At 54.4% G+C, this 71,889-nt stretch overlaps 2 protein-coding genes across 4 annotated transcripts in view; one reads left to right on the top strand and one right to left on the bottom strand.

The window, feature by feature from the left end:
* The first annotated feature begins 6,449 nt into the window (after positions 1–6,449).
* LOC149431298 (SWI/SNF-related matrix-associated actin-dependent regulator of chromatin subfamily D member 3) lies at positions 6,450–54,211 on the top strand. 3 transcript variants are annotated; one of them, XM_089665694.1, is made up of 12 exons: positions 6,450–6,777; positions 6,861–6,903; positions 10,291–10,413; positions 17,059–17,181; positions 22,279–22,374; positions 22,455–22,556; positions 33,010–33,171; positions 35,421–35,518; positions 37,756–37,891; positions 41,566–41,688; positions 42,945–43,046; positions 48,543–54,211. In XM_089665694.1, exons 1-12 carry the CDS (start codon positions 6,599–6,601, stop codon positions 48,594–48,596), a joined length of 1,341 nt encoding a protein of 446 aa, XP_089521820.1. In that variant the 5' UTR covers positions 6,450–6,598; the 3' UTR covers positions 48,597–54,211. The 3 variants fall into 3 exon arrangements, with proteins under 3 accessions (XP_089521820.1, XP_089521822.1, XP_089521819.1); XM_089665693.1 differs by having other exon boundaries at positions 6,452–6,777; positions 10,291–10,431; XM_089665696.1 differs by lacking the exon at positions 10,291–10,413 and having other exon boundaries at positions 6,451–6,777.
* A 16,130-nt stretch (positions 54,212–70,341) lies between these two features.
* LOC149431299 (chondroitin polymerizing factor 2, non-catalytic subunit-like) overlaps positions 70,342–71,889 on the bottom strand; it is a gene marked incomplete at its 5' end in the record, with an annotated part of 15,933 nt that continues 14,385 nt past the window's right edge. Inside the window, one exon of the mRNA XM_089665697.1 lies at positions 70,342–71,889. This exon is cut by the window's right edge and continues 187 nt beyond it. Within this exon, the coding sequence (XP_089521823.1) occupies positions 70,814–71,889 (1,076 nt within the window).

Below are 71,889 nucleotides of genomic sequence, written 5' to 3' on the forward strand. Positions count from 1 at the left end.
CCCCCTATGCTCCTCTCTCATTCTTCCCCCCTATGCTCCTCTCTCATTCTTCCCCCCTATGCTCCTCTCTCATTCTTCCCCCCCTATGCTCCTCTCTCATTCTTCCCCCCCTATGCTCCTCTCTCATTCTTCCCCCCTATGCTCCTCTCTCATTCTTCCCCCCTATGCTCCTCTCTCATTCTTCCCCCCTATGCTCCTCTCTCATTCTTCCCCCCCTATGCTCCTCTCTCATTCTTCCCCCCCTATGCTCCTCTCTCATTCTTCCCCCCCTATGCTCCTCTCTCATTCTTCCCCCCTATGCTCCTCTCTCATTCTTCCCCCTATGCTCCTCTCTCATTCTTCCCCCCCCCTATACTCCTCTCTCATTCTTCCCCCCTATGCTCCTCTCTCATTCTTCCCCCTATGCTCCTCTCTCATTCTTCCCCCCTATGCTCCTCTCTCATTCTTCCCCCCTATGCTCCTCTCTCATTCTTCCCCCCCATGCTCCTCTCTCATTCTTCCCCCCCTATGCTCCTCTCTCATTCTTCCCCCCTATGCTCCTCTCTCATTCTTCCCCCCTATGCTCCTCTCTCATTCTTCCCCCCTATGCTCCTCTCTCATTCTTCCCCCCTATGCTCCTCTCTCATTCTTCCCCCCTATGCTCCTCTCTCATTCTTCCCCCCTATGCTCCTCTCTCATTCTTCCCCCTATGCTCCTCTCTCATTCTTCCCCCCTATGCTCCTCTCTCATTCTTCCCCCTATGCTCCTCTCTCATTCTTCCCCCCTATGCTCCTCTCTCATTCTTCCCCCCCTATGCTCCTCTCTCATTCTTCCCCCCTATGCTCCTCTCTCATTCTTCCCCCCCTATGCTCCTCTCTCATTCTTCCCCCTATGCTCCTCTCTCATTCTTCCCCCCCCTATACTCCTCTCTCATTCTTCCCCCCTATGCTCCTCTCTCATTCTTCCCCCTATGCTCCTCTCTCATTCTTCCCCCTATGCTCCTCTCTCATTCTTCCCCCCCCTATACTCCTCTCTCATTCTTCCCCCCTATGCTCCTCTCTCATTCTTCCCCCTATGCTCCTCTCTCATTCTTCCCCCCTATGCTCCTCTCTCATTCTTCCCCCCTATGCTCCTCTCTCATTCTTCCCCCCTATGCTCCTCTCTCATTCTTCCCCCCCTATGCTCCTCTCTCATTCTTCCCCCCCTATGCTCCTCTCTCATTCTTCCCCCCTATGCTCCTCTCTCATTCTTCCCCCCTATGCTCCTCTCTCATTCTTCCCCCCTATGCTCCTCTCTCATTCTTCCCCCCCTATGCTCCTCTCTCATTCTTCCCCCCCTATGCTCCTCTCTCATTCTTCCCCCCCTATGCTCCTCTCTCATTCTTCCCCCCTATGCTCCTCTCTCATTCTTCCCCCCTATGCTCCTCTCTCATTCTTCCCCCTATGCTCCTCTCTCATTCTTCCCCCTATGCTCCTCTCTCATTCTTACCCCCCCTATGCTCCTCTCTCGTTCTTCCCCCCTATGCTCCTCTCTCATTCTTCCCCCCTATGCTCCTCTCTCATTCTTCCCCCCTATGCTCCTCTCTCATTCTTCCCCCCTATGCTCCTCTCTCATTCTTCCCCCCTATGCTCCTCTCTCATTCTTCCCCCCTATGCTCCTCTCTCATTCTTCCCCCCTATGCTCCTCTCTCATTCTTCCCCCCTATGCTCCTCTCTCATTCTTCCCCCCTATGCTCCTCTCTCATTCTTCCCCCCTATGCTCCTCTCTCATTCTTCCCCCTATGCTCCTCTCTCATTCTTCCCCCCTATGCTCCTCTCTCATTCTTCCCCCCTATGCTCCTCTCTCATTCTTCCCCCCTATGCTCCTCTCTCATTCTTCCCCCCTATGCTCCTCTCTCATTCTTCCCCCCTATGCTCCTCTCTCATTCTTCCCCCCTATGCTCCTCTCTCATTCTTCCCCCCTATGCTCCTCTCTCATTCTTCCCCCCTATGCTCCTCTCTCATTCTTCCCCCCTATGCTCCTCTCTCATTCTTCCCCCTATGCTCCTCTCTCATTCTTCCCCCCTATGCTCCTCTCTCATTCTTCCCCCCTATGCTCCTCTCTCATTCTTCCCCCCTATGCTCCTCTCTCATTCTTCCCCCCTATGCTCCTCTCTCATTCTTCCCCCCTATGCTCCTCGCTCATTCTTCCCCCCCCTATGCTCCTCTCTCATTCTTCCCCCCCCTATGCTCCTCTCTCATTCTTCCCCCCTATGCTCCTCTCTCATTCTTCCCCCCTATGCTCCTCTCTCATTCTTCCCCCTATGCTCCTCTCTCATTCTTCCCCCCTATGCTCCTCTCTCATTCTTCCCCCCTATGCTCCTCTCTCATTCTTCCCCCCTATGCTCCTCTCTCATTCTTCCCCCCTATGCTCCTCGCTCATTCTTCCCCCCCCTATGCTCCTCTCTCATTCTTCCCCCCCCTATGCTCCTCTCTCATTCTTCCCCCCTATGCTCCTCTCTCATTCTTCCCCCCTATGCTCCTCTCTCATTCTTCCCCCCTATGCTCCTCTCTCATTCTTCCCCCCTATGCTCCTCTCTCATTCTTCCCCCCTATGCTCCTCTCTCATTCTTCCCCCCCTATGCTCCTCTCTCATTCTTCCCCCTATGCTCCTCTCTCATTCTTCCCCCCCTATGCTCCTCTCTCATTCTTCCCCTCTATATGGTTCTCCTCTCTACTTTCTTCCTCTCTATCAGATCTTCTCTTCTCCCAGTGTCATCCTGATCTCCAGTGTAAGCTCCTCCCCCGAGGATCTCATCCAGGCTGTTAGTCTCTGATGGTTTCTGGCTCCTCTGCGTTCATTCTTTGTGTCTCCTCCTTGTGGGATCTCTTCTCCTCCTTGTGGGATCTCTTCTCCTCCTTGTGGGATCTCTTCTCCTCCTTGTGGGATCTCTTCTCCTCCTTGTGTGATCTCTTCTCCTCCTTGTGGGATCTCTTCTCCTCCTTGTGGGATCTCTTCTCCTCCTTGTGGGATCTCTTCTCCTCCTTGTGTGATCTCTTCTCCTCCTTGTGGGATCTCTTCTCCTCCTTGTGGGATCTCTTCTCCTTGTGGGATCTCTTCTCTCTTCTCCTCCTTGTGGGATCTCTTCTCCTCCTTGTGGGATCTCTTCTCCTCCTTGTGGGATCTCTTCTCCTCCATGTGGGATCTCTTCTCCTCCATGTGGGATCTCTTCTCCTCCATGTGGGATCTCTTCTCCTCCATGTGGGATCTCTTCTCCTCCTTGTGGGATCTCTTCTCCTCCTTGTGGGATCTCTTCTGTCTTCTCCTCCATGTGGGATCTCTTCTCCTCCTTGTGGGATCTCTTCTCCTCCTTGTGGGATCTCTTCTGTCTTCTCCTCCATGTGGGATCTCTTCTCCTCCTAGTGGGATCTCTTCTCCTCCTAGTGGGATCTCTTCTCCTCCTAGTGGGATCTCTTCTCCTCCTTGTGGGATCTCTTCTCCTCCTTGTGGGATCTCTTCTCCTCCTAGTGGGATCTCTTCTCCTCCTAGTGGGATCTCTTCTCCTCCTTGTGGGATCTCTTCTCCTCCTTGTGGGATCTCTTCTCCTTCTAGTGGGATCTCTTCTCTCTTCTCCTCCTTGTGGGATCTCTTCTCCTCCTTGTGGGATCTCTTCTCCTCCTTGTGGGATCTCTTCTCCTTCTAGTGGGATCTCTTCTCTCTTCTCCTCCTTGTGGGATCTCTTCTCCTCCTTGTGGGATCTCTTCTGTCTTCTCCTCCTTGTGGCATCTCTTCTCCTCCTTGTGGGATCTCTTCTCCTCCTTGTGGGATCTCTTCTCCTCCTTGTGGGATCTCTTCTGTCTTCTCCTCCTTGTGGGATCTCTTCTCCTCCTTGTGGGATCTCTTCTGTCTTCTCCTCCTTGTGGGATCTCTTCTCCTCCTTGTGGGATCTCTTCTCCTCCTTGTGGGATCTCTTCTCTCTTCTCTTCCTTGTGGGATCTCTTCTCTCTTCTCCTCCTAGTGGGATCTCTTCTGTTCGGAGTTTCCTCTCCTCCCCCCTCATTTATCGTTCACGTCTGATCCTCGCCCCCCCCCCCCGTCATCCATCGTTCATGTCTGATCCTCCCCCCCTCATCCATCGCTCATGTCTGATCCTCGCCCCCCCCCCCGTCATCCATCGTTCATGTCTGATCCTCCCCCCCTCATCCATCGTTCATGTCTGATCCTCCCCCCCTCATCCATCGTTCATGTCTGATCCTCCCCCCCTCATCCATCGTTCATGTCTGATCCTCGCCCCCCCCCCCCCCCCCGTCATCCATCGTTCACGTCTGATCCTCCCCCCTCATCCATCGTTCACGTCTGATCCTCCCCCCCTCATCCATCGTTCATGTCTGATCCTCCCCCCCTCATCCATCGTTCATGTCTGATCCTCGCCCCCCCCCCCCCGTCATCCATCGTTCACGTCTGATCCTCCCCCCCTCATCCATCGTTCACGTCTGATCCTCCCCCCCTCATCCATCGTTCACGTCTGATCCTCCCCCCCTCATCCATCGTTCATGTCTGATCCTCGCCCCCCCTCATCCATCGTTCATGTCTGATCCTCGCTCCCCCCTCATCCATCGTTCATGTCTGATCCTCGCTCCCCCCTCATCCATCGTTCATGTCTGATCCTCGCTCCCCTCATCCATCGTTCATGTCTGATCCTCGCCCCCCCCCCCGTCATCCATCGTTCATGTCTGATCCTCGCCCCCCCCCCCGTCATCCATCGTTCATGTCTGATCCTGGCCCCCCCCTCATTTATCGTTCATATCTGATCCTCGCCCCCCCCTGTCATCCATCGTTCATGTCTGATCCTCCCCCCCTCATCCATCGTTCATGTCTGATCCTCCCCCCCTCATCCATCGTTCATGTCTGATCCTCCCCCCCTCATCCATCGTTCATGTCTGATCCTCGCCCCCCCCCGTCATCCATCGTTCATGTCTGATCCTCGCCCCCCCCCCCCCCGTCATCCATCGTTCACGTCTGATCCTCCCCCCTCATCCATCGTTCACGTCTGATCCTCCCCCCCTCATCCATCGTTCACGTCTGATCCTCCCCCCCTCATCCATCGTTCATGTCTGATCCTCCCCCCCTCATCCATCGTTCATGTCTGATCCTCGCCCCCCCCCCCCCGTCATCCATCGTTCACGTCTGATCCTCCCCCCCTCATCCATCGTTCACGTCTGATCCTCCCCCCCTCATCCATCGTTCACGTCTGATCCTCCCCCCCTCATCCATCGTTCATGTCTGATCCTCGCTCCCCCCTCATCCATCGTTCATGTCTGATCCTCGCTCCCCCCTCATCCATCGTTCATGTCTGATCCTCGCTCCCCCCTCATCCATCGTTCATGTCTGATCCTCGCCCCCCCTCATCCATCGTTCATGTCTGATCCTCGCTCCCCCCTCATCCATCGTTCATGTCTGATCCTCGCTCCCCCCTCATCCATCGTTCATGTCTGATCCTCGCTCCCCCCTCATCCATCGTTCATGTCTGATCCTCGCTCCCCTCATCCATCGTTCATGTCTGATCCTCGCTCCCCCCTCATCCATCGTTCATGTCTGATCCTCGCTCCCCCCTCATCCATCGTTCATGTCTGATCTTCGCTCCCCCCTCATCCATCGTTCATGTCTGATCCTCGCTCCCCCCTCATCCATCGTTCATGTCTGATCCTCGCTCCCCCCTCATCCATCGTTCATGTCTGATCCTCGCTCCCCTCATCCATCGTTCATGTCTGATCCTCGCTCCCCCCTCATCCATCGTTCATGTCTGATCCTCGCTCCCCCCTCATCCATCGTTCATGTCTGATCTTCGCTCCCCCCTCATCCATCGTTCATGTCTGATCCTCGCTCCCCCCTCATCCATCGTTCATGTCTGATCCTCGCTCCCCCCTCATCCATCGTTCATGTCTGATCCTCGCTCCCCCCCCTCATCCATCGTTCATGTCTGATCCTCGCTCCCCCCCCTCATCCATCGTTCATGTCTGATCCTCGCCCCCCCTCATCCATCGTTCATGTCTGATCCTCGCTCCCCCCTCATCCATCGTTCATGTCTGATCCTCGCTCCCCCCCCCTCATCCATCGTTCATGTCTGATCCTCGCTCCCCCCTCATCCATCGTTCATGTCTGATCCTCGCTCCCCCCTCATCCATCGTTCATGTCTGATCCTCGCTCCCCCCCCCTCATCCATCGTTCATGTCTGATCCTCGCTCCCCCCCCCTCATCCATCGTTCATGTCTGATCCTCGCTCCCCCCTCATCCATCGTTCATGTCTGATCCTCGCTCCCCCCTCATCCATCGTTCATGTCTGATCCTCGCTCCCCCCCCCTCATCCATCGTTCATGTCTGATCCTCGCTCCCCCCCCCTCATCCATCGTTCATGTCTGATCCTCGCTCCCCCCCCCTCATCCATCATTCATGTCTGATCCTCGCTCCCCCCCCCTCATCCATCGTTCATGTCTGATCCTCGCTCCCCCCCAGATTTAATACTACTTCCTGTAGACCTGATAGTGCGGGAAATGTTCGCTTGATTTGTAAATGAAGTCATATCTTTTCCCTGTCTGTGTTGTAAACCAATCACTGGCCTTCTCTGCTTTAGCGCCCTGGGATGCCCTCTGGGGCCCGAATGCCTCATCAAGGTGCTCCCATGGGCCCCCCAGGTCCTCCGTTTGGTGGAAGTCCATCAGTCCGTCCCGGAATCCCTCCAACTGTAATGGAACCAACCAGAAAACGATCAGCACCACCCCAGGTTCAGCAAAACACACCTTCTCAGGGGCGGAGCCGAAGGTGAGACACTCGTGGTTTGTATGGAAGAGGGAATCCTTCCCTGGAGTTTATTAATTTCCATTTGTTTCCTCCTACATGTCCAGCGCCAAGAGAAGAAAGATGGCGGACAAGATCCTACCACAGAGGGTAATACCCGGAGTACTCCTCCCTCCACACCACGCTTCCGTCACGTGTGGGGGATTCCCCCCAACCCACACTTCCGTCATGTGAGGGGGATTCCCTCCACCCCACACTTCCGTCATGTGAGGGGGATTCCCTCCACCCCACACTTCCGTCATGTGAGGATTCCTTCCACCCCACACTTCCGTCACGTGAGGGGGATTCCCCCCAACCCACACTTCCGTCATGTGAGGGGGATTCCCTCCACCCCACACTTCCGTCATGTGAGGGGGATTCCCTCCACCCCACACTTCCGTCATGTGAGGATTCCTTCCACCCCACACTTCCGTCACGTGAGGGGGATTCCCCCCAACCCACACTTCCGTCATGTGAGGGGGATTCCCTCCACCCCACACTTCCGTCATGTGAGGGGGATTCCCTCCACCCCACACTTCCGTCATGTGAGGAGGATTCCCTCCACCCCACACTTCCGTCACGTGAGGAGGATTCCCTCCACCCCACACACTTCTGTCACCTGATGAGGATTCCCTTCACCCCACACACTTCCGTCACGTGAGGATTCCCTCAACCCCACACACTTCCGTCACGTGAGGAGGATTCCCTCCACCCCACACACTTCTGTCATGTGAGGAGGATTCCCTCCACCCCACACTTCCGTCATGTGAGGATTCCCTTCACCCCACACACTTCCATCACATGATGAGTGTAAGGGAACCGGTACCCGACCGCACTTGGGTATATTCCGTTATACCGCAGGTTCCCTGTCCGAACTCCAACCACAGACCACACCCTGAAATCCCTCAGGAAATAGACAGCACCCGACTCTTCTCAAAACAGGAAGTCAGCTCTTTTATTTTACACAAATAAGTTATATACAGAGGGCGGGGAAACACAACCAGGAACAGGAAACACATCATCAGCCCACCCTATCAGTGGGAAGGGCTACAGGAAACACATCATCACCCCTCCCGATTAGTGGGAAGGGCTACAGGAAACACATCATCACCCCTCCCGATTAGTGGGAAGGGCTGCAGCAAACACATCATCAGCCGCCCCATCAGTGGGGAGGGCTATAGGAAACACATCATCAGTCCGCCCCATCAGTGGGGAGGGCTACAGGAAACACATCATCACCCCGCCCCACCACTGGGGAGGGCTACAGGAAACACATCATCACCCCTCCCCATCAGTGGGGAGGGCTACAGGAAACACATCATCACCCCTCCCCATCAGTGGGGAGGGCTACAGGAAACACATCAGCTCGCCCCATCAGTGGGGAGGGCTACAGGAAACACAACATCAGCTCGCCCCATCAGTGGGGAGGGCTACAGGAAACACATCATCAGCCCGCCCCATCAGTGGGGAGGGCTACAGGAAACACATCATCAGTCCGCCTCATCAGTGGGGAGGGCTACAGGAAACACATCATCAGTCCGCCTCATCAGTGGGGAGGGCTACAGGAAACACATCATCAGTCCGCCCCATCAGTGGGGAGGGCTACAGGAAACACATCATCACCCCTCCCGATCAGTGGGGAGGGTTGCAGGAAACACATCATCACCCCTCCCCATCCAACCAAGACATAGAACAAAGGGGCAGCACATGGCAAGGACAATAGACAGCCTTTTGGTCGAGAACAAAGGACGACACACCAATACACAACAGACATTCACACCCTGTACCCAGCAGGCACTGGGGCACTTACACATAAGAATTTGGGGAGATGATACAGGGGTCCCCCCACCCCCAAAGGTCACTCCCGTCACAATGAGGATTTCCTCCACCCCACACACTTCCGTCACATGATGAGGATGATTGTTCGGATTCATATACATGATCGGATTTGCTAAATTCGTATGGATGTTCGGATTGGTTAGATTTGTATGGATGATCGGATTGGCTAGATTCGGATGATTGTTCACATTGGTTAGATTTGGATGGATGATCGGATTGGCTAGATTCGGATGATTGTTCGGATTGGCTAGATTCGAATGGATGATCGGATTGGCTAGATTCGGATGATTGTTCGGATTGGCTAGATTCGAATGGATGATCGGATTGGCTAGATTCGGATGATTGTTCGGATTGGCTAGATTCGAATGGATGATCGGATTGGCTAGATTCGGATGATTGTTCGGATTGGCTAGATTCGTATGGATGATCGGATTGGCTAGATTCGGATGATTGTTCGGATTGGCTAGATTCGGGTGATTGTTCGGATTGGCTAGAATCGAATGGATGATCGGATTGGCTAGATTCGGATGATTATTCGGATTGGCTAGATTCGGATGATTGTTCGGATTGGTTAGATTTGTATGGATGATCGGATTGGCTAGAATCGTATGGATGTTCGGATTAATGCCAAGTGTTGGTTGGCTGACAGTTTTGTGTCCTCTAGAAGAGTTGTGATTTATATGGCTTGCATGTCCTAGATGGCGAGATATAATGTCCTTCTCCTCAGGGGTGACTCCTGTGCGCCCCTCGGATTCGCAGGGACCTCACTCCCTATTGTCGGATCCGCAGGGACCTCACTCCCTATTGTCGGATCCGCAGGGACCTCACTCCCTATTGTCGGAATCCGCAGGGTCCTCACTCCCTATTGTCGGATCCGCAGAGACCTCACTCACTATTGTCGGATCCGCAGGGACCTCACTCCCTATTGTCGGATCCGCAGAGACCTCACTCCCTATTGTCGGATCCGCAGAGACCTCACTCCCTATTGTCGGATCCGCAGGGACCTCACTCCCTATTGTCGGATCCGCAGGGACCTCACTCCCTATTGTCGGATCTGCAGGGACCTCACTCCCTATTGTCGGATCCGCAGAGACCTCACTCCCTATTGTCGGATCCGCAGGGACCTCACTCCCTATTATCGGATCCGCAGGGACCTCACTCCCTATTGTCGGATCCGCAGGGACCTCACTCACTATTGTCGGATCCGCAGGGACCTCACTCCCTATTGTCGGATCCGCAGAGACCTCACTCCCTATTGTCGGATCCGCAGGGACCTCACTCCCTATTGTCGGATCCGCAGGGACCTCACTCCCTATTGTCGGATCCGCAGGGACCTCACTCCCTATTGTCGGATCCGCAAGGACCTCACTCCCTATTGTCGGATCCGCAGGGACCTCACTCCCTATTGTCGGATCCGCAGGGACCTCACTCCCTATTGTCGGATCCGCAGGGACCTCACTCCCTATTGTCGGATCCGCAGGGACCTCACTCCCTATTGTCGGATCCGCAGAGACCTCACTCCCTATTGTCGGATCCGCAGGGACCTCACTCCCTATTGTCGGATCCGCAGGGACCTCACTCCCTATTGTCAGATCCGCAGAGACCTCACTCCCTATTGTCGGATCCGCAGGGACCTCACTCCCTATTGTCTTCCCCCAGATTCGGGAGTTGGTTCCGGAGTCTCAGGCTTACATGGACCTCTTGGCTTTTGAAAGGAAATTGGACCAAACCATAATGAGGAAACGAGTCGATATCCAGGAAGCCTTGAAGAGACCAATGAAGGTCAGAGGACCACTGACGGTAGAGCAGACTTTACAAAGGGTTATACCATACGGGGGGGGGTACATGGGGGTGATGCAATATGGGGGGGGGGTACATTCGGGTGATTGAATACAGGGGGGGTACATCGGGGTGATACAATACGGAGGGGGGGGGTGCAATTACAGAAAACTGAAAGATGCAGACAGGTATGAGGTGCAGGTCTCTGTAGGTGAACGTACCTGCAGACCCAGGAAGGGGAACGTACCTGCAGACCCAGGAAGGGGAACGTACCTGCAGACCCCGGAAGGGGAACGTACCTGCAGACCCAAGAAGGTGAACGTACCTGCAGACCCAGGAAGGGGAACGTACCTGCAGACCCAGGAAGGGGAACGTACCTGCAGACCCCGGAAGGGGAACGTACCTGCAGACCCAAGAAGGTGAACGTACCTGCAGACCCGGGAAGGGGAACGTACCTGCAGACCCAGGAAGGGGAACGTACCTGCAGACCCAGGAAGGGGAACGTACCTGCAGACCCAGGAAGGGGAACGTACCTGCAGACCCAAGAAGGGGAACGTACCTGCAGACCCAGGAAGGGGAACGTACCTGCAGACCCGGGAAGGGGAACGTACCTGCAGACCCGGGAAGGGGAACGTACCTGCAGACCCGGGAAGGGGAACGTACCTGCAGACCCGGGAAGGGGAACGTACCTGCAGACCCAGGAAGGGGAACGTACCTGCAGACCCAGGAAGGGGAATGTACCTGCAGACCCAGGAAGGGGAACGTACCTGCAGACCCAAGAAGGGGAACGTACCTGCAGACCCAGGAAGGGGAACGTACCTGCAGACCCGGGAAGGGGAACGTACCTGCAGACCCAGGAAGGGGAACGTACCTGCAGACCCAAGAAGGTGAACGTACCTGCAGACCCGGGAAGGGGAACGTACCTGCAGACCCAGGAAGGGGAACGTACCTGCAGACCCAGGAAGGGGAACGTACCTGCAGACCCAGGAAGGGGAACGTACCTGCAGACCCAAGAAGGGGAACGTACCTGCAGACCCGGGAAGGGGAACGTACCTGCAGACCCGGGAAGGGGAACGTACCTGCAGACCCGGGAAGGGGAACGTACCTGCAGACCCAGGAAGGGGAACGTACCTGCAGACCCGGGAAGGGGAACGTACCTGCAGACCCGGGAAGGGGAACATACCTGCAGACCCGGGAAGGGGAACGTACCTGCAGACCCAGGAAAGGGAACGTACCTGCAGACCCAGGAAAGGGAACGTACCTGCAGACCCAGGAAAGGGAACGTACCTGCAGACCCAGGAAGGTGAACGTACCTGCAGACCCAGGAAGGTGAACGTACCTGCAGACCCAAGAAGGGGAACGTACCTGCAGACCCAGGAAGGGGAACGTACCTGCAGACCCGGGAAGGGGAACGTACCTGCAGACCCGGGAAGGGGAACGTACCTGCAGACCCAAGAAGGGGAACGTACCTGCAGACCCAGGAAGGTGAACGTACCTGCAGACCCAAGAAGGGGAACGTACCTGCAGACCCGGGAAGGGGAACGTACCTGCAGACCCGGGAAGGGGAACGTACCTGCAGACCCAGGAAGGTGAACGTACCTGCAGACCCGGGAAGGTGAACGTACCTGCAGACCCAGGAAGGGGAACGTACCTGCAGACCCAGGAAGGGGAACGTACCTGCAGACCCGGGAAGGGGAACGTACCTGCAGACCCGGGAAGCGGAACGTACCTGCAGACCCAGGAAGGTGAACGTACCTGCAGACCCGGGAAGGTGAACGTACCTGCAGACCCAGGAAGGGGAACGTACCTGCAGACCCAGGAAGGGGAACGTACCTGCAGACCCGGGAAGGGGAACGTACCTGCAGACCCGGGAAGGGGAACGTACCTGCAGACCCAGGAAAGGGAACGTACCTGCAGACCCAGGAAAGGGAACGTACCTGCAGACCCAGGAAAGGGAACGTACCTGCAGACCCAGGAAAGGGAACGTACCTGCAGACCCAGGAAGGTGAACGTACCTGCAGACCCAGGAAGGTGAACGTACCTGCAGACCCCGGAAGGTGAACGTACCTGCAGACCCAGGAAGGGGAACGTACCTGCAGACCCGGGAAGGGGAACGTACCTGCAGACCCAGGAAGGGGAACGTACCTGCAGACCCGGGAAGGGGAACGTACCTGCAGACCCAAGAAGGGGAACGTACCTGCAGACCCGGGAAGGGGAACGTACCTGCAGACCCGGGAAGGGGAACGTACCTGCAGACCCGGGAAGGGGAACGTACCTGCAGACCCGGGAAGGGGAACGTACCTGCAGACCCGGGAAGGGGAACGTACCTGCAGACCCAAGAAGGGGAACGTACCTGCAGACCCGGGAAGGGGAACGTACCTGCAGACCCAGGAAGGTGAACGTACCTGCAGACCCGGGAAGGTGAACGTACCTGCAGACCCAGAAAAGGGAACGTACCTGCAGACCCGGGAAGGGGAACGTACCTGCAGACCCAGGAAGGTGAACGTACCTGCAGACCCAGGAAGGGGAACGTACCTGCAGACCCAGGAAGGGGAACGTACCTGCAGACCCAGAAAAGGGAACGTACCTGCAGACCCAGGAAGAGGAACGTACCTGCAGACCCAGAAAAGGGAACGTACCTGCAGACCCAGGAAGGGGAACGTGCCTGCAGACCCAAGAAGGGGAACGTACCTGCAGACCCGGGAAGGGGAACGTACCTGCAGACCCAGGAAGGTGAACGTACCTGCAGACCCGGGAAGGGGAACGTACCTGCAGACCCAGGAAGGGGAACGTACCTGCAGACCCGGGAAGGGGAACGTACCTGCAGACCCAAGAAGGTGAACGTACCTGCAGACCCGGGAAGGGGAACGTACCTGCAGACCCCGGAAGGGGAACGTACCTGCAGACCCGGGAAGGTGAACGTACCTGCAGACCCAAGAAGGGGAACGTACCTGCAGACCCAAGAAGGGGAACGTACCTGCAGACCCAGGAAGGGGAACGTACCTGCAGACCCAAGAAGGGGAACGTACCTGCAGACCCGGGAAGGTGAACGTACCTGCAGACCCAAGAAGGGGAACGTACCTGCAGACCCAGGAAGGGGAACGTACCTGCAGACCCAAGAAGGGGAACGTACCTGCAGACCCAGGAAGGGGAACGTACCTGCAGACCCAGGAAAGGGAACGTACCTGCAGACCCAGGAAAGGGAACGTACCTGCAGACCCAGGAAGGTGAACGTACCTGCAGACCCAGGAAGGTGAACGTACCTGCAGACCCCGGAAGGGGAACGTACCTGCAGACCCGGGAAGGGGAACGTACCTGCAGACCCAGGAAGGGGAACGTACCTGCAGACCCAGGAAGGGGAACGTACCTGCAGACCCGGGAAAGGGAACGTACCTGCAGACCCGGGAAGGGGAACGTACCTGCAGACCCGGGAAGGGGAACGTACCTGCAGACCCGGGAAGGGGAACGTACCTGCAGACCCGGGAAGGGGAACGTACCTGCAGACCCGGGAAGGGGAACGTACCTGCAGACCCGGGAAGGGGAACGTACCTGCAGACCCAGGAAGGGGAACGTACCTGCAGACCCAGGAAGGGGAACGTACCTGCAGACCCAGGAAGGTGAACGTACCTGCAGACCCAGGAAGGTGAACGTACCTGCAGACCCAAGAAGGTGAACGTACCTGCAGACCCGGGAAGGGGAACGTACCTGCAGACCCAGGAAGGTGAACGTACCTGCAGACCCAGGAAGGGGATTGTGGTGTAAATGAGCCCTAAGAAGTCTGCTGCAGGTATGTGGATACAGATAGGTGCACCTCAGGCTGCCTGCACTTCCTAACTGTCAGCATCACGGAGATTCTGTTATGTGTATTAATAGATCTGTATAATGAACAATGGTGACAACTGTCATTTATTCCATAATCTATATAATGAACAATGGTGACAACTGTCATTTATTCCATAATTTATATAGTGAACAATGGTGGCAACTGTCATTTATTCCATAATCTATATAGTGAACAATGGTGGCAACTGTCATTTATTCCATAATCTATATAATGAACAATGGTGACAACTGTCATTTATTCCATAATTTATATAGTGAACAATGGTGGCAACTGTCATTTATTCCATAATCTATATAATGAACAATGGTGACAACTGTCATTTATTCCATAATCTATATAATGAACAATGGTGACAACTGTCATTTATTCCATAATCTATATAATGAACAATGGTGACAACTGTCATTTATTCCATAATTTATATAGTGAACAATGGTGGCAACTGTCATTTATTCCATAATCTATATAATGAACAATGGTGACAACTGTCATTTATTCCATAATCTATATAATGAACAATGGTGACAACTGTCATTTATTCCATAATCTATATAATGAACAATGGTGACAACTGTCATTTATTCCATAATTTATATCGTGAACAATGGTGACAACTGTCATTTATTCCATAATCTATATCATGAACAATGGTGACAACTGTCATTTATTCCATAATCTATATCATGAACAATGGTGACAACTGTCATTTATTCCATAATCTATATAATAAACATTGGTGACAACTGTCATTTATTCCATAATCTATATAATGAACATTGGTGACAACTGTCATTTATTCCATAAATTATATCATGAACAATGGTGACAACTGTCATTTATTCCATAATTTATATCATGAACAATGGTGACAACTGTCATTTATTCCATAATTTATATCATGAACAATGGTGACAACTGTCATTTTTTCCATAATTTATATAGTGAACAATGGTGACAACTGTCATTTATTTCATTATCTATATAATGAACAATGGTGACAACTGTCATTTATTCCATAATTTATATCATGAAGAATGGTGACAACTGTCATTTATTCCATAATCTATATAATGAACAATGGTGACAACTGTCATTTATTCCATAATCTATATAATGAACAACGGTGACAACTGTCATTTATTCCATAATCTTTACAATGAAGAATGGTGGCAACTGTCATTTATTCCATAATCTATATAATGAACAATGGTGACAACTGTCATTTATTCCATAATCTATATAATGAACAATGGTGACAACTGTCATTTATTCCATAAATTATATCATGAACAATGGTGACAACTGTCATTTATTCCATAATCTATATCATGAACAATGGTGACAACTGTCATTTATTCCATAATCTATATAATAAACATTGGTGACAACTGTCATTTATTCCATAATCTATATAATGAACATTGGTGACAACTGTCATTTATTCCATAAATTATATCATGAACAATGGTGACAACTGTCATTTATTCCATAATTTATATCATGAACAATGGTGACAACTGTCATTTATTCCATAATTTATATCATGAACAATGGTGACAACTGTCATTTTTTCCATAATTTATATAGTGAACAATGGTGACAACTGTCATTTATTTCATTATCTATATAATGAACAATGGTGACAACTGTCATTTATTCCATAATTTATATCATGAAGAATGGTGACAACTGTCATTTATTCCATAATCTATATAATGAACAATGGTGACAACTGTCATTTATTCCATAATCTATATAATGAACAACGGTGACAACTGTCATTTATTCCATAATCTTTACAATGAACAATGGTGACAACTGTAATTTATTCCATAATCTGTATAATGAACAATGGTGACAACTGTCATTTATTCCATAATTTATATAGTGAACAATGGTGACAACTGTCATTTATTCCATAATCTATACAATGAAGAATGGTGGCAACTGTCATTTATTCCATAATCTATATAATGAACAATGGTGACAACTGTCATTTATTCCATAATCTATATAATGAACAATGGTGACAACTGTCATTTATTCCATAAATTATATCATGAACAATGGTGACAACTGTCATTTATTCCATAATTTATATAGTGAACAATGGTGACAACTGTCATTTATTCCATAATCTATACAATGAAGAATGGTGGCAACTGTCATTTATTCCATAATCTATATAATGAACAATGGTGACAACTGTCATTTATTCCATAATCTATATAATGAACAATGGTGACAACTGTCATTTATTCCATAATCTATATAATGAACAACGGTGACAACTGTCATTTATTCCATAATCTATACAATGAAGAATGGTGGCAACTGTCATTTATTCCATAATCTATATAATGAACAATGGTGACAACTGTCATTTTTTCCATAATTTATATCATGAAGAATGGTGACAACTGTCATTTATTCCATAATTTATATCATGAAGAATGGTGACAACTGTCATTTTTTCCATAAATTATATCATGAACAATGGTGACAACTGTCATTTATTCCATAATTTATATCATGAACAATGGTGACAACTGTCATTTATTCCATAATTTATATCATGAAGAATGGTGACAACTGTCATTTATTCCATAATTTATATCATGAACAATGGTGACAACTGTCATTTATTCCATTATCTATATCATGAAGAATGGTGACAACTGTCATTTATTGCATCCATCTCTGAATGGTCAGTTTGCCAGGAATTTGTGCGGGAAATGTGTGATGCACCGAGTGTCATGTTCAGTGGGCGTCTAATATCGTCCAATCTCTTCTCTCCGTCACAGCAAAAGCGGAAACTGCGACTTTACATTTCAAACACATTTAACCCCGCAAAGCCCGATGCGGATGATTCCGATGGAAGCATTGCCTCATGGGAGCTGCGTGTAGAAGGCAAATTGCTGGATGACGTAAGTAATATTCATTGGAAGGATGGATGGTGAGGGATCAGGGATGGATGGATGAATGGATGGTGAGGGATCAGGGATGGATGGATGGTGAGGGATCAGTGATGGATGGATGGTGAGGGATCAGTGGTGGATGGATGGATGGTGAGGGATCAGTGATGGATGGATGGTGAGGGATCAGTGATGGATGGATGGTGAGGGATCAGGGATGGATGGATGGATGAATGGATGGTGAGGGATCAGGGATGGATGGATGGTGAGGGATCAGTGATGGATGGATGGTGAGGGATCAGTGATGGATGGATGGTGAGGGATCAGTGATGGATGGATGGTGAGGGATCATTGATGGATGGATGGATGGTGAGGGATCATTGATGGATGGATGGATGGTGAGGGATCATTGATGGATGGATGGATGGTGAGGGATCATTGATGGATGGATGGTGAGGGATCAGTGGTGGATGGATGGTGAGGGATCAGTGATGGATGGATGGTGAGGGATCATTGATGGATGGATGGTGAGGGATCAGTGATGGATGGATGGTGAGGGATCAGTATGGATGGATGGTGAGGGATCAGTGATGGATGGATGGTGAGGGATCAGTGATGGATGGATGGTGAGGGATCAGTGATGGATGGATGGTGAGGGATCATTGATGGATGGATGGTGAGGGATCAGTGATGGATGGATGGTGAGGGATCATTGATGGATGGATGGTGAGGGATCAGTGGTGGATGGATGGTGAGGGATCAGTAGTGGATGGATGGTGAGGGATCAGTGGTGGATGGATGGATGGTGAGGGATCATTGATGGATGGATGGTGAGAGATCATTGATGGATGGATGGTGAGGGTTCATTGATGGATGGATGGATGGTGAGGGTTCATTGATGGATGGATGGTGAGGGATCATTGATGGATGGATGGATGGTGAGGGTTCATTGATGGATGGTGAGGGATCATTGATGGATGGATGGATGGATGGATGGTGAGGGATCATTGATGGATAGATGGTGAGGGATCATTGATGGATGGATGGTGAGGGATCATTGATGGATGGATGGTGAGGGATCATTGATGGATGGATGGTGAAGGATCATTGATGGATGGATGGTGAGGGATCATTGATGGATGGATGGTGAGGGATCATTGATGGATGGATGGATGGTGAGGGATCATTGATGGATGGATGGATGGTGAAGGATCATTGATGGATGGATGGTGAGGGATCATTGATGGATGGATGGTGAGGGATCATTGATGGATGGATGGATGGTGAGGGATCATTGATGGATGGATGGTGAGGGATCATTGATGGATGGATGGTGAGGGATCATTGATGGATGGATGGTGAGGGATCATTGATGGATGGATGGTGAGGGATCATTGATGGATGGATGGTGAAGGATCATTGATGGATGGATGGATGGATGGATGGTGAAGGATCATTGATGGATGGATGGATGGTGAGGGATCATTGATGGATGGATGGTGAGGGATCATTGATGGATGGATGGATGGTGAGGGATCATTGATGGATGGATGGTGAGGGATCATTGATGGATGGATGGTGAGGGATCATTGATGGATGGATGGTGAAGGATCATTGATGGATGGATGGTGAGGGATCATTGATGGATGGATGGTGAAGGATCATTGATGGATGGATGGTGAAGGATCATTGATGGATGGATGGTGAGGGATCATTGATGGATGGATGGTGAAGGATCATTGATGGATGGATGGATGGTGAGGGATCATTGATGGATGGATGGATGGTGAGGGATCATTGATGGATGGATGGTGATGGATCATTGATGGATGGATGGTGAGGGATCATTGATGGATGGATGGTGAGGGATCATTGATGGATGGATGGATGGTGAAGGATCATTGATGGATGGATGGTGAGGGATCATTGATGGATGGATGGTGAGGGATCATTGATGGATGGATGGATGGTGAAGGATCATTGATGGATGGATGGTGAGGGATCATTGATGGATGGATGGTGAGGGATCATTGATGGATGGATGGATGGTGAGGGATCATTGATGGATGGTGAGGGATCATTGATGGATGGATGGTGAGGGATCATTGATGGATGGATGGTGAGGGATCATTGATGGATGGATGGTGAGGGATCATTGATGGATGGATGGATGGTGAGGGATCATTGATGGATGGATGGTGAGGGATCATTGATGGATGGATGGATGGTGAGGGATCATTGATGGATGGTGAGGGATCATTGATGGATGGATGGTGAGGGATCATTGATGGATGGATGGTGAGGGATCATTGATGGATGGATGGTGAAGGATCATTGATGGATGGATGGTGAGGGATCATTGATGGATGGATGGTGAGGGATCATTGATGGATGGATGGTGAGGGATCATTGATGGATGGATGGTGAGGGATCATTGATGGATGGATGGTGAGGGATCAGTGATGGATGGATGGATGGTGAGGGATCATTGATGGATGGATGGTGAAGGATCATTGATGGATGGATGGTGAGGGATCATTGATGGATGGATGGTGAAGGATCATTGATGGATGGATGGTGAGGGATCATTGATGGATGGATGGTGAGGGATCATTGATGGATGGATGGATGGTGAGGGATCATTGATGGATGGATGGTGAGGGATCATTGATGGATGGATGGTGATGGATCATTGATGGATGGATGGTGAGGGATCATTGATGGATGGATGGTGAGGGATCATTGATGGATGGATGGTGAAGGATCATTGATGGATGGATGGTGAGGGATCATTGATGGATGGATGGTGAGGGATCATTGATGGATGGATGGTGAAGGATCATTGATGGATGGATGGTGAGGGATCATTGATGGATGGATGGTGAAGGATCATTGATGGATGGTGAGGGATCATTGATGGATGGATGGTGAGGGATCATTGATGGATGGATGGTGAGGGATCAGTGATGGATGGATGGTGAAGGATCATTGATGGATGGATGGATGGTCAGGGATCATTGATGGATGGTGAGGGATCATTGATGGATGGATGGTGAGGGATCATTGATGGATGGATGGTGAGGGATCATTGATGGATGGATGGTGAAGGATCATTGATGGATGGTGAGGGATCATTGATGGATGGATGGTGAGGGATCATTGATGGATGGATGGTGAGGGATCAGTGATGGATGGATGGTGAAGGATCATTGATGGATGGATGGATGGTCAGGGATCATTGATGGATGGTGAGGGATCATTGATGGATGGATGGTGAGGGATCATTGATGGATGGATGGTGAAGGATCATTGATGGATGGATGGTGAGGGATCATTGATGGATGGATGGTGAGGGATCATTGATGGATGGATGGTGAGGGATCATTGATGGATGGATGGTGAGGGATCATTGATGGATGGATGGTGAGGGATGATGGATGGATGGATGGTGAGGGTTCATTGATGGATGGATGGTGAGGGATCATTGATGGATGGATGGATGGATGGATGGTGAGGGATCATTGATGGATGGATGGTGAGGGATCATTGATGGATGGATGGTGAGGGATCATTGATGGATGGATGGTGAGGGATCATTGATGGATGGATGGTGAGGGATCATTGATGGATGGATGGTGAAGGATCATTGATGGATGGATGGATGGTGAGGGATCATTGATGGATGGATGGTGAGGGATCATTGATGGATGGATGGTGAGGGATCATTGATGGATGGATGGTGAGGGATCATTGATGGATGGATGGTGAGGGATCATTGATGGATGGATGGTGAGGGATCATTGATGGATGGATGGATGGTGAGGGATCATTGATGGATGGATGGATGGATGGATGGTGAGGGATCATTGATGGATGGATGGTGAGGGATCATTGATGGATGGATGGTGAGGGATCATTGATGGATGGATGGTGAAGGATCATTGATGGATGGATGGATGGATGGTGAGGGATCATTGATGGATGGATGGTGAGGGATCATTGATGGATGGATGGTGAGGGATCATTGATGGATGGATGGTGAGGGATCATTGATGGATGGATGGTGAGGGATCATTGATGGATGGATGGATGGTGAGGGATCATTGATGGATGGATGGTGAGGGATCATTGATGGATGGATGGTGAGGGATCATTGATGGATGGATGGTGAGGGATCATTGATGGATGGATGGATGGTGAGGGATCAGTGATGGATGGATGGTGAGGGATCATTGATTGATGGATGGTGAGGGATCATTGATGGATGGATGGTGAGGGATCATTGATGGATGGATGGTGAGGGATCATTGATGGATGGATGGTGAGGGATCATTGATGGATGGATGGTGAAGGATCATTGATGGATGGATGGTGAGGGATCATTGATGGATGGATGGTGAGGGATCATTGATGGATGGTGAGGGATCATTGATGGATGGATGGTGAGGGATCAGTGATGGATGGATGGTGAGGGATCATTGATGGATGGATGGTGAAGGATCATTGATGGATGGATGGTGAGGGATCATTGATGGATGGATGGTGAGGGATCATTGATGGATGGTGAGGGATCATTGATGGATGGATGGTGAGGGATCAGTGATGGATGGATGGTGAGGGATCATTGATGGATGGATGGTGAGGGATCAGAGCAGCAGAGCGCGGTTGGGTGTACATTCGGAATACTAACAGCTAACGTTGGATTTTTGATCGTTTGAAATGTCTAAATGAAGGATGAAATGTGAGATGTTGGGGAGGTCCTCACCCTCGGTGGTCTTCAGGCCTTTTCCTAGGAGACTCCGAAGTTCTGAGCCTCCAGTAGTTTCCGGCTTTGACCCTGGTGATTGGGGGAGGGGAACACGACCAAACCACCTGGGTGGCATGGGGCCTTTTACTGTGAGTGTGTCCTCCTTCACAATGGCGGCATCTTGTCTCCATGCTGGCCTCCATGGAGGACTTCATATGCAGAGGTCGCATTGGTTGGACAGAGCAGTCATTGGGGAAGTGAGGAGGCTGGAGATGACTCTAGCGGACTACATTTGCAGTGATTGGAGGGAGGAGGTCCTGGAACAATCTCATTGGCTGATTCTCTGGATGTTCTGTTCTCAGCCCAGCAAGATGAAGCGGAAGTTCTCCTCCTTCTTCAAAAGTTTGGTGATTGAGCTGGACAAAGATTTATATGGACCCGACAATCACCTGGTGGAGGTGGGTATCCCGGGTGTCTCCTGTCTGGGGTGGGCGACGTCTGCTGTGGGTTCTGTCTGTTGATGAACTTTTCCTTTCAGTGGCACAGGACCCCGAGCACTCAGGAGACCGATGGCTTCCAGGTGAAGCGTCCCGGAGATGTCAGTGTGCGCTGTACGCTACTGCTGATGCTGGACTACCAGGTAACCATTCCGTGTCTCTGCATTCTGCTACCTCACCCATATGTGTCGCCACATCACATTCTACACGCCTGCAAAAACTGAAGGCACACGTAATCCGTGTCCGGCATCAAGTCCATGAACCTCCTGGGATATGGATCTGGTCAGGGATGGTAATCAGTTTCAGCTGCTTTGGTGGTCATGAAACGAACAACAGGTGCACTAGATGGGCAGCAATGAGACAACTCCCAAAACAGGAATGGTTTTACAGGTGGAGGCCACTGACATTTTTCCCTCCATCTTTTCTGACTGTCTCTCACTCATTTTACATTTGGCTCGGGTCAGTGTCACTACTGGTACCATGAGGCCATACCTGGACCCTACAGAGGTTGTATAGGCAGTCCAACTCCTCCAGGATGGCCCATCAATACCTGCCATTGCCAGAAGGTTTGCTGTGTCTCCCAGCACAGTCTCAAGAGCATGGAGGAGATGCCAGGAGACAAGAGCATGGAGGAGATTCCAGGAGACGAGAGCATGGAGGAGATTCCAGGAGACGAGCATGGAGGAGATTCCAGGAGACGAGAGCATGGAGGAGATTCCAGGAGACAAGAGCATGGAGGAGATTCCAGGAGACGAGAGCATGGAGGAGATTCCAGGAGACGAGCATGGAGGAGATTCCAGGAGACAAGAGCACGGAGGAGATTCCAGGAGCCGAGAGCACGGAGGAGATTCCAGGAGCCGAGAGCACGGAGGAGATTCCAGGAGCCGAGAGCATGGAGGAGATTCCAGGAGACGAGAGCATGGAGGAGATTCCAGGAGACGAGAGCATGGAGGAGATTCCAGGAGACGAGAGCATGGAGGAGATTCCAGGAGACAAGAGCATGGAGGAGATTCCAGGAGAGAAGAGCATGGAGGAGATTCCAGGAGACGAGAGCATGGAGGAGATTCCAGGAGACAAGAGCATGGAGGAGATTCCAGGAGACAAGAGCATGGAGGAGATTCCAGGAGCCAAGAGCACGGAGGAGATTCCAGGAGACGAGAGCACGGAGGAGATTCCAGGAGACGAGAGCATGGAGGAGATTCCAGGAGACGAGAGCATGGAGGAGATTCCAGGAGACGAGAGCATGGAGGAGATTCCAGGAGACGAGAGCACAGAGGAGATTCCAGGAGACGAGAGCATGGAGGAGATTCCAGGAGAGAAGAGCATGGAGGAGATTCCAGGAGACGAGAGCATGGAGGAGTATCCAGGAGACAGGCAGTTCCTCTAGGAGGGCTGGACAGGGACGTAGAAGGTCCTTAACCCATCAGCAGGACCGGTATCTGCTCCTTTGTGGAGGAGGAACAGGATGAGCCCTGCCAGAGCCCTACAAAATGACCTCCAGCAGGCCACTGGTGTGAATGTCTCTGACCAAACAATCAGAAACAGACTTCATGAGGGTGGCCTGAGGGCCCAACATCCCCTAGTGGCCCTGTGCTCACTGCCTGGCACCATAGAGCTGGATTGGCATTGGCCATTGAACCCCAGAATTGTCAGGTCCACCACTGGCACCCTGTGCTTCTCACAGATGAGAGCAGGTTCCCCCTGAGCACATGTGACAGACGTGAAAGGGTCTGGAGAAGCCGTGGAGAACGTTCTGCTGCCTGTAACATGGTTCATCATGACCGTTGTGGTGGTGGGTCAGTGATGGTCTGGGGGGGCATCTCCATGGAGGGGGACACACAGACCTCTACAGGCTAGACAATGGCACCCTGACTGTCATTAGGTATCGGGATGAAATCCTTGGACCCATTGTCAGACCCTACGCTAGTGCAGTGGGTCCTGGGTTCCTCCTGGTGCAGTGGGTCCTGGGTTCCTCCTGGTGCAGTGGGTCCTGGGGTCCTCCTGGTGCAGGGGGTCCTGGGTTCCTCCTGGTGCAGGGGGTCCTGGGTTCCTCCTGGTGCAGGGGGTCCTGGGTTCCTCCTGGTGCAGGGGGTCCTGGGTTCCTCCTGGTGCAGTGGGTCCTGGGTTCCTCCTGGTGCTGTGGGTCCTGGGTTCCTCCTGGTGCGGTGGGTCCCGGGTTCCTCCTGGTGCAGTGGGTCCCGGGTTCCTCTTGGTGCAGTGGGTCCCGGGTTCCTCTTGGTGCAGTGGGTCCCGGGTTCCTCCTGGTGCGGTGGGTCCCGGGTTCTTCCTGGTGCGGTGGGTCCCGGGTTCTTCCTGGTGCGGTGGGTCCCGGGTTCCTCCTGGTGCGGTGGGTCCTTGGTTCTTCCTGGTGGAGTGGGTCTTGGGTTCCTTCTGGTGCAGTGGGTCCTGGGTTCCTCCTGGTGTAGTGGGTCCTGGGTTCCTCCTGGTGCAGTGGGTCCTGGGTTCCTTCTGGTGCAGTGGGTCCTGGGTTCCTCCTGGTGGAGTGGGTCTTGGGTTCCTTCTGGTGCAGTGGGTCCTGGGTTCCTCCTGGTGGAGTGGGTCCTGGGTTCTTCCTGGTGCGGTAGGTCCTGGGTTCCTCATGGTGCAGTGGGTCCTGGGTTCCACCTGGTGCGGTAGATCCTGGGTTCCTCCTGGTGCGGTGGGTCCTGGGTTCTTCCTGGTGCGGTGGGTCCTGGGTTCCTCCTGGTGCGGTGGGTCCTGGGTTCTTCCTGGTGGAGTGGGTCTTGGGTTCCTTCTGGTGCAGTGGGTCCTGGGTTCCTCCTGGTGTAGTGGGTCCTGGGTTCCTCCTGGTGCAGTGGGTCCTGGGTTCCTCCTGGTGCAGTGGGTCCTGGGTTCCTCCTGGTGCAGTGGGTCCTGGGTTCTTCCTGGTGGAGTGGGTCTTGGGTTCCTTCTGGTGCAGTGGGTCCTGGGTTCTTCCTGGTGCGGTAGGTCCTGGGTTCCTCCCGGTGCGGTAGGTCCTGGGTTCTTCCTGGTGGAGTGGGTCTTGGGTTCCTTCTGGTGCGGTAGGTCCTGGGTTCCTCCTGGTGCGGTAGGTCCTGGGTTCCTCCTGGTGCGGTAGGTCCTGGGTTCCTCCTGGTGCGGTGGGTCCTGGGTTCCTCCTGGTGCGGTAGGTCCTGGGTTCCTCCTGGTGCGGTAGGTCCTGGGTTCCTCCTGGTGCGGTGGGTCCTGGGTTCCTCCTGGTGCGGTAGGTCCTGGGTTCCTCCTGGTGCGGTGGGTCCTGGGTTCCTCCTGGTGCGGTGGGTCCTGGGTTCCTCCTGGTGCGGTGGGTCCTGGGTTCCTCCTGGTGCGGTAGGTCCTGGGTTCCTCCTGGTGCGGTAGGTCCTGGGTTCCTCCTGGTGCGGTGGGTCCTGGGTTCCTCCTGGTGCAGTGGGTCCTGGGTTCTTCTTGGTGGAGTGGGTCCTGGGTTCCTCCTGGTGCGGTGGGTCCTGGGTTCCTCCCGGTGCAGTGGGTCCTTGGTTCCTCCTGGTACACGACAATGCCCGGCATCATGTGGGGAGAGTATGCCGGCAGTTCCTGGAGGATGAAGGAATTGATACCATTGAATGGCCCCCACGCTCTCCTGACCTAAACCCAATAGAACCCCTCTGGGATGTCATGTTTCGGTCCATCCAATGCCGCCAGGTTGCACCTCAGACTGTCCAGGAGCTCAGTGATGGTCCAGATCTGAGAGGAAATCCCCCAGGACACCATCCGTGGTCTCATTAGGACCCTCCCCCGACGTTATCAGACATGCATACAAGCACATGGGGGCCACACAGACTACCGAGGGCCATTCTGAGTTGCTGCAATGACATTTCACCAACATGGACTCTCCTGCTGCATCATTTCTTCACTTTGATTTTCGGGGTGTCTGTGAATTCAGTCCTCTGTAGGGCGATCATTTCCATCCAATGATGGGGCGTCCTTACGTTCCTCACCCATCCCCCGTCCATGTCAGGATAGAGATCCAGCAGGAGATTTGTCCTCATTGGGATCTGATGGGTTCTCAGAGTCTTCTTCTCATTGGTGGAGCCGTGTAGAACATCGATGTATCCCGTCATAAAAGCCTGACTACCCAATACTTGCGGCTCTGTATCACTTTGTCTGAAACAAGTCCTGACAAGTGGGCGGGAAAGAACCCGTGTGGGTTCCGGAGAAGACGACCCACAAGTCCTCAGGGAGCTTAGCTCAGTGATAGCTGGTGATGGCCAAGCCACTTTGATATTTAATGGCCTCCCTATAGACAAAAGATGGCCGAGTGGAAGCGTTCTGGTTCTGGGTGCAGCCCATCACCCGCTCACCCCCCAATGACACGAATGGTATGGACTGATCGGCAGAGAACAATTGTGGGTTTACTATTATAAAAGGTCGATGTATGTCGGGGAGCTGTAGTCCCATCAGCCTAACATCAGTAGTTTGAGGGAACACTGGAATGAATTATGGAGAAGTCCCTGTTGTGGATCCTTAGAAGACTCTGACACTCCCTGTGGAGGAGGCTCCTGTCTGTAGGGACCCTGTGGACAAAAGCCCTCCTTAAGGCTCATTTTGCTCTATCAGGTCCAGCTATGGAACCCGTTGTTGCTTGCAGGGCAGTTTGTCAGAGCCTTGCTATCTAGACGAAGTTCATGGACCAAGACCCTTGCTATCTAGAAGAAGTTCATGGACCAAGACCCTTGCTATCTAGAAGAAGTTCATGGACCAAGACCCTTGCTATCTAGAAGAAGTTCATGGACCAAGACCCTTGCTATCTGGATGTAGTTCATGGACCAAGACCTTTGCTATCTAGAAGAAGTTCATGGACCAAGACCCTTGCTATCTAGAAGAAGTTCATGGACCAAGACCCTTGCTATCTAGAAGAAGTTCATGGACCAAGACCCTTGCTATTTAGACACAGTTCATGGACCAAGACCCTTGCTATCTAAACGAAGTTCATGGACCATGCGGAGGAGACATGCAGAGGAGACATGCAGGGGAGACATGCGGAGGAGACATGCAGGGGAGACATGCGGAGGAGACATGCAGGGGAGACATGCGGAGGAGACATGCAGGGGAGACATGCGGGGGGGACTGGAGAGGAGACATGCAGGGGAGACATGCGGGGGGGACTGGAGAGGAGACATGCGGGGGGGACTGGAGAGGAGACATGCAGGGGAGACATGCGGGGGGGACATGCGGGGGGGACTGGAGAGGAGACATGCAGGGGAGACATGCGGGGGGGACTGGAGAGGAGACATGCAGGGGAGACATGCGGGGGGGACATGCGGGGAGACTTGGAGAGGAGACATGCGGGGGGGACTGGAGAGGAGACATGTGGGGGAGACATGCGGGGGGGACTGGAGAGGAGACATGTGGGGGAGACATGCGGGGGGGACTGGAGAGGAGACATGCAGGGGAGACATGCGGAGGAGACATGCAGGGGAGACATGCAGGGGGGACATGCAGAGGAGACATGCGGGGGGGACATGCGGAGGAGACATGCAGGGGGGACATGCAGAGGAGACATGCAGAGGAGACATGTGGAGGAGACATGCGGGGGGGACATGCAGAGGAGACATGTGGGGGGGACATGCAGAGGAGACATGCGGAGGAGACATGCAGGGGAGACATGCGGAGGAGTCATGCGGGGGAGACATGCGGGGGAGACTTGCAGGGGAGACTTGCGGGGGAGACTTGCGGAGGAGACATGCAGGGGAGACATGCGGAGGAGACATGCGGAGGAGACATGCAGGGGAGACATGCGGAGGAGACATGCAGGGGAGACATGCGGAGGAGACATGCAGGGGAGACATGCGGGGGGGACTGGAGAGGAGACATGCAGGGGAGACATGCGGGGGGGACATGCGGGGGGGACTGGAGAGGAGACATGCGGGGGGGACTGGAGAGGAGACATGCAGGGGAGACATGCGGGGGGGACATGCGGGGGGGACTGGAGAGGAGACATGCAGGGGAGACATGCGGGGGGGACTGGAGAGGAGACATGCAGGGGAGACATGCGGGGGGGACATGCGGGGAGACTTGGAGAGGAGACATGCGGGGGGGACTGGAGAGGAGACATGTGGGGGAGACATGCGGGGGGGACTGGAGAGGAGACGTGGGGGAGACATGCGGGGGGGACTGGAGAGGAGACATGCAGGGGAGACATGCGGAGGAGACATGCAGGGGAGACATGCAGGGGGGACATGCAGAGGAGACATGCGGGGGGGACATGCGGAGGAGACATGCAGGGGGGACATGCAGAGGAGACATGCAGAGGAGACATGTGGAGGAGACATGCGGGGGGGACATGCAGAGGAGACATGCAGGGGAGACATGTGGGGGGGACATGCAGAGGAGACATGCGGAGGAGACATGCAGGGGAGACATGCGGAGGAGTCATGCGGGGGAGACATGCGGGGGAGACTTGCAGGGGAGACTTGCGGGGGAGACTTGCGGAGGAGTCATGCGGGGGAGACATGCGGGGGAGACTTGCAGGGGAGACTTGCGGGGGAGACTTGCGGAGGAGACTTGCGGGGGAGACATGCAGAAGAGACTTGCGGGGGACACATGCGGAGTAGACATGCGGGGGACACATGCAGCCAGGTTCTTCCTGGTGTAGTGGGTCTTGGGTTCCTCCTGGTGCGGTGGGTCCTGGGTTCCTCCTAGTGCAGTGGGTCCTGGGTTCCTCCTGGTGCGGTGGGTCCTGGGTTCCTCCTAGTGCAGTGGGTCCTGGGTTCCTCCTGGTGCGGTGTGTCCCGGGTTCCTCCTGGTGCAGACAATGCCCGGCCTCATGTGGGGGAGTATACAGGCAGTTCCTGGAGGATGAAGGAATTGATACCATTGAACAGCCCCCACACTCCCCTGACCTAAATCCAATAGAACCCCTCTGACATGTCCTGTTTCGGTCCATCTAACGCCACCAGGTTGCACTTCAGACTGTCCAAAACTGGCTAAAAACGCCTAAACACGGCTAAATGCTTGGGAATGCTAGGCGCGTTTATCACTCGGGCGCCAATTTATTTCAGAGGCCGGAACAAATTATTATTTTGTCCAATGAGATGAACGCCCAAGTGCTTGACGCCTGTGAACACGCCGGAACACGTCAGCCACTTCAAGCGCCCGGTGTTTTCTCTGCCAAGAGAAGCGTTTGTGAAACGTCCCGTGTGCATGAGGCCTTCACCTGGAGGTCCACCACCTATATCTGAGATGATGAATCACAACTCCACGTGTCCTCTTTGTTTACCTCCATTGACCCTTCATTTGAAGATTTGTATATATGGAGCCACGCCCACATAGGTGATACGGGCAACGTTCTGTTCAAGAAGATACCTCCACTTGGTGACTTTGATATTCTATGCCGGGGAGAATTGGTACAATTAATGGTCCTTCACCTTCCCCTTCAATATCCTCCTTATAACAAACATTGAACTGGGGAAGACCTCCCATTTGTAGGGTGTCATTGCAGAGGTTCTCTAAAGCTTAGAGATAAGTGATCTCAGCTCTTGGAGGACTCGTGGATGGAGACATTTGATGAAAGTGACCTCAGCTCTTGGAGGACTCGTGGATGGAAACATTCGATGAGTGTGACCTCAGCTCTTTGAGGACTTGTGGATGGAGACATTTGATGAAAGTGACCTCAGCTCTTGGAGGACTCGTGGATGGAGACATTTGATGAAGGTGATCTCAGCTCTTGGAGGACTCATGGATGGAGACATTTGATGAAGGTGATCTCAGCTCTTGGAGGACTCATGGATGGAGACATTTGATGAAGGTGATCTCAGCTCTTTGAGGACTCGTGGATGGAGACATTTGGTGAAGGTGATCTCAGCTCTTTGAGGACTCGTGGATGGAGACATTTGGTGAAGGTGATCTCAGCTCTTTGAGGACTCGTGGATGGAGACATATGGTGAAGGTGATCTCAGCTCTTGGAGGACTCATGGATGGAGACATTTGATGAAGGTGATCTCAGCTCTTGGAGGACTCATGGATGGAGACATTTGGTGAAGGTGATCTCAGCTCTTTGAGGACTCGTGGTTGGAGACATTTGGTGAAGGTGATCTCAGCTCTTGGAGGACTCGTGGATGGAGACATTTGGTGAAGGTGATCTCAGCTCTTTGAGAACTCGTGGATGGAAACATTTGACGAATGGGACCTCAGCTCTTGGAGGACTTGTGGGCGGAAACATTTGATGAAAGGGACCTCAGCTCTTTGAGGACTCGTGGATGGAAACATTTGATGAAAGTGACCTTAGCTCTTTGAGGACTTGTGGATGGAGACATTCGATGAAGGTGATCTCAGCTCTTTGAGGACTCATGGATAGAGACATTTAATGAAGGTGATCTCAGCTCTTTGAGGACTCGTGGATGGAGACATTTGATAAAGGTGATCCCAGCTCTTTGAGGACTCGTGGATGGAGATATTCGATGAAAGTGACCTCTGCTCTTGGAGGACTCGTGGATGAAGACACTTGAAAGTGACCTCAGCTCTTTGAGGACTTGTGGATGAAGACATTTGATGAAAGTGACCTCAGCTCTTTGAGGATTCGTGGATGGAGACATTTAATGAAGGTGATCTCAGCTCTTTGAGGATTTGTGGATGGAGACATTTGATGAAAGTGACCTCAGCTCTTGGAGGACTCGTGGATGAAGACATTTGATGAAAGTGACCTCAGCTCTTTGAGGATTCGTGGATGGAGACATTTAATGAAGGTGATCTCAGCTCTTTGAGGATTTGTGGATGGAGACATTTGATGAAAGTGACCTCTGCTCTTGGAGGACTCGTGGATGAAGACATTTGATGAAAGTGACCTCAGCTCTTTGAGGATTCGTGGATGGAGACATTTAATGAAGGTGATCTCAGCTCTTTGAGGATTTGTGGATGGAGACATTTGATGAAAGTGACCTCAGCTCTTTGAGGACTCGTGGATGGAGACATTTAATGAAGGTGATCTCAGCTCTTTGAGGACTCGTGGATGGAAACATTTGATGAAAGTGACCTTAGCTCTTTGAGGACTCGTGGATGGAGATATTTGATGAAGGTGACCTCAGCTCTTTGAGGATTCGTGGATGGAGACATTTGATGAAAGTGACCTCAGCTCTTTGAGGATTCGTGGATGGAGACATTTGATGAAGGTGATCTCGGCTCTTTGAGGACTCGTGGATGGAGACATTTGGTGAAGGTGATCTCGGCTCTTTGAGGACTCGTGGATGAAGACATTTGGTGAAGGTGATCTCAGCTCTTTGAGGACTCGTGGATGGAGACATTTAATGAAGGTGATCTCAGCTCTTTGAGGATTTGTGGATGGAGACATTTGATGAAAGTGATTTCAGCTCTTTGAGGACTCGTGGATTTGTTACATTTGATGAAAGTGACCTCGGCTCTTTGAGGACTCGTGGATGGAGACATTTGATGAAGGTGACCTCAGCTCTTTGAGGATTCGTGGATGGAGACATTTGATGAAAGTGACCTCGGCTCTTTGAGGATTCGTGGATGGAGATATTTGATGAAGATGATCTCGGCTCTTTGAGGACTCGTGGATGGAGACATTTGGTGAAGGTGATCTCAGCTCTTTGAGGACTCGTGGATGGAGACATTTGGTGAAGGTGATCTCGGCTCTTTGAGGACTCGTGGATGGAGACATTTGGTGAAGGTGATCTCGGCTCTTTGAGGACTCGTGGATGGAGACATTTGGTGAAGGTGATCTCGGCTCTTTGAGGACTCGTGGATGGAGACATTTGGTGAAGGTGATCTCGGCTCTTTGAGGACTCGTGGATGGAGATATTTGGTGAAGGTCATCTCGGCTCTTTGAGGACTCGTGGATGGAGACATTTGGTGAAGGTGATCTCAGCTCTTTGAGGACTCGTGGATGGAGACATTTGGTGAAGGTGATCTCAGCTCTTTGAGGACTCGTGGATGGAGACATTTGGCGAAGGTGATCTCAGCTCTTTGAGGACTCGTGGATGGAGGCATTTGGTGAAGGTGATATCAGCTCTTTGAGGACTCGTGGATGGAGACATTTGGTGAAGGTGATATCAGCTCTTTGAGGACTCGTGGATGGAGGCATTTGGTGAAGGTGATCTCAGCTCTTTGAGGACTCGTGGATGGAGACATTTGGTGAAGGTGATATCAGCTCTTTGAGGACTCGTGGATGGAGGCATTTGGTGAAGGTGATATCAGCTCTTTGAGGATTCGTGGATGGAGACATTTGGTGAAGGTGATCTCAGCTCTTTGAGGACTCGTGGATGGAGGCATTTGGTGAAGGTGATATCAGCTCTTTGAGGACTCGTGGATGGAGACATTTGGCGAAGGTGATCTCAGCTCTTTGAGGACTCGTGGATGGAGACATTTGGTGAAGGTGCTTTCTCCACATGTGACTATTTGAGAACTGTTGTGATTGTGTCATTACTAATGTACGGATCTCCTCCGAGCTTCCAGTGACTTTGAAAATCTGTATTATATGATCGGTTCATATTTCATGTCCTCGATCGTTTTTCTCAGTCCAGAATGTGGCTACATTTCATCTTTGGTCAGGGTGTCGTCTTGTGAATGATGTGTGGGGGATGGGAGTGGTGACCGGAGTATTGGTGGAATCTTCTAACTGTCACCTCTTTGTCCTCACAGCCACCGCAGTTTAAGCTGGACCCTCGCCTCGCCCGTCTGCTGGGAATCCACACCCAGACACGAGCCGTCATCATCCAGGCACTATGGCAATATATCAAGACCAACAAACTCCAGGACTGTCATGACAAGGAATACATCACCGGAGACAAATACTTCCAGCAGGTGTGTGGTGTGATCGATGTGGGGGGTGTGATCGATGTGGGGGGTGTGATCGATGTGGGGGTGTGTGGTGTGATGGATGTGGGGGGTGTGATGGATGTGGGGGGTATGTGGTGTGATGGATGTGGGGGGTGTGTGGTGTGATGGATGGGGGTATGTGGTGTGATGGATGTGGGGGGTGTGTGGTGTGATGGATGTGGGGGGGGGTGTGTGATGGATGTGGGGGGGTGTGATGGATGTGGGGGGGGGGGTGTGTGATGGATGTGGGGGGGTGTGATGGATGTGGGGGGGGTGGTGTGATCAATGTGGGGGGGGTGGTGTGATCAATGTGGGGGGTCTGATCGATGTGGGGTGTATGTGGTATGATCAATGTGTGTGGGGGGGGGTGATCGATGTGGGGGATGTGCGGTGTGATCGATGTGGGGGGGGGGTGTAATCGATGTGGGGGGTGTGATCAATGTGTGGGGTGATCGATGTGGGGGGGGTGGTGTGATCGAAGTGTGGGGGGTGTGGTGTAATTGATGTGGGGGGGTGTGGTGTGATCGATGTGGGGGTTGTGTGGTGTGATCGATGTGGGGGGGCGTGGTGTGATCGATGTGGGGGGGTGTGGTGTGATCGATGTGTGGGGTGTGATCAATGTGGGGGGGGGTGTGGTGTGATGGATGTAGGGGGTGTGTGGTGTGATGGATGGGGGGGGTGTGGTGTGATGGATGGGGGGGGTGTGGTGTGATCGATGTGCAGGGGGTGTGTGGTGTGATGGATGGGGGGTGTGTGGTGTGATGGATGGGGGGGGTGTGTGGTGTGATGGATGGGGGTGTGTGGTGTGATGGATGTGGGGGGGGGTGTGTGGTGTGATGGATGTGGGGGGGGGGGGTGCGGTGTGATGGATGTGGGGGGTGTGATCGATGTGTGGGGTGTGGTGTGATGGATGTGGGAGGTGTGGTGTGATCGATGTGGGGGGTGTGGTGTGATCGATGTGGGGGGTGTGGTGTGATCGATGTGGGGGGTGTTTGGTGTGATGGATGTGGGGGGTGTGATGGATGTGGGGGTTGTTTGGTGTGATCGATGTGGGGGTGTGATTAATGGTTGTGGGGGGTGTGGTGTGATCGATGTGGGGGGGGGTGATCGATGTGGGGGACGGGGGGTGTGATCGATGTGGGGGAGTGTGGTGTGATCGATGTGGGGGGTTGTGGTGTGATCGATGTGGGGGGTGTGGTGTGATCGATGTGGGGGGTGTGATCGATGTGGGGGGTTGTGGTGTGATCGATGTGGGGGGGTGTGGTGTGATAGATGTGGGGGGGGTGTGGTGTGATCGATGTGGGGGGTTGTGGTGTGATCGATGTGGGGGGGGTGTGGTGTGATCGATGTGGGGGGGCTGTGGTGTGATAGATGTGGGGGGTGTGGTGTGATCGATGTGGGGGGTGTGGTGTGATCGATGTGGGGGGTGTGATTGATGTGAGGGAGTGTGGTGTGATCGATGTGGGGGGTTGTGGTGTGATCGATGTGGGGGGGTGTGGTGTGATCGATGTGGGGGGTGTGGTGTGATAGATGTGGGGGGGGTGTGGTGTGATCGATGTGGGGGGTTGTGGTGTGATCGATGTGGGGGGGTGTGGTGTGATCGATGTGGGGGGTGTGATAGATGTGGGGGGGGTGTGGTGTGATCGATGTGGGGGGTTGTGGTGTGATCGATGTGGGGGGGGTGTGGTGTGATCGATGTGGGGGGGCTGTGGTGTGATAGATGTGGGGGGTGTGGTGTGATCGATGTGGGGGGTGTGGTGTGATCGATGTGGGGGGTGTGATTGATGTGGGGGAGTGTGGTGTGATCGATGTGGGGGGTTGTGGTGTGATCGATGTGGGGGGGGGTGTGGTGTGATCGATCTGGGGGGTGTGGTGTGATCGATGTGGGGGGGGTGATCGAACATTTCATGGATTCCCAAAACCAGCACAACCATTGTGGGGGTGTGATTGATGTGGGGGAGTGTGGTGTGATCGATGTGGGGGGTTGTGGTGTGATCGATGTGGGGGGGGTGTGGTGTGATCGATCTGAGGGGTGTGGTGTGATCGATGTGGGGGGGGTGATTGAACATTTCATGGATTCCCGAAACCAGCACAACCATTGTGTCCCGGCACTGACCATGTATGGAAGTGTAATGGCAACCAGCAGATCGAACACCGAGGATACGCTGCGATCGTCTCCTCCCCCCCTCCCCCACATTATTCTGTTTTCTAACTTTTTTGCGTTTTTCTCTCAGATATTTGATTGTCCGCGGCTGAAGTTCTCTGAGATCCCCCAAAGACTGACCAACCTTCTCCTCCCCCCCGACCCCATCGTTATCAATCATGTCATTAGGTGAGTTTCCTCCATCTTCAGCTCCTCTCTGCAGGAGGAAACATTGGGTACATCACTGAGTGCAGGAAATGCTGGAGGAACCAAGAACCCCTCCCGGGGCCACACTGTCATATTGTCCTGTATGGTGTCGGGGGAGGAGATCTGCGGCCTGTAGACGTTGGTTGTTTTGCTGTCCATGTACCTCCTAGTCATCTCTACCTGATTGGTGGGATCTTCCTTCTGGAGGAACCAAACTCTCTGTCCCTCAGGTGCCCTCATGTGTACCCGGAACCCGACCACTCTTGGGGATCTTCCGTTATACCGCAGCTTCCCGGTCCGAACTCCACCCACGGACCACCCACTGATTATGCAGGAAATAGACAGCCCCCACCTCTTCTTAAAACAGGAAGTCAACCCCTTTATTTCTACACAAACAAGTTATATACACAGGGCGGGGCAACACAACCAGGAACAGGAAACACATCATCAGCCCGCCCCATCAGTGGGGAGGGCTACAGGAAACACATCATCAGCCCACCCCATCAGTGGGGAGGGCTACAGGAAACACATCATCAGCCCGCCCCATCCATCTAAGACACAGAACAAAGGGGCAGCACATGGCATGGGCAAAGGACAACACACCAATACACAATACTAGGACATTGACATTCACACCCTGCACCCCCTAACGGGCACAGGGTGCCTTAAACATGATGGGGAGAACATGAGCTGACACAGAGGTCCCCCCATCCCCAAAAGTCACTTCTGCCACAATGTGTCCCTCAGGTGTCCCCAGGTGTCTTTATGTGTCCCTCAGGTGTCCTTATGTGTCCCTCAGGTGTCCCCAGGTGTCTTTATGTGTCCCTCAGGTGTCCCCAGGTGTCCTTATGTGTCCCTCAGGTGTCCTTATGTGTCCCCTCAGGTGTCCTTATGTGTCCCCAGGTGTCCTTATGTGTCCCTCAGGTGTCCTTATGTGTCCCTCAGGTGTCCTTATGTGTCCCTCAGGTGTCCCCAGGTGTCCTTATTTGTCCCTCAGGTGTCCCCAGGTGTCCTTATGTGTCCCTCAGGTGTCCCCAGGTGTCCTTATGTGTCCCTCAGGTGTCCTTATGTGTCCCTCAGGTGTCCTTATGTGTCCCTCAGGTGTCCCCAGGTGTCCTTATTTGTCCCTCAGGTGTCCCTCAGGTGTCCTTATGTGTCCCTCAGGTGTCCTTATGTGTCCCTCAGGTGTTCTTCAGGTGTCCCCAGGTGTCCTTATGTGTCCCTCAGGTGTCCCCAGGTGTCTTTGTGTCCCTCAGGTGTCCCAGGTGTCCTTATTTGTCCCTCAGGTGTCCCCAGGTGTCCTTATGTGTCCCTCAGGTGTCCCCAGGTGTCTTTATGTGTCCCTCAGGTGTCCCCAGGTGTCTTTATGTGTCCCTCAGGTGTCCTTATGTGTCCCCAGGTGTCTTTATGTGTCCCTCAGGTGTCCCCAGGTGTCCTTATGTGTCCCTCAGGTGTCCTTATGTGTCCCTCAGGTGTCCTTATGTGTCCTTCAGGTGTCCCCAGGTGTCCTTATGTGTCCCTCAGGTGTCCTTATGTGTCCCTCAGGTGTCCTTATGTGTCCCTCAGGTGTCCCCAGGTGTCTTTATGTGTCCCTCAGGTGTCCCCAGATGTCCTTATTTGTCCCTCAGGTGTCCCCAGGTGTCCTTATGTGTCCCTCAGGTGTCCCCAGGTGTCTTTATGTGTCCCTCAGGTGTCTTTATGTGTCCCAGGTGTCCTTATGTGTCCCCAGGTGTCCTTATGTGTCCCTCAGGTGTCCTCAGGTGTCTTTATGTGTCCCTCAGGTGTCCTTATGTGTCCCTCAGGTGTCCTTATGTGTCCCTCAGCTGTCCTTATTTGTCCCTCAGGTGTCCCCAGGTGTCCTTATGTGTCCCTCAGGTGTCCCCAGGTGTCCTCATGTGTCCCTCAGGTGTCCCCAGGTGTCCTTATGTGTCCCTCAGGTGTCCCTAAGATGTGTAGAACTCTAATAAATGTATTAACTACCAGAAATGTTCACTAAACTTTTCATCGAACCTCCATCTTTGTACATCGATTGTTTGGTATGAAGGAGGAGCCAAGATGTGTTTTCCTGCTGAGTTCATCCAGTCACGTGTGGTCATTCTTCATGGTTGGGGTCTCTGGGGGCCATGGCAGGAGAAGGTCCAGGAGTTGGGAGGTCGTTCTATAGATCTCAGGACACTTCCCCACATACGTGTCTTACATGATTGATGATGTCTCCACAGTGTGGATCCCACCGACCAGAAGAAGACCGCATGCTATGACATCGATGTGGAGGTCGAAGATCCTCTGAAGAGCCAGATGAGCAGTTTTCTGCTGTCCACAGCAAACCAACAGGAGATCTCTGCACTGGACAACAAGGTACTACTAGAGGGCCCCTGGGGGGAGGGACCCCGCACAGCTGCAGACCCTGCCATAGAGAACTGGACGACCCCACACAGCTGTAGACCCTACCATAGAGAACTGTATGACCCCACACAGCTGTAGACCCTACCACAGAGAACTGGATGACCCCACACAGCTGTAGATCCTACCATAGGGAACTGGATGACCCCGCACAGCTGTAGATCCTAGTATAGATAACTGGATGACCCGCACAGCTGTAGACCCTACCATAGAGAACTGGTTGACCCCACACAGCTGTAGACCCTACCATAGAGAACTGGATGACCCCGCACAGCTGTAGACCCTACCATAGAGAATTGAACGACCCCGCACAGCTGTAGACCCTACCATAGAGAACTGGATGACCCCCACACAGCTGTAGACCCTACCTACCATAGAGAACTGGATGACCCTGCACAGCTGTAGACCCTACCATAGAGAACTGTATGACCCCGCACAGCTGTAGACCCTACCATAGAGAACTGGATGACCCCACACAGCTGTAGACCCTAACATAGAGAATTGAACGACCCCGCACAGCTGTAGACCCTACCATAGAGAACTGGATGACCCCGCACAGCTGTAGACCCTACCATAGAGAACTGGATGACCCCGCACAGCTGTAGACCCTACCATAGAGACTGTATGACCCCGCACAGCTGTAGACCCTACCATAGAGAACTGTATGACCCCGCACAGCTGTAGACCCTACCATAGAGAACTGTATGACCCCGCACAGCTGTAGACCCTACCATAGAGAACTGGATGACCCCGCACTGCTGTAGATCCTAGTAGTGAGAACTGGGTGACCCCGCACAGCTGTAGATCCTAGTATAGAGAACTGGATGACCCCGCACAGCTGTAGATCCTAGTATAGAGAACTGGATGTCCCCGCACAGCTGTGACCCTACCATAGAGAACTGGTCGACCCCGCACAGCCATACATATACTGCATAACAATTTCCAACCCCAACAATTCCCAACCCTACATCCTCCAAACTGCAATACTTCCCTATCCCAGCACCTCGCAACGCCCCAACCCCAACACTTTCCAATACTTCCGAACTCCAACACCTCCTTACCCCTCCCAACTCCAACACCTCTCAACCCCTCCAACTCCAACACCTCTTTAACCCCTCCAACTCCAACACTTCCTTACCCTCCCAACTCCAAACACTTCCTTACCCCTCCCATCTCCAACACTTCCTTACCCCCTCCCAACTCCAACACCTCTCAACCCCTCCCAAACTCCAACACCTCTTTACCCCTCCCAACTCCAACACCTCTTTACCCCTCCCAACTCCCAACACTCTTACCCCTCCCAACACTCCAACACTTCCTTACCCCTCCCAACTCCAACCATTCCTTACCCCTCCCAACTCCAACACTTTCCTTACCTCCCAACTCCACACTCCTACCCCTCCCAACTCCACACCTCTCACCCCTCCCAACTCAACACCTCATTACCCCTCCAACTCCAACACCTCTTTACCCCTCCCAACTCACACTTCCTTACCCCTCCCAACTCCACCACTTCCTTACCCCTCCCAACTCCAACACTTCCTTACCCCTCCCAACTCCAACACCTCCTTACCCTCCCAACTCCAACTCTCCTTACCCCTCCCAACTCCAACACCTCCTTACCCCTCCCAACTCCAACATCTCCTTACCCCTCCCAACTCCAACATCTCCTTACCCCTCCCAACTCCAACATCTCCTTACCCCTCCCAACTCCGACACCTCCTTACCCCTCCCAACTCCAACACCTCTCAGCCCCTCCCAACTCCAACACCTCCTTACCCCTCCCAACTCCAACACCTCCTTACCCCTCCCAACTCCAACACCTTTCAACTCCTCCCAACTCCAACACCTCTCACACCTTACCCCTCCCAACACCTCCTTACCCCTCCCAACACCTCCTTACCCCTCCCAACTCCAACACCTCCTTACCCCTCCCAACTCCAACACCTCCTTACCCCTCCCAACTCTACCTCCTCCTTACCCCTCCCAACTCCAACACCTCCTTACCCCTCCCAACTCCAACACCTCTCAACCCCTCCCAACTCCAACACCTCTTTACCCCTCCCAACTCCAACACCTCTCAACCCCTCCCAACTCCAACACCTCTTTACCCCTCCCAACTCCAACACTTCCTTACCCCTCCCAACTCCAACACTTCCTTACCCCTCCCAACTCCAACACCTCCTTACCCCTCCCAACTCCAACATCTCCTTACCCCTCCCAACTCCAACACCTCCTTACCCCTCCCAACTCCAACATCTCCTTACCCCTCCCAACTCCAACATCTCCTTACCCCTCCCAACTCCAACACCTCCTTACCCCTCCCAACTCCAACACCTCTCAGCCCCTCCCAACTCCAACACCTCTCAACACCTCCTTACCCCTCCCAACACCTCCTTACCCCTCCCAACACCTCCTTACCCCTCCCAACTCCAACACCTCCTTACCCCTCCCAACTCCAACACCTCTCAACCCCTGCCGACTCCAACACCTCCTTACCCCTTCCGACTCCAACACCTCCTTACCCCTCCCAACTGCAACACCTCCTTACCCCTCCCAGCTCCAACACCTCCTTACCCCTCCCAGCTCCAACACCTCCTTACCCCTCCCAACTCCAACACCTCCTTACCCCTCCCAACTCCAACTCCTCCTTACCCCTCCCAACTCCCAACATCTCCTTACCCCTCCCAACTCCTCCTTACCCCTCCCAACTCCTCCTTACCCCTCCCAACTCCAACTCCTCCCAACTCCAACACCTTCTTACACCTCCCAACTCCAACATTTTCTTACCCCTCCCAACTCCTCTCAACTCCTCCCAACTCCAACACCTCCCAAGCCCTCCCAACTCCAACACCTCCCAACTCCAACACCTCCTTACGCCTCACATCTCCAATCCCTCCCAACTCCAACACCTCCTTACGCCTCCCAACTCCATCACCTCCCAACTCCAACACCTTCTTACTCCTCCCAACTCCAACACCTTCTTACCCCTCTCAACTCCCAAAACCTCTCAACTCCTCCCAACTCCAACACCTCCCAAGCCCTCCCAACTCCAACACCTCCCAAGCCCTCCCAACTCCAACACCTCCTTTCCCCTCCCAACTCCAACACCTCCTTTCCCCTCCCAACTCCAGCACCTCCTTAAGCCTCCCATCTCCAACCCCTCCCAACTCCAACACCTTCTTACCCCTCTCAACTCCCAAAACCTCTCAACTCCTCCCAACTCCAACACCTCCCAACCACTCCCATCTCCAACACCTCCCAACTCCAACTCCTCCTTACCCCTCCCATCTCCAACACCTCCCAACCCTTCGTTATTATGAATAGTACTTCTTCTGTTTTATGCCCCTCAAATAAACAGGAAGTGAGGAGGAGTCAGAAGTTTCCCAAATGGGGACACAGGCAGCAATAGACAGTTGGCCAAGGTTCTAACCCTCCTTCACCCTATCCAGAGTCCTCCAACGCCACTCAGAAGGTTGGGAATTATGAAGGTGGAACCCTCTCTAGACACCATCATGGTCCTGGTTTGCTGTGTCCTCAGGGATGGTGGCCGTTTCCTCTAGCTGAACTATCATTGGGTCTGTTGTGATGTTCCTAGACTGATTCCTGTCTGATCTCTTCATCTCTAGATCCACGAAACGATTGAATCCATCAATCAGCTGAAAATTCAGAGAGATTTCATGTTAAGCTTTTCAAGGGATCCAAAAGGATATATCCAAGACTGGCTTCTGTCCCAGAGCCGGGACCTGAAAGTAAGAGGACAAAGTACTGTCCACCTGAGCTGGCCTCCATGACACCTATCACGACGAGGGACCCCTGCTTATCATGACGAGTGACCCCCGCTTATCACGAGTGACCCCGCTTATCACAACGAGTGACCCCCGCTTATCACGACGAGTGACTCCACTTATCACGACGAGTGACCCCGCTTATCAAGATGAGTGACCCCCGCTTATCACGACGAGTGACCCCCGCTTATCAAGATGAGTGACCCCCGCTTATCACGACGAGTGACTCCGCTTATCACGACGAGTGACCCCGCTTATCAAGATGAGTGACCCCCGCTTATCAAGATGAGTGACCCCCGCTTATCACGACGAGTGACTCCCGCTTATCACGACGAGTGACTCCGCTTATCACAATGAGTGACCCCGCTTATCAAGATGAGTGACCCCGCTTATCACGACGAGTGACCCCCGCTTATCACAAGTGACCCCGCTTATCATGAGTGACCCCTGTTATCACAACGAGTGACCCCTCTTATCACGACGAGTAACTCCGCTTATCACGACGAGTGACCCCGCTTATCAAGATGAGTGACCCCCGCTTATCACGACGAGTGACCCTGCTTATCACGACGAGTGACCCCGCTTATCAAGATGAGTGACCCCCGCTTATCACGACGAGTGACCCCGCTTATCACGACGAGTGACTCCCGCTTATCAAGACGAGTGACTCCCGCTTATCAAGATGAGTGACCCCCGCTTATCACGACGAGTGACCCCGCTTATCACGACGAGTGACTCCCGCTTATCAAGACGAGTGACTCCCGCTTATCAAGGCGAGTGACCCCGCTTATCAAGATGAGTGACCCCGCTTATCACGACGAGTGACCCCCGCTTATCACAAGTGACCCCGCTTATCATGAGTGACCCCTGTTTTCACAACGAGTGACCCCTCTTATCACGACGAGTGACCCTGCTTATCACGACGAGTGACCCCTGCTTATCACGACGAGTGACCCCGCTTATCACGACGAGTGACCCCGCTTATCATGAGTAACCCCTTTTATCACAACGAGTGACTCCGCTTATCACGACGAGTGACCCCGCTTATCACGACGAGTTAAAAGGCTTATCACAACCAGTGACCCCGCTTATCACGACCAGTGACCCCCGCTTATCACGACGAGTGACGCCGCTTATCATGACCAGTGACCCCGCTTATCATGATGAGTGACCCCGCTTATCACGACCAGTGACCCCCTCTTCCTCTGTTCTCTTTTTAGATCATGACTGATGTCGTGGGGAACCCGGAACAGGAACGGAGAGCCGACTTCTACCAAGAACCCTGGTCACAGGAGGCGGTCAGCCGCTACTTTTACTGTAAGGTGAGATATCCCCCCATGTGCAGCACAAGCAACATCTCTCTGTGAGACAATCATCCTAAGACACAAGCCACTGAGAATGGAAATCAGCATGGTCTCCTCCATACACCGTGTGTACCTATAGAGGGGGTTCGGCGTGGCCGCCTCCGTACGCCGTGTGTACCTATAGAGGGGGTTCGGCATGGTCTCCTCCGTACACCGTGTGTACCTATAGAGGGGGTTCGGCGTGGTCTCCCCCGTACACCGTGTGTACCTATAGAGGGGGTTCGGCATGGTCTCCTCCATACACCATGTGTACCTATAGAGGGGGTTCGGCATGGCCGCCTCCATACACCGTGTGTACCTATAGAGGGGGTTCGGCGTGGTCTCCCCCGTACGCCGTGTGTACCTATAGAGGGGGTTCGGCATGGTCTCCTCCGTACACCGTGTGTACCTATAGAGGGGGTTCGGCATGGTCTCCTCCGTACACCGTGTGTACCTATAGAGGGGGTTCGGCATGGTCTCCTCCATACACCGTGTGTACCTATAGAGGGGGTTCGGCATGGTCTCCTCCATACACCGTGTGTACCTATAGAGGGGGTTCGGCGTGGTCTCCTCCATACACCGTGTGTACCTATAGAGGGGGTTCGGCATGGTCTCCTCCATACACCGTGTGTACCTATAGAGGGGGTTCGGCGTGGTCTCCTCCGTACACCATGTGTACCTATAGAGGGGGTTCGGCGTGGTCTCCCCCGTACGCCGTGTGTACCTATAGAGGGGGTTCGGCGTGGCCGCCTCCGTACGCCGTGTGTACCTATAGAGGGGGTTCGGCGTGGCCGCCTCCGTACGCCGTGTTTACCTATAGAGGGGGTTCGGCGTGGTCGCCTCCGTACGCCGTGTGTACCTATAGAGGGGGTTCGGCGTGGTCGCCTCCGTACGCCGTGTGTACCTATAGAGGGGGTTCGGCGTGGTCTCCTCCGTACACCATGTGTACCTATAGAGGGGGTTCGGCGTGGTCTCCCCCGTACGCCGTGTGTACCTATAGAGGGGGTTCGGCGTGGCCGCCTCCGTACGCCGTGTGTACCTATAGAGGGGGTTCGGCGTGGCCGCCTCCGTACGCCGTGTGTACCTATAGAGGGGGTTCGGCGTGGCCGCCTCCGTACGCCGTGTGTACCTATAGAGGGGGTTCGGCGTGGCCGCCTCCGTACGCCGTGTGTACCTATAGAGGGGGTTCGGCGTGGCCGCCTCCGTACGCCGTGTGTACCTATAGAGGGGGTTTGGCGTGGCCGCCTCCGTACGCCGTGTGTACCTATAGAGGGGGTTCGGCGTCGCCGCCTCCGTACGCCGTGTGTACCTATAGAGGGGGTTCGGCGTGGCCGCCTCCGTACGCCGTGTGTACCTATAGAGGGGGTTCGGCGTGGCCGCCTCCGTACGCCGTGTGTACCTATAGAGGGGGTTCGGCGTGGCCGCCTCCGTACGCCGTGTTTACCTATAGAGGGGGTTCGGCGTGGTCTCCCCCGTACGCCGTGTGTACCTATAGAGGGGGTTCGGCGTGGCCTCCCCCATACGCCGTGTTTACCTATAGAGGGGGTTCGGCATGGCCTCCTCCGTACACCGTGTGTACCTATAGAGGGGGTTCGGCATGGCCTCCTCCGTACGCCGTGTTTACCTATAGAGGGGGTTCGGCGTGGTCGCCTCCGTACGCCGTGTGTACCTATAGAGGGGGTTCGGCGTGGCCTCCTCCGTACGCCGTGTTTACCTATAGAGGGGGTTCGGCGTGGCCGCCTCCGTACGCCGTGTGTACCTATAGAGGGGGTTCGGCATGGCCTCCTCCGTACGCCGTGTTTACCTATAGAGGGGGTTCGGCGTGGTCGCCTCCGTACGCCGTGTGTACCTATAGAGGGGGTTCGGCATGGCCTCCTCCGTACGCCGTGTTTACCTATAGAGGGGGTTCGGCGTGGTCGCCTCCGTACGCCGTGTGTACCTATAGAGGGGGTTCGGCGTGGCCTCCCCCATACGCCGTGTTTACCTATAGAGGGGGTTCGGCATGGCCTCCTCCGTACACCGTGTGTACCTATAGAGGGGGGTAAAGGCTTCTTTCTGGCAACTCCACCATGCAGCTCATTTTTGTTCGTTGTATTGTGGCTCCAATCTCTCTTGGTCTACCTGACCTTGGCTCGGTATCAAGAGATCCCCAAAGTTCCCACTTCCTAATCCGTGATTGGACAGGACTGACCAGCATATTCATGGCTTTGGATATCTCTTTATATACTTTTCCATCTTTATAAAGTTCCGGGACCTTGTTACGCAGGACTTTTGACGGTTCTTTTCTGCTCCCCATGGCTCAGTATCTGGCCTGCTCAGTGCCTCCATGTGACAGCGAACAAACTCACCGACTATTTATACACAGAGACTGATAGTAATGTAAGAAGCCACAGATGTGGGAAATTTCCCTTTAATTGCCATGGTAACCTGTGTGTGTCCCCTTGTGTGTCTGTACCAAGGCGGGACATTCTGAGGGGGAGGAGACTTCTGATCCGAGGGTGGAGACTTCTGATCCATGGGAGGAGATTTCTGATCCGGGGAGGAGACTTCTGATCCATGGCAGGAGACTTCTGATCCGGGGGAGGAGACTTCTGATTCTGGGGAGGAAACTTCAGATCTGGGGGGTGGAGACTTCTGGTCTGGGGGAGGAGACTTCTGATCCAGGGAAGGAGACTTCTGATCCAGGAGAGGAGACTTCTGATTTGGGGGAGGAGACTTCTGATCCTGGGGAGGAAACTTCTGATCTGGGGAGCGGAGACCTCTGGTCTGGGGAAGGAGACTTCTGATCTGGGGGAGGAGACTTCTGTTATGGGGAGGAGACTTCTGATCCAGGGGAGGAGACTTCTGATCCAGGAGAGGAGACTTCTGATCCGGGGGAGTAGACTTCTGATCCGGGGGCGGAGACTTCTGATCCGGGGGCGGAGACTTCTGATCCGGGGGCGGAGACTTCTGATCCGGGGGCGGAGACTTCTGATCCGGGGGGCGGAGACTTCTGGTCCGGGGGAGGAGACTTCTGCTCCGTGGGAGGAGAGTTCTGATCCGAGGGAGGAGACTTCTGATCCGAGGGAGGAGACTTCTGATCCGAGGGAGGAGACTTCTGATCGGGGGGAGGAGACTTCTGATCCGAGGGAGGAGACTTCTGATCCGAGGGAGGAGACTTCTGATCCGAGGGAGGAGACTTCTGATCGGGGGGAGGAGACTTCTGATCCAGGGGAGGAGACTTCTGATCCAGGAGAGGAGACTTCTGATCCAGGAGAGGAGACTTCTGATCCGGGGGAGTAGACTTCTGATCCGGGGGAGGAGACTTCTGATCCAGGAGAGGAGACTTCTGATCCGGGGGAGTAGACTTCTGATCCGGGGGAGGAGACTTCTGATCCAGGAGAGGAGACTTCTGATCCGGGGGAGTAGACTTCTGATCCGGGGGCGGAGACTTCTGATCCGGGGGCGGAGACTTCTGATCCGGGGGCGGAGACTTCTGATCCGGGGGGCGGAGACTTCTGGTCCGGGGGAGGAGACTTCTGCTCCGTGGGAGGAGAGTTCTGATCCGAGGGAGGAGACTTCTGATCCGAGGGAGGAGACTTCTGATCCGGGGGAGGAGACTTCTGATCGGGGGGAGGAGACTTCTGATCGGGGGGAGGAGACTTCTGATCGGGGGCGGATACTTCTGGTCCGGGGGTGGAGACTTCAGATCCGGGGGGACGGAGACTTCTGATCCGGGGGGACGGAGACTTCTGATCCGGGGGGACGGAGACTTCAGATCCGGGGGGACGGAGACTTCAGATCCGGGGGGACGGAGACTTCAGATCCGGGGGGACGGAGACTTCTGATCCGGGGGGACGGAGACTTCAGATCCGGGGGGACGGAGACTTCTGATCCAGGAGAGGAGACTTCTGATCTGGAGGGCGGAGACTTCTGCTCTGGAGGGCGGAGACTTCTGCTCTGGAGGGCGGAGACTTCTGATCTGGAGGGCGGAGACTTCTGCTCTGGGGGAGGAGACTTCTGCTCTGGGGGAGGAGACTTCTGCTCTGGGGGAGGAGACTTCAGTATCGGGGGGGGTGGAGACTTCAGATCCAAGGGGACGGAGACTTCTGATCCGGGCCATTTGAGGGGTTTAGGAATTACATGTCGTCCTATCATCACCTTCCTTCAGTAAAAGACACGATCGGTCAGATTTTCATCATCAATAATGAAATGTCACCATTCCCGCGAGAGGAGGGAGACTTTTCATGACAACCGTACTTATAGAAAGTTGTGAATGTCCGCCTCCTCATCCTCCGAATGTTTGGTGAGCCGAGGGATCTCCGCCTCCCCGGGACAGGGGCCGTGGGATCTCCTCCTCCCCGGGACAGGGGCCGTGGGATCTCCTCCTCCCCGGGACAGGGGCCGTGGGATCTCCTCCTCCCCTGGACAGGGGCCGTGGGACCTCCTCCTCCCCTGGACAGGGGCCGTGGGACCTCCTCCTCCCCGGGACAGGGGCCGTGGGATCTCCTCCTCCCCTGGACAGGGGCCGTGGGACCTCCTCCTCCCCGGGACAGGGGCCGTGGGACCTCCTCCTCCCCGGGACAGGGGCCGTGGGATCTCCTCCTCCCCGGGACAGGGGCCGTGGGATCTCCTCCCCTGGACAGGGGCCGTGGGACCTCCTCCTCCCCGGGACAGGGGCCGTGGGATCTCCTCCTCCCCTGGACAGGGGCCGTGGGACCTCCTCCTCCCCTGGACAGGAGCCGTGGGATCTCCTCCTCCCCGGGACAGGAGCCGTGGGATCTCCTCCTCCCCGGGACAGGAGCCGTGGGATCTCCTCCTCCCCGGGACAGGAGCCGTGGGATCTCCTCCTCCCCGGGACAGGAGCCGTGGGATCTCCTCCTCCCCGGGACAGGAGCCGTGGGATCTCCTCCTCCCCTGGACAGGAGCCGTGGGACCTCCTCCTCCCCGGGACAGGAGCCGTGGGACCTCCTCCTCCCCGGGACAGGAGCCGTGGGACCTCCTCCTCCCCGGGACAGGAGCCGTGGGATCTCCTCCTCCCCTGGACAGGAGCCGTGGGACCTCCTCCTCCCCGGGACAGGAGCCGTGGGACCTCCTCCTCCCCGGGACAGGAGCCGTGGGACCTCCTCCTCCCCTGGACAGGAGCCGTGGGACCTCCTCCTCCCCGGGACAGGGGCCGTGGGCTTTCCTCCTCCCTGGGACAGGGGCCGTGGGATCGTCTCCTCCCAGGGGCAGGAGCCGTGGGATCTCCTCCTCCCCGGAACAGGAGCCGTGGGATCTCCTCCTCCCTGGAACAGGAGCCGTGGGATCTCCTCCTCCCCGGAACAGGAGCCGTGGGATCTCCTCCTCCCCTGGACAGGAGCCGTGGGATCTCCTCCTCCCCTGGACAGGAGCCGTGGGATCTCCTACCCCAGGACAGGAACTTCCCATCGTGGACTCTAATGTCCGTCTGGTAGGTTCTCCTGGAAGGACTCACCCTACTCTCATCTCTTTCAGATCCAGCAGAGAAGACAAGAATTGGAACAATCTCTGGGGGTCCGAAACACATAATTCCAGAACCGCTCGTCCCAGCATCCGAGTCCTTTGTGGCCTTCACTCCTGACTGACCCACAAAGGACAAGTTCTACCAACGTCCCGGTGCTGCCTCGTCCTGGGCTCTGCATGCCTCTGTCCCATCTCGTTCCACCACGTTCCTCCCAGGAGACATCCTTACCCGTACAATGCCGGAGCCGACCGAGACGTGCCGATACATGTTCCAGACGTGCCGATACATGTTCCAGACGTGCCGATACATGTTCCAGACGTGCCGATACATGTTCTAGACGTCCGATTCATGTTCCAGACGTGCCGATACATGTTCCAGACGTGCCGATACATGTTCCAGACGTCCGATACATGTTCCAGACGTGCCGATACATGTTCTAGACGTCCGATTCATGTTCCAGACGTGCCGATACATGTTCCAGATGTGCCGATACATGTTCCAGACGTGCCGATACATGTTCCAGACGTCCGATTCATGTTCCAGACGTCCGATTCATGTTCCAGACGTCCGATTCATGTTCCAGACGTCCGATTCATGTTCCAGACGTCCGATTCATGTTTCAGACGTCCGATTCATGTTCCAGACGTGCCGATACATGTTCCAGACGTCCGATTCATGTTCCAGACGTGCCGATACATGTTCCAGACGTCCGATTCATGTTCCAGACATGTTATTGACCATTGTGTGAAGGGTCTGGACTCTCGGCACCGAGCCCACGCTGCATCTGGACTGAACCAAAGTGGGAGCCGCGAGGGAGGGACGTTTCTGGTCAGGATCCTCCAGGCAGGTTACCCCTCTAGGCAGGTTTCCCCCTCCGGGCAGGATACCCCTCCTGGAAGGTTACCCCCCCCTGGCAGGTTTCCCCCTCTGGGCAGGTTACCCCTCTAGGCAGGTTTCCCCCTCCCGGCAGGCTACCCCCTCCTGGAAGGTTACCCCCCCCTGGCAGATTACCCCTCCAGGCAGGTTTCCCCATCCGGGCAGGATACCCCCTCCTGCCAGGATACCCCCTCCCGCCAGGATACCCCCTCCCGCCAGGATACCCCATCCTGCCAGGATACCCCCCCTGGCAGATTACCCTCTTCAGTATTATTTTTGTATACAGGGACAGCAGTTTGATGTCTCCCCCACAGAGCTGACAGATGAGGGTCTCCATCATGGGGGGCGTCACGTCTTCTGCATCACAAAACATTTCATTCACTTTTTACTTTTGTATTAAAAAAAATACAATTTCCCAAATAAACCCCGCCCACCGATAACCGGGGGAAGATTTCCCAAATAAACCCCGCCCACCGATAACCGGGGGAAGATTTCCTGAATACACCCCGCCCACCGATAACCGGGGGAAGATTTCCCGAATACACCCCGCCCACCGATAACCGGGGGAAGATTTCCCAAATAAACCCCGCCCACCGATAACCGGGGGAAGATTTCCTGAATACACCCCGCCCACCGATAACCGGGGGAAGATTTCCCGAATACACCCCGCCCACCGATAACCGGGGGAAGATTTCCCAAATAAACCCCGCCCACCGATAACCGGGGGAAGATTTCCCAAATAAACCCCGCCCACCGATAACCGGGGGAAGATTTCCCGAATACACCCCGCCCACAGATAACCGGGGGAAGATTTCCCAAATAAACCCCGCCCACCGATAACCGGGGGAAGATTTCCCGAATACACCCCGCCCACAGATAACCGGGGGGAAGATTTCCCAAATAAACCCCGCCCACCGATAACCGGGGGAAGATTTCCCGAATACACCCCGCCCACAGATAACCGGGGGAAGATTTCCCAAATAAACCCCGCCCACCGATAACCGGGGGAAGATTTCCCGAATACACCCCGCCCACAGATAACCGGGGGGAAGATTTCCCAAATAAACCCCGCCCACCGATAACCGGGGGAAGATTTCCCGAATACACCCCGCCCACCGATAACCGGGGGGAAGATTTCCTGAATACACCCCGCCCACCGATAACCGGGGGAAGATTTCCCGAATACACCCCGCCCACCGATAACCGGGGGAAGATTTCCCAAATAAACCCCGCCTACCGATAACCGGGGGAAGATTTCCCGAATACACCCCGCCCACCGATAACCGGGGGAAGATTTCCCAAATAAACCCCGCCCACCGATAACCGGGGGAAGATTTCCCAAATAAACCCCGCCCACCGATAACCGGGGGAAGATTTCCCAAATACACCCCGCCCACCGATAACCGGGGGAAGATTTCCTAAATAAACCCCGCCCACCGATAACTGAGGGAAGATTTGCCGAATAAACCCCACCCACCGATAACCGGGGGAAGATTTCTTGAATAGTACCCGCCCACCGATAACCGGGGGAATATTTTCCAAATACACCCCGCCCACCGATAACCGGGGGAAGAGTTCCCAAATAAACCCCGCCCACCGATAACCGGGGGAAGAGTTCCCAAATAAACCCCGCCCACCGATAACCGGGGGAAGAGTTCCCAAATAAACCCCGCCCACCGATAACCGGGGGAAGATTTCCCGAATACACCCCGCCCACCGATAACCGGGGGAAGATTTCCCAAATAAACCCCGCCCACCGATAACCGGGGGAAGATTTCCCAAATAAACCCCGCCCACCGATAACCGGGGGAAGATTTCCCGAATACACCCCGCCCACCGATAACCGGGGGAAGATTTCCCGAATACACCCCGCCCACCGATAACCGGGGGGAAGATTTCCCGAATACACCCCGCCCACCGATAACCGGGGGAAGATTTCCCGAATACACCCCGCCCACAGATAACCGGGGGAAGATTTCCCGAATACACCCCGCCCACCGATAACCCGGGGGAAGATTTCCCAAATAAACCCCGCCCACCGATAACCGGGGGAAGATTTCCCGAATACACCCCGCCCACCGATAACCGGGGGAAGATTTCCCAAATAAACCCCGCCCACCGATAACCGGGGGAAGATTTCCCAAATACACCCCGCCCACCGATAACCGGGGGAAGATTTCCTAAATAAACCCCGCCCACCGATAACTGAGGGAAGATTTGCCGAATAAACCCCACCCACCGATAACCGGGGGAAGATTTCTTGAATAGTACCCGCCCACCGATAACCGGGGGAATATTTTCCAAATACACCCCGCCCACCGATAACCGGGGGAAGAGTTCCCAAATAAACCCCGCCCACCGATAACCGGGGGAAGAGTTCCCAAATAAACCCCGCCCACTGATAACCGGGGGAAGAGTTCCCAAATAAACCCCGCCCACCGATAACCGGGGGAAGAGTTCCCAAATAAACCCCGCCCACCGATAACCGGGGGAAGAGTTCCCAAATACACCCCGCCCACCGATAACCGGGGGAAGAGTTTCCAAATAAACCCCGCCCCCCGATAACCGGGGTGGGATCCTGATAGAGAAGACCTGTCTGCCGTGTCACCGGATGTCATATGTTAGAGGATCCCGTGTCACCGGATGTCATATGTTAGAGGATCCCGTGTCACCGGATGTCATATGTTAGAGGATCCCGTGTCACCGGATGTCATATGTTAGAGGATCCCGTGTCACCGGATGTCATATGTTAGAGGATCCCGTGTCACCGGATGTCATATGTTAGAGGATCCCGTGTCACCGGATGTCATGTTAGAGGATCCCGTGTCACCGGATGTCATATGTTAGAGGATCCCGTGTCACCGGATGTCATATGTTAGAGGATCCCGTGTCACCGGATGTCATGTTAGAGGATCCCGTGTCACCGGATGTCATATGTTAGAGGATCCCGTGTCACCGGATGTCATATGTTAGAGGATCCCGTGTCACCGGATGTCATATGTTAGAGGATCCCGTGTCACCGGATGTCTTATGTTCAGAATGGCCCAAAGATCTTATCCAGACCCAAAACCTTCCACCTGAGTCACCCCTCCCCCACCAGCATAGAGACCCAAATGGTGTAATCCAGACCAAAAAGCTCCTTCATAGTCACCCCCCCTTCTGCTCCAGCCCCCATCACCCCCTTCTGTTCCAGCCCCCATCACCCCCTTCTGTTCCAGCCCCCTTCTGCCACTGCCCCCATCACCCTCTTGTGCCCCAGCCCCATCTGCCCCCTTCTGTTCCAGCCCCCTTCTGTTCCAGCCCCCATCACCCTCTTCCGCCCCAACCCCCATCACCCTCTTCTGCCCCAGCCCCCATCACCCCCTCTTCTGCCCCAGCCCCCATCACCCCCCCTTCTGCCCCAGCCCCCATCACCCCCCCCTTCTGCCCCAGCCCCCATCACCCCCCCCCTCTTCTCCAGCCCCCTTCTGTTCCAGCCCCCATCACCCTCTTCTGCCCAGCCCCCATCACCCTCTTCTGCCCCAGCCCCCATCACCCTCTTCTGCCCCAGCCCCCATCACCCTCTTCTGCCCCAGCCCCCATCACCCCCTTCTGTTCCAGCCCTCTTCTGCCCCAGCCCCCATCATCCTCTTCTGCCCCAGCCCCCATCACCCCCTTCTGTTCCTGCCCCCATCACCCCCTTCTGTTCCAGCCCCCTTTTGCCCCAGCCCCCATCACCCTCTTCTGCCCCCTTCTGTTCCAGCCCCCATCTGCCCCCTTCTGTTCCAGCCCCCATCACCCCCTTTTGCCCCAGCCCCCATCACCCTCTTCTGCCCCAGCCCCCATCACCCTCTTCTGCCCCAGCCCCCATCACCCTCTTCTGCTCCAGCCCCCATTACCCCTTCTGCCCCAGCCCCCATCACCTCCTTCTGTTCCAGCCCCCATCACCCCCTCCTGCCCCAGCCCCCATCACCCTCTTCTGCTCCAGCCCCCATCACCCCTTCTGCCCCAGCCCCCATCACCCTCTTCTGCTTCAGCCCCCATCACCCCCCCCCTTCTTTCCCATCCCCCATCACCCCCCCCTTCTGCCCTGCCCCCATCACCCTCTTCTGCTTCAGCCCCCATCACCCTCTTCTGCTTCAGCCCCCATCACCCCTTCTGCCCCAGCCCCCATCACCCCTTCTGCTCCAGCCCCCATCACCCTCTTCTGCTCCAGCCCCCATCACCCTCTTCTGCCCCAGCCCCCATCACCCCTTCTGCCCCAGCCCCCATCACCCTCTTCTGCTCCAGCCCCCATCACCCCTTCTGCCCCAGCCCCCATCACCCTCTTCTGCCCCAACCCCCATCACCCTCTTCTCTCCCAGCCCCCATCACCCTCTTCTGCCCCAGCCCCCATCACCCTCTTCTGCCCCAACCCCCATCACCCTCTTCTGCCCCAGCCCCCATCACCCTCTTCTGCCCCAACCCCCATCACCCTCTTCTGCCCCAGCCCCCATCACCCTCTTCTGCCCCAGCCCCCATCACCCCCCTGGCATACAGATCCAAACGATGTAATCCCAAGCTCAAAAGCTCTGCTTGAGCCATGAATTTACCCCCCCCCCCGCTCCTGCCCCAAAGGGCGAGCGTATTCCACGTCTTTGTCTTTTCATATTGAAAACGATTGGGTCTCCCGGCCATGTGGGCGAGTGGTCAGCACTGGGGGGTTGGTGGGGCTGTTAGTTCGTACTGTGCAGGTAGATAGAAGTGCTCATCACTGTACCGGTGTAGCTGCTCTGTGTGGTGTGTAGAGTCACCAAGTGACATGAAATAAACGCATTTCTACCAACGTGTCCGACTCGCTTGTATGAGAGGCGGGGCCCTGGGGGGCCCATACAGGCAGCGGCCTAGGGAGACACTCATCACCACGAACTGGGAAGGTCCAGCCAAGGCCCAGTCATGAGGCTTCGTCCTGTTAGTAGAGTCAGCCAATGGGGGAAGGGAGGGGCAACATGAGACACTCGGCCTGGAAGGGAGGGAATAATCCAGCCACCATGATTGGAGGAAGGGAAGGAATAATCCAGCCGCCATGATTGGAGGAAGGGAGGGAATAATCCAGCCGCCATGATTGGGGGAAGGGAGGGAATAATCCAGCCGCCATGATTGGGGGAAGGGAGGGGCAGCATGAGACACTCGGCCTGGAAGGGAGGGAATAATCCAGCCACCATGATTGGAGGAAGGGAAGGAATAATCCAGCCGCCATGATTGGAGGAAGGGAGGGAATAATCCAGCCACCAAGATTGGGGGAAAGGAAGGAATAATCCAGCCCCCATGATTGGGGGAAGGGAGGGGCAACATGAGACACTCGGCCTGGAAGCGAGGGAATAATCCAGCCGCCATGTTTGGGGGAAGGGAAGGAATAATAAATCCAGCCGTCATGATGGGGGGGAAGGGAAGGAATAATAAATCCAGCCACCGTGATTGGAGGAAGGGAAGGAATAATAAATCCAGCCACCGTGATTGGAGGAAGGGAAGGAATAATAAATCCAGCCGCCATGATTGGGGGAAGGGAAGGAATAATAAATCCAGCCACCATGATTGGGGGAAGGGAAGGAATAATAAATCCAGCCGCCATGATTGGAGGAAGGGAAGGAATAATAAATCCAGCCGCCATGATTGGAGGAAGGGAAGGAATAATAAATCCAGCCGCCATGATTGGAGGAAGGGAAGGAATAATAAATCCAGCCGCCATGATTGGAGGAAATGTCCGTCTGTAGCTGAATATCAAACCGCGAGCACGCCAGTCTGACGTAACCCTCATTCACACTAAACAGCCACCCATGGTGGAAGGAAAGAAAATCCTTGGATTCCCCCATCAACACGGTCCATGTTGATGGTGGAATCCCACCCGCTGTGCTATTGTGATCTGCTGGTGGGGAGCCTTCCCTGCCGGCAGAACCCAATGATTGCCACTAGCATCTATAGCCGCCGGTGGTAATCACGTAAAGGGTCCAGCAGGCTGATTGCACTGAAGTCGATGGATTATCTTCAGATCTTGGCCACTCCCTGCTGAACCAGCTGAGATTCGCTCCATCTATGGCCGGCTTTAGGCGCCATTGTTTTTGTTGGTGTCCTAGAAGAATCTACATCTTCCCTCCTCTGAGAGAAACCGATTTCCTACTTCAGGTACATTGAATATACCGCTGCCTTCAGGAGACTGGCGGCTAAGGAAACCATAGATGATGCAAAAGATTCTCTTGATTCCCCTCATCAACACAGTCATTGCTGATGAATCCCTCCCACAGCGCCGGAGGGGAGCCTTCCCTGCCACCAGAACACAATGATCACTGCTGATGGTTACCAGTAGCGATCACACGCAAAAAATCCATCAGGCTGGTTAATTGATGGATTGACTTCTGTACAACCAGCCTGCCCATAGATGTATTAAATCTTGGCCATTCCCTGCTGAACCACTTGAGATTCGCTCCATCCTTGGCCGGCTTTGGATGCCATCTTTTGGTGGTGTCCTAGGAGAAAGGATATCTTCAGTCTAGCCAGAGGTGCTCACTTTGCAGCTTTCTGGGTCAGCTGACCCTCGACGGTGCTGTGGGGAAGAAGTGGTAGTTAGCCGCACTGTGCCCATGTGGTGGAACCATGTCCCTGAAGACTCCTCAATGGGCATGTCCACCGAGAGGGTGAAGGCTGTTTGGATGGGACATGACCTCTGTTTATTACCTATCCACATTGCATGTTTGGTGAGGACCACAGGACATCTTTGGAGCTCTGCTGTAGTCAGGGGGTCTACGCTTTATGGGGGGAGACAGGTGTGAGCTTCTACTGTGCTCCAATCAGCCCCCTACCTCTGGCCTTGACACATTAGGGTCACCAGCCACTGACAGGAAGGGGCACTGCATCATTTTTAAAATTGTCCTATTGTCTCTGGATGGGCCTATGTTTGGGTTGTCACACCGCGCATGGATGTGCCTTTACCCAGCGTGGGGGTAGACATCTCAGCCTTCCCACCATCTCAGCCTTCCCACCATCTCAGCCTTCCCACCATCTCAGCCTTCCCACCATCTCAGCCTTCCCACCATCTCCTCAGCTGCACCACCATCACAATCTTCCCAGATGATTCCCTGAGCTCCATGCTGCCTTACAGCAACAAGCAGAGGTGTAGCTTGAAGCTGGTGGGTCCAGATGGAAAAGTTGACTTGGGGGCCCCCAACTACCACCTGCAGCTTCCACTACGAGCCAAGATACACCAAGTGGCTAAAGAGTTCATTCAGATCTTTACATAATGTGGTGGAACAGTTCTGCCTGGGCTTCCTCACGCGGAGCGATGCGGAGTAGTCTCAGCCAATGGTCCCCCTTTCCGGCAAGTCTTCTAGCGCTCTGCCAAGGCGAGTATTAGAGCTCAAAGACAATCCTTCCCGGATATCCCAAACCACGAGTTGGAACTTCATGTAGGGTGAATGAATGAATGTCCGGACTTCGTGTAGGGGGAATGAATGAACGTCCGAACTTCGTGTAGGGGGAATGAATGAACGTCCGGACTTCGTGTAGGGGGAATGAATGAACGTCCAAACTTCGTGTAGGGGGAATGAATGAACGTCCGGACTTCGTGTAGGGGGAATGAATGAACGTCCGGACTTCGTGTAGGGGGAATGAATGAACGTCCGGACTTCGTGTAGGGGGAATGAATGAACGTCCGAACTTCGTGTAGGGTGAATGAATGAACGTCCGAACTTCGTGTAGGGGGAATGAATGAACGTCCGAACTTCGTGTAGGGGGAATGAATGAACGTCCGAACTTCGTGTAGGGGGAATGAATGAACGTCCGAACTTCGTGTAGGGGGAATGAATGAACGTCCGGACTTCGTGTAGGGGGAATGAATGAACGTCCGAACTTCGTGTAGGGTGAATGAATGAACGTTCAAACTTCGTGTAGGGTGAATGAATGCTTTATTGAACACAGCTCAGTTTATACAGTACATGCTGGCAGTGATCCCCGCCCCCTCCACCCCCACCAGTCTGGCACCTCGTTCCCCACCCACACCCAAAACTCTACAACACAATACAGCAGCAATCAGCACAGTATGAAAAATAAGTGAAAGGCTACAAATCCCCATTACCTAAGCAAACTGCAGAATGTCTGTCTACATAACAGCTTTACCGAGGGGAGAACGGGAAGGCCACTTACCGAGGGGAGAACGGGAAGGCCGCTTACCGAGGGGAGAACGGGGAGACAACTTACCGAGGGGAGAACGGGAAGACCACTTACCGAGGGGAGAACGGGAAGACCACTTACCGAGGGGAGAACGGGAAGACCGCTTACCGAGGGGAGAACGGGAAAACCACTTACCGAGGGGAGAACGGGAAGGCCGCTTACCATGGGGAGAACGGGAAAACCGCTTACCGAGGGGAGAACGGGAAGGCCGCTTACCATGGGGGGGAGAGCGGGAAGACCGCTTACCGGGGGGAAAATGAGAAGGCCGCTTACCATGGGGGGGGGGGGAGAATGGGAAGACCGCTTACCGAGGGGAGAACGGGAAGGCCGCTTACCGTGGGGAGGACGGGAAGGCCGCTTACCAAGGGGAGGACGGGAAGGCCGCTTACCGAGGGGAGGACGGGGAGGCCGCTTACCGAGGGGAGGACGGGAAGGCCGCTTACCGAGGGGAGAACGGGGAGACCGCTTACCGTGGGGAGAACGGGAAGACCACTTACCATGGTGAGAACGGGAAGTCCGCTTACCGAGGGGAGAACGGGAAGGCCGCTTACCGTGGGGAGAACGGGAAGATCGCTTACCGGGGGGAGAACAGGAAGACCGCTTACCGAGGGGAGAAAGGGAAGACCGCTTACCGAGGGGAGAAAGGGAAGGCCGCTTACCGGTGGGAGAACGGGAAGGCCGCTTACCGAGAGGAGAACGGGAAGGCCGCTTACCGTGGGGAGAACGGGAAGGCCGCTTACCGAGGGGAGAACGGGAGGGCCGCTTACCGAGGGGAGAACTGGGAGACCGCTTACCGAGGGGAGAACGGGGAGACCACTTACCGAGGGGAGGACGGGAAGACCGCTTACCAAAGGGAGAACGGGGAGACCATTTACCGAGGGGAGGACGGGAAGACCGCTTACCGAGGGGAGAACGGGAAGACCGCTTACCGAGGGGAGAACGGGAAGACCGCTTACCAAGGGAATAAAACCGGAACAGAAAGGGCAAAATGTGATCACACAGGGACAGTTCGTCACAAGGCTCCCACGTTGTGTAACACCCGCCAGACCCGGCGAGATCTTCAAACGGGTCCACTTGGGGCTGGTTGGTTCAGAGGGTTACTTCTCCAACTCGGCTTACTGGGACAACCCATCCGCGTTGGCGTTTTGCTTCCCCGGTCAGTACTGGATTGTAAAGTAGGGTTGGAGGGCCAAGCTCCGCAGCAGACGACCATTGTCCCCGGAGACCCGGTTTAGCCATACCAGGGGGTTATGATCGGTGAGTACGGTGAAGGAGCGCCCGTACAGGTAGGGCTGCAATTTCTTGAGGGCCCATACCAAGGCAAGACACTCTTTCTCTACAGCAGCATAGGCCACCTCCCAGGGTAACAACTTTCTACTTAGGTAGGCCACTGGATGGTCGTTCCCGTCGTCCCCGGTTTGGCTCAGAACAGCACCCAATCCAAAGGTGGAGGCATCGGCGTGAACACAAAACCGTTTGAAAGGGTTAGGAGCAGCCAAAACAGGAGCATGGATCAGATCATGTTTGAGCTTTTGGAAAGCCGTTTCACACTCTGGGGACCACACAACCTGTCGGGGCAGATTCTTCCGGGTCAGATCCGTTAGGGGTTTAGCAATGGCGCTGTAGTTGGGGATGAATTTACGGTAGTACCCCGCAGTGCCTAGGAAGGCAAGGACCTGGGTCTTGGTTTGGGGAGTGGGCCAATTTGCTACCGCTTCCACCTTTGCCGGTGCCAGTCGTTGCTTCCCACATCCTACCCGATGTCCTAGATATTGGACCTCGGACACCCCAACATGGAATTTGTCAGGTCGGATGGTCAGCCCTGCTTGCCCAATGCGATCAAGCACTTCCCGGAGGTGATCCTCCCAACTATCACTGTAGATAGCTATATCGTCTAGATAGGTGCAGGAGAAGTCCTGCAGCCCATCCAGCAGCTTATCTACCATTCTCTGAAAGGTAGCCGGGGCGTTCTTCATCCCAAGCGGCATGACCCTGGACTGGTACAAGCCGAACGGGGTGATGAATGCCGACTTTAGTACCGCATCCGCATCCAGGGGAATCTGCCAGTCCCCCTTGCAGAGATCGATGGTGGTAAGATAATTACCTCTGGCCATCCGGTCCAGCAGCTCGTCTATCCGGGGCATGGGGTATGCATCGGTCACGGTCCGGTCATTGAGCCTGCGGTAGTCCACACAGAACCGGGCGGTTCCATCCTTCTTGGGTACCAGGACTACTGGGGAGGCCCAGGGACTGTCAGAGGGTTCTATCACACCTAAATCTAACATTTCCTTAATCTCTTTTCTCATCCCTTCTCTGATGGACTCGGGCACTCGGTAGGCCGCCTGCTTCAGGGGGGCCTGACTCTGCGTGTCTACCAGGTGGGCAGTTATGGTGGTGTACCCGGGCAGAGACGAGAACAGCCCTCGGTGCTCTTGGAGCAGTTGGTGGGCCTGTTCCTGGGCCTTGGGAGGCAGCCGTGTGCTGATATCTACATCCGCTACACTCAGCTGGGACTGTCCGTCCCCCGGCAGCCCTGGCAGAAGAAGCGTTTCTGAGTCATCGGTAGCCGGAGCGCAAATAGCAGCTACACTGTCCCCCTGTCGTTCGATGAACGGTTTCAGCATATTCACATGGAAGGTTCGCCGGATCCCTCCATCCGAACAGCGAGCTACAATGTATGTGGGATCACAGAGTTGCTCCACCACTTGGTACGGGCCCTGCCAGGCAGCCTGTAATTTGTCATGCCTGACTGGTTTCAAGGCCAACACTTTCTGTCCTAAGTGAAACGTTCGATCTCGGGCAGACCGGTCGTACCACCGTTTCTGTCTGCTCTGGGCGGCCTCAAGGTTGTCCTGTACTAGGGTCGTCAACCGTTGTAGCCTCTCCCTGAGCTCCAGCACATAGGCCACCACTGAGGTCCCCTCCTCAGCCACTGCTCCCTCCAGTGTTCGCATAGGAGATCCAGGGGTCCCCGAACCCTCCGGCTGTACAGCAGCTCGAAGGGAGAGAACCCAGTGGACTCCTGCGGTACCTCTCGATAGGTGAACAGGAGGTGGGGAGATGCCACGCCCAGTCCTTATGGGACATAGTGAACGTTCGGAGGAGCTGTTTCAGCGTACTATTAAACCGTTCGCAGAGCCCATTGGTCTGGGGGTGGTAGGGAGAGCTGTACAGCGGTCTGATCCCACACAACTTCCAGAGTTGTTGGGTAAGCTCGGCCGTGAACTGCGTGCCTTGGTTGGTCTGGATCTCCCGAGGAAATCCTACCCGAGTAAAGATCTGCAGCAGGGCTTGAGCAACTGTTTCTGCCTGCACATTTCTCGGCACTTTGGCCTCTGGGTACCGGGTGGTGTAGTTGACAATGATCAAGATATACTTCATGCCTGTGGGACTAGGCCATTTCAGGGGCCCCACTAGGTCCACACTGATACGACTGAAAGGTTCCCCAACTATGGGTAGGGTTCTCAGAGTGGCCCTGGGCCTGTCTCCCTGCTTCCCTACCTTCTGGCAGACCTCACAAGACCAACAGTAGTCCCGAACATCCCCCAATACTCCTGGCCAGAAGAAACTCTGGGTTAGGCGATGCAGGGTCCAAATGCCCAGCAAGGGGAATATCATGCGCAATCTGGAGGAGGTCACGCCGATACTTCCTCGGTACTACCATCTGCTGGTGAGGTATTTGGGCAGCGCCCACCCCTGTTCCCCCGTGGACCCTGTACAACTTGCCCTGGTCCCACTCATACCTCACATCTCCCAATCCCCCAGGATCACTTCCAGCCCTCCGTCTATAGGGGTCTAAGGTTCGGTCATTAGCTGTTTCTTAAGCAAAATCAGCAGGGGAATCCCAGGTCAGGGCAGGGACAAGCTCAGCAGGGGGTGGGTACTCGACTCTTACCAGAACCTTGGCAGGTGGAGCGGCAGCATGCTCTCTAGTCTGGTAGCAAGTGGTGATCGGATTAGCTGCAGCAGGGGTCTTGGTGCCAAAGTGGACTCCCAGATCATTTCCAAGGAGAACCTCAGCCGGCAGGTTCTGCATTACTCCAATTTCAACGTTCCTGGCCCCGGCCCCCCAATCCAGAGGAAGCCTTGTGGTAGGAATCTGGTAGACATGGCCTTCCGCTACCCGTACGGCCACAGACCGCCCAGTCTGGTACCAGTTGGGGTTGGACTAGGGTGCGTATGGCCCCAGTGTCCTGTAATCCTTGGGCCCGATGGCCGTTAACATGGACAACCTGTTGGTGATCTCGGCGATTCTCCGGTGTGGCAGCCTGGAGAGGGTTAGCCTCGTGAAAGACCCCGATGTCCTCATCCTCAGTTGAAAATTCCTCCATGAAGAGGCGGTGTCACTGGGGTGGTCCTGCAGGCAGAGGCTTGGCCATAGGGAGTGGTAGGTCGGATGGAAGTGCCCCGAGGGGGTTGGCTGGTCTGGACCTTGGTGGATTCCGGGGGCAATGAATGCGGATGTGCCCTGTTTGGTTGCAGCCATTACAGCGTGGGCCAGACCGCTTTGGGTCGGCAGGTGTGGGTGGTCTGAGACATTCTCGGGTGACCGGAGTGGGCACCACTGGTTGTGGGCGAGGTGCAGGGGGAATAGCAGGCTCGGTTAGCCTCCTGTTGTCCAGATACTCATCTGCCCAGTGACTAGCGTCGGCTAAGGTTAGGGTGTGTTTGTCCCGGACCCGATGTCTAACATCCCCTGGAAGTCCTCCCCTGGAAGTCCATTGTAAAACTGCTCCAGTAACAGCAGATGTAACAGTTCCTCCAGCTTGGTGATCTGACACCCTCGGACCCAGCTGCGTGCAGCGTGTTGTAACTGGTGTCCCCATTCAGTGAAGGTGTCCTGAGGTTTCTTCTTGAGTGCCCGGAACTTTAAGCGGTACGCCTCTGGGGTGAGAGCGTAGGGAATTTTCTTTGGTCCGGTTGCAGTCTGGAGAAGGCGGGAGGTAAACCCCTCCCAGACCAAGTCCTCGGTTGATGACCGGGAGTGACTAAGCCGCAGTTGGGTGGCATCGTCCAGGGCCTTGGAAATCTGTTCGGAGGTGGAAGCGCTGCCAAACAGAGCCAAACGCCACTCCACCTCTTGTCCTCGGTGCTAAGTGGGCCTGGCATTTCAGGAGCCGATGAGCTGCTCTGTTCCTCCAACTCCTCCTGTGAAGCAGAGTTCACTTCTGGCGGAGCAGTGTTTGCTGTAAGTGTAGCGGAGTGTGCATCAGGTGAAGTGGGGTGCGCAGCAGGTGAAGTGGGGTGCGCATCCGCTTGGTCCAGGGCCATAATCTCGTCCAACAGTTCCTCTCTGGTCTTGGAGCCAGTGATACCGCCCCGAGCGACAAGCAGGCTTTGGAGGGCTGGCTTCCGGAGGTCCCATATATCCATCTGGCTGAGCAGGGATGTCTCCGTGAAAAAGATGGGGTCCCGGTTGGTGGTTTGGACTTTCTCCGCATTGAGGAAAGATCCCACCGCTGCCAACCAATTGTGGCGGAACCGTTCCACCTGGGCTTCCTCATGCGGAGCGATGCGTCTCAGCCAATGGTCCCCTTTTCCGGGAAGTCTTCCAGCATTCTGCCAAGGTTGGTATTAGAGCTCAAAACCAATCCTTCCCTGCTATCCCAAACCACGAGTCGGAACTCCGTGTAGGGGGAATGAATGAATGTCGCAACTTCGTGTAGGGGAATGAATGTGGGAACTTCGTGTAGGGGGAATGAATGAATCTTTATTGAACACAGCTCAGTATATACAGCACATCCTGGCTGTAATTCCCGCCCCCTTCACCCCCACCCCCACCAGTCTGGCACCTGGTTCCACCTGGACAATCAGCACAGTATGAAATTTAGAGAAGTGAGAGACTAAAAGTCCCCATTACCCGAGCAACCTGCACAATGCCTGTCTACATAACAGCTGCTAAACATATACAGCTTTACAAAGGGAAGACCGCTTACCGAGGGGAGGACGGGGAGCCCACTTACCGAGGGGAGGACGGGGAGCCCACTTACCGAGGGGAGGACGGGGAGACCACTTACCGAGGGGAGGACGGGGAGCCCACTTACCAAGGGGAGAACGGGAAGACGGCTTACCGAGGGGAGGACGGGGAGCCCACTTACCGAGGGGAGGGCAGGAAGACCGCTTACCGAGGGGAGGACGGGAGGCCGCTTACCGAGGGGAGGACGGGGAGCCCACTTACCGAGGGGAGAACGGGAAGACGGCTTACCGAGGGGTGGACGGGGAGACCGCTTACCGAGGGGAGGACAGGGAGCCCACTTACCGAGGGGAGGACGGGAAGACCGCTTACCAGGGGGAGAACAGGAAGACCGCTTACCGAGGGGAGGACAGGAAGACCGCTTACCGAGGGGAGAACGGGAAGACCGCTTACCGAGGGGAGAACGGGAAGACCGCTTACCGAGGGGAGAACGGGAAGACCGCTTACCGAGGGGAGGACGGGGAGACCACTTACCGAGGGGAGGACGAGAAGACCACTTACCACGGTGAGAATGGGAAGACCGCTTACCGAGGGGAGAACGGGAAGACCGCTTACCGAGGGCAGAACGGGAAGACCGCTTACCGAGGGCAGAACGGGAAGACCGCTTACCGGTGGGAGGACCGGGAGACCGCTTACCGAGGGGAGAACGGGAAGGCCGCATACGGGGGGAGAACGGGAAGACCACTTACCGAGGGGAGAACGGGGAGACCGCTTACCGGGGGGAGAATGGGAAGACCGCTTACCGGGGGGAGAACGGGAAGACCGCTTACCGAGGGGAGAACGGGGAGATCGCTTACCGGGGGGAGAACGGGAAGACCACTTACCGAGGGGAGAACGGGGAGACCGCTTACCGGGGGGAGAACGGGAAGACCGCTTACCGGGGGGAGGACGGGAAGACTGCTTACCGAGGGGAGAACGGGAGACCGCTTATCAAGGAACGGGAACAGAAAGGGCAAAATGTTATCACAAACGGATGGTTGGTTCGTCACACCTTTCACTTCCTGTTTGGGTATGGGACAGGAAGTGAAGGGAAATTTCCATAATGTGACCCAGATGGCGAAAAAAAGAAATTCTGATGGGGGTTATAACTCTCCCTTACTCTATCCAAAATGAAAAAAAAAACGTTTTGCCCAGAGTTCTGCTTTAAAGTTGAACAACAGATCAGGTTTGTCCCCAGATTCAGGGTAACCTGACCTATGCCTTTCCTCCACTAAAACTGCTTCATCACATGCTCTTCAGGATCAGGGGAGGAGCGGCCCAGCCAAAAGGCTTGGTGGCAGCCACCAACCCACCAGCAGGACAGGAGGACTGAGTGAGGAGACCTGCACCCCCTGGGTCAGATAGGGGAAGGAAGCACTCTGGTGGGAATCCAGATTATCCTGCTTCCCAGGACTGACTTATCTGGATCCCCTGCTCAGGCATTCCTCCAGGAAGCTGGATAGAGGAATATCTAGTCTGGTGTGGGACTACAAGAGATCCTGGCTAGCTCTCCACGAAGAGGATTGTTGTGTAAAGACTTGTACATAGTTCAGGAAGTTGTCCTCGGTTTCTCAGTTCCCCTGGGCACCCCATACACCCTTTTACCCCATCCAAGTTCTAAATCCCTTAATAAAACTTCAAAACAAGCTCAAGTACTGGCCACTGACTCCTGAATGTGAGTAGATGTGAGAATGCGTGTTGCCTGGCTGTGCAGGACTATAGGGGGACCCAAAACTTCAGCAACTCCTAAGGGGGTAGTGCTACACACCTTAAGCAGGATATTGTTCTCCCTTCCCGATGTCCCGCTCCACGCCATCTCAAGGACATTTCCCTCCACTATCTGGATGTGTTCCAGACTGTTCATGTCTAGCTCTCAGCTACAGCTTCTCTAGACAGTCTCTGTCATTCCTGGAGGTCCCTGTAGGGGACAGTCTGCTCCTTTCACCATCTCCAGGGTGATTTGGCAGCTCATCATTCAAATCTATAGGCCTAAGGACACGTTGGGGCTTCTCGTGGATTCTTCAGCATCTCCTTCTCGTGGACTCTTCAGCATCTCCTTCTCGTGGACTCTTCAGCATCTCCTTCTCGTGGACTCTTCAGCATCTCCTTCTCGTGGACTCTTCAGCATCTCCTTCAGCATCTCCTTCTCGTGGACTCTTCAGCATCTCCTTCTCGTGGACTCTTCAGCATTTCCTTCAGCATCTCCTTCTCGTGGACTCTTCAGTACCTCCTTCAGCATCTCCTTCTCGTGGACTCTTCAGCATTTCCTTCAGCATCTCCTTCTCGTGGACTCTTCAGCATCTCCTTCAGCATCTCCTTCTCGTGGACTCTTCAGCATCTCCTTCTCGTGGACTCTTCAGCATCTCCTTCTCGTGGACTCTTCAGCATCTCCTTCTCGTGGACTCTTCAGCATCTCCTTCAGCATCTCCTTCTCGTGGACTCTTCAGCATCTCCTTCTCGTGGACTCTTCAGCATCTCCTTCTCGTGGACTCTTCAGCATCTCCTTCTCGTGGACTCTTCAGCATCTCCTTCAGCATCTCCTTCTCGTGGACTCTTCAGCATCTGCTGCTCAGATTTCTAAGGCTGGATGCTAATGGCTCCTGTGATGGCAGCTTCGGTCATTGTGTTCCTTCCCCGTGTGCCCCTTCCCCGTGTGTCCCGTCACCGTGTGTCCCATCACCGTGTGGTCCCTCCCCGTGTGTCCCTTCCCCGTGTGCCCCTTCCCCGTGTGCCCCTTCCCCGTGTGTCCCTTCCCTGTGTGTCCCTGAATGTTCTCCAAGAAAAGGATTTCACGGCCGGTCACACGTCCTTTTATTTCACACATCATCATGTCAGAACTCCATGTTTCTAGAAATGTCTATCTGCTGAAAATGACTTCCCTGTTCCACATCATTCCTCTCACACTGAAATACTGAATGGAAGTTCTTTATGGTCGGACTCAGCCCTGCAGCTCACAGGTGATGCAGGATGACAATCCAGAAGCTGTTTCGCCAGGTGATACCAGAAGACAATCCAGAAGCTGATTCCACAGGTGATATGGGAAGACAATCCAGAAGCTGATTCCATAGGTGATATGGGAAGACAATCCAGAAGATGCTTCCAATTCCACAGCTGAGATGCGAAGACAATGTAGAGGATGCTTCTGATTCCACAGGTGATACAGGGAGACAATCTGGAAGCCGATTCCACAGGTGATACAGGGAGACAAACCAGAAGCCGATTCCACAGGTGATCCGGGGAGACAATCCAGAAGACACTTCCAATTCCACAGGTGAGAAAATCCAGAAGACGCTTCCAATTCCCCAGGTGAGAAAATCCAGAAGATGCTTCCGATTCCCCAGGTGAGACAATCCAGAAGACGCTTCCGATTCCCCAGGTGAGACAATCCAGAAGACGCTTCCGATTCCCCAGGTGAGAAAATCCAGAAGACGCTTCCGATTCCCCAGGTAAAACGAGGAGACAAACCAGAAGCCGATTCCCCAGGTGATCCGGGGAGACAAACCAGAAGCCGATTCCACAGGTGATCCGGGGAGACAATCCAGAAGCTGATTCCAAAGGTGATCCGGGGAGACAATCCAGAAGCCGATTCCACAGGTGATCCGGGGAGACAATCCAGAAGCCGATTCCACAGGTGATCCGGGAAGACAATCCAGAAAGACGTCTCCGATTCCATGGGTGATATGGGAAGACAATCTAGACGCCGATTCCACAGGTGATACCAGAAGACGCTTCCGATTCCTCAGGTGAGATGGGAAGACAATCCAGAAAACGCTTCCGATTCCTCAGGTGAGATGGGAAGACAATCCAGAAAACGCTTCCGATTCCTCAGGTGAGATGGGAAGACAATCCGCAAGACGCTTCCGATTCCTCAGGTGAGATGGGAAGACAATCCAGAAGACGCTTCCGATTCCTCAGGTGAGACGGGGAGACAATCCAGAAGACGCTTCTGATTCCTCAGGTGAGACGGGGAGACAATCCAGAAGATTTCACTGAAGCGGTCAGCAATGATCTCACATCACTCGGGTTGTGTTCTGGTTCCATATTTCCATGGCCGATCTTTGGACGATTTCTTACTGGGCTCAGGATTAGGGTTGGAATTCCGGATCTGAACTCCGCTACACTGATTATAATGGAGCCATTCATACCAGAGCGCAAACATGAGCCGCTTCCAGATCCAGAACACAGAATCCAAAAATCTGCGTCCAAGAACATGTGATTTCCGTGCTGATGCATGTATACACATAAATCTACACAAAGGGAGAGAGAAATCATCAGAAGGACAAGTTATGTACGCAAGTGACGGACCAATCACCACGCAGGAACATTCCTCCAGAAAACTCGTGTAATGTCTCTGGTGCCGTGTGAAGGAAGCCGTGGAATCAACAGGGAACTCTGAAGATCATGGACTTGTTCCTTCTCCTCTGTGCTGCCATTGTCCTGGCCCAGCCCCCCCTTATGTCCTGGCCCAGCCCCCCCTTATGTCCTGGCCCAGCCCCCCTCCTTATGTCCTGGCCCAGCCCCCTCATGTCCTGACCCAGTCCCCCCCCCTTATGTCCTGGCCCAGTCCCCCCCCTTATGTCCTGGCCCAGCCCCCCCTTATGTCCTGGCCCAGTCCCCTCCTTATGTCCTGGCCCAGTCCCCTCCTTATGTCCTGGCCCAGTCCCCTCCTTATGTCCTGGCCCAGCCCCCTCATGTCCTGACCCAGTCCCCCCCCCCTTATGTCCTGACCCAGTCCCCCCCCCTTATGTCCTGACCCAGTCCCCCCCCCTTATGTCCTGGCCCAGCCCCCCCCTTATGTCCTGGCCCAGCCCCCATTATGTCCTGGCCCAGCCCCCCTTATGTCCTGGCCCAGACCCCCCCTTATGTCCTGGCCCAGACCCCCCCTTATGTCCTGGCCCAGCCCCCTCTTATGTCCTGGCCCAGTCCCCTCCTTATGTCCTGGCCCAGTCCCCTCCTTATGTCCTGGCCCAGCCCCTCCTATGTTCTGGCCCAGCCCCCCCTTATGTCCTGGCCCAGTCCCCCCCTTATGTCCTGGCCCAGCCCCCTCTTATGTCCTGGCCCAGCACCCCCCTTATGTCCTGGCCCAGTCCCCCCCTTAGTCCCAGCTATGTGTGACATCTAGGGCAAGAGTCAATGGGCTTGTGTTCCCTTCATGCAAGTCTATGGGGAGGAGAAAGCAGCTGAAGTTGGATAGAAGTTCCTGCATTCGCCTGTGGAAGCCCACAGACACGGGACGTCTAACCCATCCAACCTGCTGAAGGATCTCACAGGAGTTCCGGGAAGAAGATCAGATACAATATCAGAACACAGAACACCCCGGCCAGACGCCTACCGACGGTCCATGATTGGGAGGACAAGGGACCTTCAGGTACAGGGAACACGGAACACCAAACTCCCCGGCCAGACGCCTACCGACGGTCCATGATTGGGAGGACAAGGGACCTTCAGGTACAGGGAACACGGAACACCAAACTCCTCGGCCAGACGTCTACCGACGGTCCATGATTGGGAGGACAAGGGACCTTCAGGTACAGACACCACGGAACACCAAACTCCCCGGCCAGACGCCTACCGACGGTCCATGATTGGGAGGACAAGGGACCTTCAGGTACAGGGAACACGGAACACCAAACTCCTCGGCCAGACGTCTACCGACGGTCCATGATTGGGAGGACAAGGGACCTTCAGGTACAGACACCACGGAACACCAAACTCCCCGGCCAGACGTCTACCGACGGTCCATGATTGGGAGGACAAGGGACCTGCAGGTACAGACACCACGGAACACCAAACTCCCCGGCCAGACGTCTACCGACGGTCCATGATTGGGAGGACAAGGGACCTGCAGGTACAGACACCACGGAACACCAAACTCCCCGGCCAGACGCCTACCGACGGTCCATGATTGGGAGGACAAGGGACCTTCAGGTACAGGAACACGGAACACCAAACTCCCCGGCCAGACGTCTACCGACGGTCCATGATTGGGAGGACAAGGGACCTTCAGGTACAGACACCACGGAACTCGGCACATTATAGTAAAATATAAAGACATTTATTTGCATCTTGATGTGACATCACAGCAGCACATATCAGTACAGGCACCTCCAGCATGGTAGTCCAGGTTTAGGTCCTGTTGGTGTGGTCACGTGGGACTGGTCCCAGTTTAGGTGCTGTTGGTGTGGTCACGTGGGACTGGTCTCAGTTTAGGTGCTGTTGGTGTGGTCATGTGGGACTGGTCTCAGTTTAGGTGCTGTTGGTCTAGTCATTTGGGACTGGTCCCAGTTTAGGTGCTGATGGTGTGGTCACGTGGGACTGGTCCCAGTTTAGGTGCTGTTGGTCTAGTCACGTGGGACTGGTCTCAGTTTAGGTGCTGTTGGTCTAGTCACGTGGGACTGGTCTCAGTTTAGGTGCTGTTGGTCTAGTCACGTGGGACTGGTCTCAGTTTAGGTGCTGTTGGTCTAGTCACGTGGGACTGGTCTCAGTTTAGGTGCTGTTGTTGTGGTCACGTGGGACTGGTCTCAGTTTAGGTGCTGTTGGTCTAGTCACGTGGGACTGGTCTCAGTTTAGGTGCTGTTGTTGTCACGTGGGGCTGGTCTCAGTTTAGGTGCTGTTGTGGTCATGTAGGACTGGTCTCAGTTTAGGTGATGTTGGTGTGGTCACGTGGGACTGGTCTCAGTTTAGGTGCTGTTGTGGTCATGTAGGACTGGTCTCAGTTTAGGTGATGTTGGTGTGGTCACGTGGGACTGGTCTCAGTTTAGGTGCTGTTTGTGTGGTCACGTGGGGCTGTCTCAGTTTAGGTGCTGTTGGTGTGGTCACGTGGGGCTGTCTCAGTTTAGGTGCTGTTGGTGTGGTCACGTGGGGCTGTCTCAGTTTAGGTGCTGTTGGTGTGGTCACGTGGGACTGGTCTCAGTTTAGGTGCTGTTGTTGTGGTCACGTGGGGCTGTCTCAGTTTAGGTGCTGTTGTTGTGGTCACGTGGGGCTGTCTCAGTTTAGGTGCTGATGGTGTGGTCACGTGGGACTGGTCTCAGTTTAGGTGCTGTTGGTGTGGTCACCTGGGACTGGTCTCCGTTTAGGTGCTGTTGGTGTGGTCACGTGGGACTGGTCTCAGTTTAGGTGCTGTTGGTGTGGTCACGTGGGACTGGTCTCAGTTTAGGTGCTGTTGGTGTGGTCACGTGGGACTGGTCTCAGTTTAGGTGCTGTTGGTGTGGTCACGTGGGACTGATCTCAGTTTAGGTGCTGTTGGTGTGGTCACGTGGGACTGATCTCAGTTTAGGTGCTGTTGGTCTGGTCCTGGTTAAAGAGAGCCGTGGCCAGCTGAATCCGAGAGCCGAGGGACTCCAGGTTGCTGAGGACACAGCGGTGGTAACCCTCTCCTGATTGGAGGGTGCTGCACTTTTTCAGGGAGAACCTTTGCACCAATGCTGGCTCCAGAGCCCTGAAGATGTGCAGCTGGGAGTGTCTGAGGAACAGTTCCAGAAGCTCCATGCCGGCACCGTTCTCCTCCTCATCCTCCGGAGCTCCCACCTCCGTGGCCATTCTGTTGCGGGCTGCCATGAAGTCAGAGTTATAGAAGCAGAATTCCGAGGAGGAGAATCGGTCAAAGTGGCCATCGTGGAGGAAGTCCGTAGAGGGCGGAGTGGAGAAGCTGCGTCGGGACATGTCGGGGTTGTATTCCTGATAGTGGACGGGAGAGAAGACCTGCCACGCACTGATGGCGTTCATCCGGCAGCGGTTCAACGCCTCCGTGGTCACTTCACTCCAAACACTTAGCAGAAGGAAAAGTGTCTCCATGGGATGCTTCTTGGAGATGATTTCCATCAGACGGATCTGGGAGGGGATCTCGGCGTGGACGCTGGTCACTTGCAGACGTAGGAAGGTGTACCGGCTCTCCAGTTCTGACACCATGCTCCGCACCCCCTCAAACACGTCCTGCACCTGCCCCGAGGAGGTCATGTCATACACCAGCAGCACAGTCAGGGCCACGTTCTCCTGTGGGTCCAGAAGGTTTGTGGCAAAGGCATCAAGAAAAGCTGAAATGTGGCCAGCATCGGCCGGCATCAAAGGTACCACCACCTGCACCGGCGTGGCCTCAGTCACATATGGCATGGGAAGAATTTCCACAAGGCCCAGGGGGCGCAGCAGGCTAAGGCGCTTGATGATGACTCCAGCGTGACCCTTCTTCGTGGTGGCTTCAAGCACCAGGTCCAGGGTGTACTCCATCCCACGGGTGGGATCAAAGCGTCTGTACCCGTTCAGCAGATGGCGCTTTCTGAAGTGAAGCCAAGGATGATAGCGATGATTGAGCTGCTCGAGAGCCTCTTCCAGCACCTGCTGGACATCCAACA

Source organism: Staurois parvus, unplaced genomic scaffold, assembly GCF_062004578.1.
Source record: "Staurois parvus isolate SC_StPar_1 unplaced genomic scaffold, SC_StPar_1.0 ptg002298l, whole genome shotgun sequence".
In the NCBI taxonomy this organism is placed as follows: Eukaryota; Metazoa; Chordata; class Amphibia; order Anura; family Ranidae; genus Staurois; species Staurois parvus.

What these genes read in the sequence shown, in the direction of transcription:
- LOC149431298 (XM_089665693.1), top strand. Translation starts at nt 6,599, where the DNA reads ATGCCCTCTGGGGCCCGAATGCCTCATCAAGGTGCTCCCATGGGCCCC. An exon ending in AAGGCAAATTGCTGGATGAC is followed by an intron (nt 17,182 to 22,278) that starts GTAAGTAATATT and finishes TTCTGTTCTCAG; the next exon opens with CCCAGCAAGATGAAGCGGAA. An exon ending in GAGACAAATACTTCCAGCAG is followed by an intron (nt 33,172 to 35,420) that starts GTGTGTGGTGTG and finishes TTTTTCTCTCAG; the next exon opens with ATATTTGATTGTCCGCGGCT.